At 43.7% G+C, this 57,500-nt stretch overlaps 3 protein-coding genes across 5 annotated transcripts in view; 1 reads left to right on the forward strand and 2 right to left on the reverse strand.

The window, feature by feature from the left end:
* lgals2a (lectin, galactoside-binding, soluble, 2a) overlaps positions 1–7 on the reverse strand; it is a 4,211-nt gene extending 4,204 nt beyond the window's left edge. The window contains exon 1 of the mRNA XM_012818422.2: positions 1–7. This exon is cut by the window's left edge and continues 74 nt beyond it. The gene's annotated coding sequence lies outside the window, so the exon portion shown is untranslated.
* Positions 8–3,987: 3,980 nt separating this feature from the next.
* On the forward strand, positions 3,988–13,706 carry gtpbp1 (GTP binding protein 1). Of its 2 annotated transcripts, XM_031561246.2 has the most exons (14): positions 3,988–4,511; positions 5,753–5,864; positions 6,723–6,903; positions 7,110–7,293; positions 7,551–7,715; positions 7,920–8,043; positions 8,149–8,263; positions 8,403–8,547; positions 8,712–8,894; positions 9,358–9,493; positions 9,680–9,858; positions 10,186–10,350; positions 11,517–11,567; positions 11,930–13,706. In XM_031561246.2, the coding sequence occupies exons 1-14, from the start codon at positions 4,323–4,325 to the stop codon at positions 12,029–12,031; spliced, it is 2,031 nt and encodes a 676-aa protein (XP_031417106.1). In that variant the 5' UTR covers positions 3,988–4,322; the 3' UTR covers positions 12,032–13,706. The 2 variants fall into 2 exon arrangements, with proteins under 2 accessions (XP_031417106.1, XP_031417157.1); XM_031561297.2 differs by lacking the exon at positions 11,517–11,567.
* Positions 13,707–13,806: 100 nt separating this feature from the next.
* Positions 13,807–36,229, reverse strand: sgsm3 (small G protein signaling modulator 3). Of its 2 annotated transcripts, XM_031561167.2 has the most exons (22): positions 35,818–36,229; positions 29,638–29,718; positions 28,270–28,355; positions 27,920–27,983; positions 27,293–27,504; positions 26,053–26,160; positions 25,781–25,924; positions 25,075–25,270; positions 24,471–24,616; positions 23,695–23,937; positions 23,086–23,268; positions 22,364–22,519; positions 22,194–22,248; positions 22,013–22,062; positions 20,991–21,143; positions 19,511–19,581; positions 19,220–19,268; positions 18,763–18,848; positions 18,506–18,628; positions 18,044–18,104; positions 17,750–17,821; positions 15,185–15,254 (listed from the first exon to the last, which is right to left on the reverse strand). In XM_031561167.2, the coding sequence occupies exons 2-21, from the start codon at positions 29,642–29,644 to the stop codon at positions 17,750–17,752; spliced, it is 2,265 nt and encodes a 754-aa protein (XP_031417027.1). In that variant the 5' UTR covers positions 29,645–29,718; positions 35,818–36,229; the 3' UTR covers positions 15,185–15,254. The 2 variants fall into 2 exon arrangements, with proteins under 2 accessions (XP_012673896.2, XP_031417027.1); XM_012818442.3 differs by lacking the exon at positions 17,750–17,821 and having other exon boundaries at positions 13,807–15,254; positions 35,818–36,226.
* Between the last annotated feature and the right edge of the window lie 21,271 nt (positions 36,230–57,500).

Raw genomic sequence — 57,500 nt, forward strand, 5'->3', positions numbered from 1 at the left:
TTCTGAGCTGTGCACGCGCTTATCAACAGACGGCCAATCCGCGCTAAATGACTGATGTTCGGTAGAGCCAATTGGATTTTAGCGCTTCACGTCTCTACTCCAATGACGAAAAGAAACAGTTTCTCACTGGCGTTATAGTTTGATTTCTTCAGTAATGTTGTTAACTGGTGGTAATTTAAGAGATAAACGTCAGTTAAATCCGCTGATAAATTTGGTTGACTTGAAATTGCCTTACGCCAAAATAAGCACGATGAATATTTTTCTTTCTAAAAATAGCCTGTACGCCTGGTATCCAGGGCAATATCAAAATATTTGGTTCATAGCCCTCAGCAAGCAAAACTATAGATTACTCCAGCATATTGCGGATGGAAAAACGTAATGTCTTATTGGCCTAAAATACCATTGGATTTAGGGATACACTACCACGGATGCAACGTCCAAATACAATGTTAAGAATAGCTTTGTTTGTGGGGACAGTGGGGACTGAATTATGAATCCTCATTAACTATCATTAAACCAGATTGTGATATTTATGGGTGAGGTGTCAAAAAGTCATAAAACACATTGTGGCACCATCGCATTGGTGGATGAATAGTTTAGTCTACTTAGCCAACCTCTGCGGATCTAGATCCTCCACATGAACACCAAAATCTCTCCAAACAACAACTTGGTACAGGAATAAATGATGTGCGCAGAGAGGCGGCGTTTTCGTGAAGCATATTTCAGTTGTTTAGTTTGGTTGCTATGATTCCAACAGTTATGTCTGCAGTGACTTTAAAAAAAAAGAAAAGCGAACCACGCTTAGGGCGATGTCAGGAGACTATCATGAGACAGCTGGCATGACCACAACGACAAGAAGTTGCATGGCGCAATTCCAGCTATTAACAGTTTGGAAGGTTCTCACCTTTCTCACCGCTGTAATGATTAGCCTACATGAAATGGGCCTTGTTGAGTAATGGCACTGAATACTGAATAAAAAAACCCAAACCTTGCATATAAAAGTAACTATGAAACAATTTGACACTTTTTGAGGTATGGTTTTATAGGTAACTAGTTTTGGTACCATCCTCAAATTCATTTTGATAGCATATGGTCATGTGAAGGACAGATAAACACCTGTGTCTTTCCCACTAGCCATCCAGGATATGCCCTATGTAGTTCTGTGTTCCCGGCAGGAACACCCTGCAAAAATGGAAGAAACGCTTTCACAGCATGACATTGCCAGCTATAGCCTACTGCCAACAGACACCAGTTAGTGTGTTGGCAAGCTTCTATCAATGTCAACTGAGCTGTTGGTGGTGTTTGCAAGGTTTTAGCATGCCGTTTAGGTAGTTAGCTTGCAAGTTTTGGAACAGAACTCCTTATTGCTGCTTTAAAGACCTGGCCCATATGAATATGCAAGAACAAAATAAAAACAAGGTATATTTCTCCTTCTGTTTTTCATTATGTATAGGCCTATACTGTTCTCTCACATCAGTTTTCCTCTTGCAATGCTCCACATCCAACACTCCACTGCTCAACCCACAAAGTAGTCCTACGTCGTAATGCAGCATACAGTCAGCCTCTGTCCCCCTCCTGTGGTATCACCAGATTCCTGCATGCGCAACCAGCTATCTGAAAGCACTGCTGATGCTGTACAGTTAGTGCAGATAAACCATAGCCTACACTGTACAATGGCAACTTATGACTTGCCAAAGAGGATAAGCGATATACATAATTCATAAAGAAATGATATCTAGACCCAATATATGCCCATTACCTCCGACTTATTGTCACAAGTCACAAGTCACAAGTCTTTTATTGTCAGATGCACAGAATGACACAGGGTCAGAAACTATGCTAACCTATTAAACCTATACTACCCTACAGACAAATCCAGTGTGGGAGTAGCAGGTAGTGCAATAATTCTGATAAATATTACTGCTAGTGCAAACAGTAAGTGGAAGTGACAGTATGTAAGTGTAGTACAAACAGTAATTTGAAAGTGACAGTGTATGTAAAGTGACGAGTGCAAAAGTGTTGATAGTGTGCCAATGTCCATTTAGCAGCCTGATGGCCCTCGGGAAGAAACTGTTCTCCAGTCTGCATGTACGAGACCGGATGCTACGGTACCGCCTTCCAGAAGGCAGCGGGGTGAAAAGTCTGAAGGCTGGATGGTAGCAGTCTTTTAGGATCCTGCCAGCTTTCCTGAGGCATCATGTGTGGTAGGTGTCCTGCAGGGCTGGGAGCTCCCTGCCGATGATGAACTCCGCAGACCTGACCACACTACAGGGCCTTGCGGTCCTTGGCTGTGCAGCTCCCATACCACACTGTGATGCACCCAGTCAGGATGCTTTCTATTGTACATCTGTAGAAGTTGGTGAGGATGACTGAATCCATGCCAAACTTCTTCAGTCTCGACAGGAAGAAGAGGCGCTTCCGGGCCGCTTTGACTACCTTGTCTGTGTGAGCAGACCAGGTGAGGAAACCTATTCAGTTGCAGCAGTCTATAACTTGATTGGTGTCAGCCAAACAGCATTTTACAGTTACTCAGTTACATCTGATATAAGCGACTCACAAACCAAACCAAAGCAACAAGGCAACAGTATCTTAAATATAGGCCTATGCAACAAATAGCATCCACAACACAACAGCATTATCTAAGTGCAAATTTGATACTAAAAATGTTTTAAAGCCCTATACGTTCAGTTAGTAGCCTAGTTAGACACAGTAATCCCTAATTGTCCAAATTTTGGATTTTTGGAATAAACCTCTGAAGATGTCACCCCTGATATGGCATGCATGTTCTGAAAGAGGATACACCAGACCGGCACAACTGACTGACAATTTATACACCACATCTGCAAAAATGATCTCCCTCTATCTCAATCAGATGATCAACAGTGATGACACAAGGGGTGCAATTGGATCCGATTTGTTGTTGACTTTGCTATGTTTTAACAATCACTTTTTGTGTGTGTCAAAAACCCCTACCATTCATTACCGTGCACAACTGTTTTCGAAAAAGCTGTGAAGCCATTTGTGAAGCATTGAAGTAATGCACTTGCCTGAACAGATGAAAACGCAGACGAAAAGTGTTGCTTTGCCTTAGCTTAGCCTATTTACATGACTATTGGGGCACATGTAGGCTATATACACAAGACATTTTGACAGTTTAAACACATAAAATGCACAAACGTGATGTGCTTTCTGTTTTGCAAATGGCTGTTGATATTTGCACTCAACAGCCAATGGGCTGGGATAGTTTATGGTTCGGTCCGAGCCACTATGTTTGTTTCCCATTTACGAAGCCAGGACTGTGTACGAACCCCTGAGTTTATGTTTATTTGGTTGCAAACACTGAGCGGACAGGACCGCGGGGAGAATAGTGTATGGGATTAGAATCGGGGAAAAAGCCTTTAAGAAAAAAAAAAACACAAAAAAGTCGGTGATCATGTGCGCGGGACTCGGCGTTTACAACTGCTTGCATCAGCTGGTTCACTAGCGTAGATTGTCATTTCACAACGCAAATATAAAGTTTTAGAATAGGCCTAATGTAAGCTAGGCTATATTCATTTAAACTGTAGGTGAACTAATAACTAAAACAACGAATATTCTTCATTTTTCTTCAGGTAGCCAATTCGCATTATAAATACAGTCTAAAGGCTGTCTGGCTATAACCTACTTTGAGGTTATAAGACTAGGCCATGTTTGCCTTATTTTGCATCTACTGTTGCCCAAGTAACTCAGTTAACGTGATCCTGTATCACCTGAAGTATATTGTAAGTCAATAGATAAATAACTCTCGTTTTACTTGAACAAGATACATGGTGTAATAACCCCATAGACCAGTGCAACTTCACAGGGCAGAATTGAAATTGCTGAGATCATTGGTTTCATTGATCTAATGAGATGAACAGCCCTCTTGAAATGATTGGATGTTTAGAGGCATGCTTTCCATTCTCTTTTTCCTATTGGTCAGAAAGCTGTTGAATAATTAATTAACAGGTGTGTCTTCCTGAATGTGTACACATTTCTATGCCCTACAAAACATACTGACAGCGCTGACGCTTCGACAGTTGATTTCTAAGACCTGGTGTTATTTCTTGTTTGTTGGATCACAGTGGACTTTTTATTCAGCAATATGTAGGTTTCGCACCAGATAGCGAGTAGCTAGCCACGAAACCGGTCTAGGCCTACAATAGCTAGTTGTCACTAGTCAGGATAGCTAGCTTAGCGGTCAGCGGGCATCACAACAAACCAAGCAGCCTCCTTACTGACGAAACTGTCCGGCTCTATTGCGTGTAACTTCAATAACCTTCAGTTACTGCGAAGTTTGAAGAATGGCATCGATGGCTGCGGCAACCGAGCCGAGCTTAAGTCCTGTCCCTATGCTTACTGACACTCTTGTGCCTGCTAGCATGTTTGCCCCAGAACGGGGATGCGGGGACGACGCAGGGGTTGACAGCTTCGAGGACGGCGAGATTTTTAACGGCGAGGGCGGGGATCTCGGAATAGATTTCTCCAGTAAGGTAGGCCTACGGACCGTAGATAGCTATGCCACTTGCCAATAAACTCCTGTGCAACCTTTAATGTGTACATCACTTGAATATTAGATGTTGCAAGACGATTTTTATGCAGCCCTGTACGCAATTACGTAAGCAACCAATGTAGCGTACTCTGATGAAGACAGACTTAGCTATGTAGCTAAAGTTAGCTAGCTGATTGAAACGAATATGTTGTGGTAACGTTGTGTCAGCGGAGGCAATCCTGTCAGTTAGCAAACTCAACGTAACGTTAGCTAGTTATGATGCTGACCAATGTTAGATGTTATCTTTATACCAGTGTCCTGTTATCTGCAGGAATTGTTTTTCTGGATTGGTCATGTGTTGACAATTACAGGGTATCTCATTCCTATCCTGCAGACATGCAAGTTAACATATGATGCAGGGTGACCAAATTGAATGGAACTTGGACTGAAACTGTAAGACTGCGACATTTTTTTAAGACATGAAAGCGAGTCAATATAGGTTCTACCGATGGCATGCATGAAGTAAAGGAATGCCTTTGGCTACCAATCAAAACATCAGTACTACATATCGCCTTGGTGTTGAGGGAACTTGATCTTCCGAGGGTTGGTTCCTCAACTTGTGACAGGTGTATCCCTTCAGCTATCACAATCCAAAATAGGACCCCCAGAAATCCACCACCATTGCTACACTTAAAACGAACTTATCATTGCTATTTTATTGAACACTTACTATTAGCTCATACAACTTGATTGTCGTTGAAATTGTGTGTGTGTGTGTGTGTGTGTGTGTGTGTGTGTGTGTGTGTGTGTTTGTGTTTGTGTGTGTGTTTGTTTGTCACTGTCTGAGGGTTGAATCTGAGAGGCCATTCAGTCAGAGCTCAGATCATTTTGTCCAAGCTTGCTTTGAATATTCAAATCCTCATATTTCCCTTGCCACGCTTGTCTGGACATGTTTGTGGTCCAAGGTCCACCCCCATCATATTGGCTGTTGCTGTGTCATATGTGTGTCGGGAACATCTGATGCAACCTGCAGCAATAGCACACTCCCCAACTCCCTATTCTTTGACAACAATCAAGGTTTATCTCTGCTGTCCTAGGTGCTAAACCCAATGTGTGAGACTGGGTATGTCCATCAAAACCTGATGGATTCACTAAACAGTCGGTTGATATGCTGAATTTTTTTGTGCACTGCTTTGAGTGCTGTGACGTTTTCATCTCACAGTTAGTGTTTCCTCCTGACAGCTGGCGCTGGTCAGTCCAAATGGTGAGCAGTATGACGCGCTACTGAGACAGCTGAGAGAGCGGATGGACGAGGGCTGTGGAGAGACCATCTATGTGGTGGGAGTGGGCTCAGGTAAGGAGAGGGTGAGAAAGATGGATGGATGGATGGATGAAGAAGTTGGAAGGAGGCAAAAACAACCAAACAGATTAGAAATACTTTCACCACTTGGGGGGCTTGCACTGTTTGAAAGGTACATTGAGGGCTGGCTGCTTAAGCGAATTAAATGTGAAACTGTCATTTTTACCTCAGAACACGTGTGTCATTACAAACTCCCTTTATTGACAGTCAAAGTTGTAGTCAAGGCCAGACCCCCCCAAGGGCATTCATACATTAGTGGCCAAAAATGTGAGTTTGGTAAACTACCCACATTGTCTTTGTGTACACCACAAACCACAGAAACATTAGGCTGTTGCCAGCAGTCGCATCCATAGCGTTTGGAACTTTGTTAAGCAAAGTAACTCTCTCAAACAGGTTTTGCCAGTGTAGTGTGATGCCAAGGAAGCATGTAGACTATATATACAGTATATTTTGTGTTGTTAGCATGGCAACAACAAGTAAACAGTTTCCCCACAGGGTTTAACATTACACAGCACTGATCTTTGAGTTATCATTACACTCACTTCCGTAAACCTCACTCTTCCAATCTGGAACTAAAGAAACCTTACCCCCCAGCCTGGGTCACAGGACCACAATTACCAGTCAGTCTTCAGGGATTGATCTTGATATCAGGGACCTGTGCTTTCTGGGTGACGCAAGACTTGGAGACTTGCGTCAGCCACAAACGATCATCATGGAACTAAAGAAACTGGGCTGTAATGGAGCTTGCATAAAAGATAAACGCTAGTTAAACCAGTGGATCAACTAAAAGTTAGATGTCCCTCTCAGGCCTCCTTGTCTTTTTTTTTGTCTCCTCTTGTCTTACCTGTGCAGATGGCGGAGAGTACGGTCTGAACGAGAGTGACATGGAGGCGTCGGTTGCCACGGTGCAGTCCATGTGTGAGCAGATCGAGGCCGACCTCATTCTGCTGAGGGAGAGGGCCGAGACGGGAGGACAGGTGCACGACTACCTCATCCGCCGCCGCGTCGGGGAGGCCGATTTCCTGGAAGTCAGGTGGGTCGAGCGGTGATCACAGGGGTTGGGTGAAATCTTTTGTTCCATTTTTGGCAAATCATTTATTTCTGAACACATCTCTCTGGGTGTCCAAACATGTTGGAAACACAGTGATGGTAACATCTCTCTCTCTCTCTTTCTCTCTTTCTCTCTCTCTCTCTCTCCCTGCCTCTCATTCTGTCTCTCTCTCTTTCTCTCTGTCTCAGAGTGGCAGTAGTGGGGAATGTAGATGCAGGGAAGAGCACCCTCCTGGGTGTCCTCACCCATGGCGAGCTGGATAACGGCCGAGGCTTTGCTCGGCAGAAGCTCTTCCGCCACAAGCACGAGATGGAGAGCGGCCGCACCAGCAGCGTGGGCAACGACATCCTGGGCTTCGACCAGGAGGGCCAAGTGGGTCTCTTGACAAAATGAGCTTTACAAAATGTTTCACATCCTGTCCAGTTCCTGAGTAGTTCATGTAGTTTCTCAGGGCTGTATTATGGGTGCTGTTATGTTACACACAACTGCAGGTTGCCATTTCAAGACTCTCTCAATTACCATCAGTACCTCTAGTCAGAGTTTGTGTTAGTCAGTGACTGATCTTTCTGAATGAGGGTTCATTCATTCATTCATTCATTCATTCATTCATTTATTCATTCATTTCTTAGGTGGTCAACAAGCCAGACAGCCACGGAGGCAGCCTTGATTGGACCAAGATCTGCGAGAAGTCCTCCAAGGTCATCACTTTCATTGACCTGGCTGGCCATGAGAAGTACCTTAAGACCACTGTGTTTGGCATGACCGGACACCTACCAGACTTCTGCATGCTAATGGTAAAAGTTTGACGCATTTATGTTCATATCAAAATTATTATTACATATTATTGTTAATATTTAAATATACATCTCAGTGTAGACTAGCCTGTATTGAGCTTTGACATCAATGTAGGGCATGAATCAGTATCGAAAGTGTGTATGTGTCTTGAGCTTTGGGCCATCAGTCAGTCATCTGCTCTGTCACCCTCTGCAACCCTCTAGGTGGGCAGCAATGCAGGCATAGTAGGCATGACCAAGGAGCACCTGGGCTTGGCACTGGCTCTGAATGTACCTGTGTTTGTGGTGGTCACTAAAATTGACATGTGCCCGGCCAACATCCTGCAAGGTGAGCATTGCTACTAGAAATGACTCACATAAGTCATTTTGGTTTTATGTGTTTAGTTAGCCTGGTGCAGAGCTCAAGCCTTGGCTTTTGTTGTTTTTAATCAAGAGACCCTGAAGCTTCTGCAGAGACTCCTGAAGTCCCCAGGGTGCAGGAAGATCCCTGTACTGGTCCAAAATAAAGACGACGTCATCGTCACGGCATCAAACTTCAGTTCTGAGAGGTGCCGCTCTCCATTGCAATGTGGACAAACACACATTCACTTAGCTTTTGCAATCAATTTCCTAAAGGCTGAAACTTCGAGCAGAGTTCGAGCAGAGGTTTGCATTTTATATGCGTCTGTTTTGCTCTGTGTCTTGCAGAATGTGTCCAATTTTCCAGATCTCCAACGTGAGCGGAGAGAATATGGACCTGCTGAAGATGTTTCTCAACCTGCTGTCCTCCAGAACGTCTTTCAAGGACGACGAGCCTGCAGAGTTTCAGATTGATGACACCTACTCAGTACCAGTCAGTATGCCGAAAAAAAATAAAACACACACACACACACACACACACACACACACACACACACACACTCACACTCACACTCACACACACACTCACACTCTCACACACACATTTGAAGCTTGCTAGCTCACACATGCTTTCTTTTCTGCTGCTGCTGGTGCCAGGGTGTGGGAACAGTAGTGTCGGGGACTACATTACGTGGATTGATACGGTTGAACGACACCATGCTCCTCGGTCCTGATCCTCTGGGAAGTTTCTTGCCCATCGCGGTCAAGTCCATCCACCGCAAACGGATGCCCGTGAAAGAAGTGCGGGGCGGGCAGACGGCATCTTTTGCACTCAAAAAGGTCGAAGCTCTACCCACACTTGTTTTTTACCTAGTCTGGAGGAGTCAGCAAAAAAAAAAAAAACAATTTCCCTTTGCATCAGAATTGTTGAAAATATGTAGTATGTAGTATGAGTATATAGCAGATTTAAGGTTACCTTCTAAAAATGATGTAGCTGTATGTACCAATACATAAACCCTGTCTGACTCTTTTGATGTTGTTGGTGGTGGTGGTGGTTTGTTTTACAAAATGAGACAAGGTCGACACCTGAGAGTGGGTTGCAGAAGTTAAGAAGAAGTGCCAACATTATTTACAACAGTGTTAAAGAGCCATAGTGGGCACTAGTGCCGTATTTTGAAAAATACTTCTACATGGACTGCATTTAGAAACGGCAACACTGTTTTGACTGCAGTAGCCTCTCACAGGAAATACAAACCCACACTGCCACGGCTGAAAAAGGCTTGTCGTCTTACTTGACTCACAGATTAAGCGCTCCTCCATAAGAAAGGGGATGGTGATGGTGTCGCCCAAGCTAAGCCCGCAGGCCTCCTGGGAGTTTGAAGCCGAGATTCTGGTGTTGCACCACCCGACCACCATCTCCCCCCGCTACCAGGCAATGGGTATATGTCTTTCATCATTCTCTCTCTATCTCTCTCTCTTTTTCACTCACTCACTCATACATGCTGCACACAGGCAGAAACACATTACGCTGAGACTTGTTGGTGTGTACCCTATATAGCACCCTACAGGTGTTTTTTTTTTTTGCGAATGCACCGTGACCGTTCCGTGTCACACGTATGTTGCAGTGCACTGCGGAAGCATCCGGCAAACTGCCACGATCCTGACCATGAACAAGGACTGCTTACGAACAGGGGACAAGGCCTCCGTTCACTTTCGCTTCATCAAGACCCCCGAGTACCTGCACACAGACCAGAGGCTGGTGTTCAGAGAGGGAAGAACCAAAGCTGTGGGCACCATCACCAAGGTGACGCAGACAGACCAGCCAGTGCACGCTAGCTCATAAGGGCATATGTGGAAAGGAATTGAGTTTTTGGGGAGCGATGGGACCCTTTTCTTATGGGGGCAGTAAGGAGGGTGTTTTGTCTAAAATGAGCGAGCTAGCTAGTTAACAGCCAACAGACTTGGCTAACAAACAGCGACATATCTAAAAATGTATTCATTTTCTGGTTGTTTCGCACAGCTTTAGTTGATCTCCTCTGCATGGTATAGTCATGGCATAGCATAGATGGCATGCTCAGTGCTAGGAGTGCTAAATGCTAAACGTAATGGGCATTATTATGAATGGTTTCAGCTACTACAGTCGACCAATAACCAGCCCTCCAACTCCAAACCTCCACAAATCAAGATGCTATCGACAAAGAAAGTTCCACCTCGTCGAGAGGACGGGTCCGTGCCGGCCAGTGAGGACTCCATGAACACAGGACTTCCTTCCACAACACATACAACACAGCAACAGGTAAGAAAAGCCTCCACACAAGATCCTTAGACCTATGAAACTGTAGAAGTAATACTTCTTACCCTTCTTTCTTTCTAAAGACAGTAAATGAAATGTGATCAAAGGTGGTGAGTACCGGCTGCATAGACAGCAGTTCATGAGTCCATAGGGAATATAAGGACTGATCGGTCTGGTCATGAGTCCATAGGGAATATAAGGACTGATTGGTCTGGTCATGAGTCCATAGGGAATATAAGGACTGATCGGTCTGGTCATGAGTCCATAGGGAATATAAGGACTGAACGGTCTGGTCATGAGTCCATAGGGAATATAAGGACTGATTGGTCTGGTCATGAGTCCATAGGGAATATAAGGACTGATTGGTCTGGTCATGAGTCCATAGGGAATATAAGGACTGATTGGTCTGGTCATGAGTCCATAGGGAATATAAGGACTGATTGGTCTGGTCATGAGTCCATAGGGAATATAAGGACTGATCGGTCTGGTCATGAGTCCATAGGGAATATAAGGACTGATTGGTCTGGTCATGAGTCCATAGGGAATATAAGGACTGAACGGTCTGGTCATGAGTCCATAGGGAATATAAGGACTGATTGGTCTGGTCATGAGTCCATAGGGAATATAAGGACTGATCGGTCTGGTCATGAGTCCATAGGGAATATAAGGACTGATCGGTCTGGTCATGAGTCCATAGGGAATATAAGGACTGATCGGTCTGGTCATGAGTCCATAGGGAATATAAGGACTGAACGGTCTGCTTGTAGGACTCGTGCTAGCTCTGTAGGACTGTAGGACTAGCTCTGCCTCTCCTGCTGAAAATCCTCACCTCTTCCACAGCTCCTCTAATCCTTCTTTTTCTGCTTTTTCTCTTAAACTCTCCCCTCCCATCCACACTTTATTCATGCCATCGGGCTCCCTCTTTTATATTTTCTCCTCCTCCTCCTCCTCCTCCTCCTCATCATCATTCATATTGCCAACGGTCAAACCATTTCTTCCTCCTCGTTTCATTTGGTTCTTCCTTCTCATCTCATTTAATTACGGTCATCTGGCGTTCATTCCTTATTACTCCCCCCCCCCTCCCTCACCTCCTCCTCCATGGGTTTTGACCTTTAACCCCGCTCCCCTAACACCTCCCTTGTCTCTCTGGTGATGCTTGGCTGCTTCAGACAGAGGGGGAGGAGGATCCCCAGAATAAAGAAGGCAACAAAGAGAACAAGGTAAAGAGAGAGGGCTGCATGATCGGCAGCTTCCTCAGGTGGTCACTCTTCCCTCATGCCCTGAAGGGTGTTTCAGGAGGGGAATAGTGGACTGTTTGGTTCCACAGGTTCCATGATCCTGGACCCAACCAGCGTTCTGTTCGGTGTTACTGTGTGTTATGTGTGTGGGTGTGTTTTGCTTGCAATCATATCGCATACTATAATAATGATGAATTATGAATTAATCATAAGTATTTTGATGAAGCATGTGGCATCTGTTACTTTTTTGTAGTGCTTGAAAAAAAAAATTACTTGCGCTTTATTTGCAACATACAAGCACAATACTTTAAATATCATTTAAAACAAGTTTTTTTTTCTTTCAGCCAAAGTCCGGAGGTGGCAGACGACGAGGCGGACAGCGGCATAAAGGAAAATCCCAAAATAGCGCCACAGCGCCCCCAACAGGTGCCACAGGGCCTATATAAACTCTCCTCCCTCCTTCAAACATCATTCCCATCATTCCATGAAGTGTCTTCATCGCTCAACGCTCGCAGTGCTGGGAGCAGAAAGCTCATTGACTCTCTGAATCCCCTTCCCAATTTAAAACTTTTGGACCCCCCCCCCCCCCCCACCCCCAAATGTCCTGCTCAACTGTGCCACCGCACTGCTAATGATGATGGGGGGAAGGGTGTCATTGAGCCAAGACAACTGAGCTGCGACAACGTCTTGTGAAATTAACTTATTATCAGAGGTGTTTGTTGTTCTTTGATGTGTTTTGGAATTATATCGTCTAAATTGAGCGCATATAATCTCTAGATAAACTGCACAAGCGTTCTGTATTGTTAAATGTGACGAGTCGAGGAGCCTTTTTAAGTGCATACAGATTATCTATATAGTATACATATGAACACATGGGTCTTTGGCAATGGTGACGAGCACACCACATGCATGCATGCATTCAGCTGAATATTCAACAGTCAGATCTGTGTGTTAGCAGACTTCCTCCCTACATCTTCACAGTTACGGTGCTGTATCCACCTCACTCTATCATCAGGAAAACCTTGCAGTGTACGTATGGCAGTACAGACTATATCTACAGCAGCAGCAGCTACAGCAGTACTACTGCAGTGGGGCAGGTGGGATGATGCCCCATCGGTATCCATTGACAGCCAAGCTGTGACATGTGGACACAAGACTGCACTGAGTTATCAGTGCCAGAAATTGCACTCGCCTATTTGATGGTTCAAAGACCACTACTGTCATTGCAAAATCAGAAGGAAAACAAACCTGAATAGTTTCTATCTGACGTACCATTAGGCTTGACCAGTTCGATGAGTGAGGGTATCTGTAACCATTCTAAGGCAGACTGGTGTAAATTTGATTACCTTTCACAAGCATGCACACACAGCACAGCTCAGCTTTGGAATCTTTAAAAGCATTTGAAGAACTTAAATAGGACTGGTAGGGTTAGATTGTTTTGCAATTCACATGTCATCAGCAGTCAAGAGGAATTTCACTTAGTTTTATTTATAACTAACACCTGTGGACAAACTGATGGTATATAAAAATACATTTAGTCTTAGTGTCATTTTTTTTCTACTCGTTTTTTTTTTTTTTTTAAGAAAGGGAATGCGTTATAGTCAGTATATTTTATTCTGGGTCATTAAAAAAAGGAATTGTATTCCAGTTCAGAAATACTATCCATAATAATTTCCCATGGTGATCATCGATCATGCCTTGACCTTTGAGGACTCCCCTGGAACATAAAACGGCGTTCACCGAGAAGACTGCCCCTCTCGGAACACTGCATTAGACGGGCTGCTATCTAACGCTCCTTCAAGGTTGGATAGAAAGTTGTGACTCATTGCCATCTGTTCAGCTCTGCTCCCCTGCTGAAAACATGAATCAGTTAGGTCGCTGAGCCTCAGGGGCTGAGATGAACAAGCTTTTCTGTCAATTTATTTGCAACGCTGTTTTGGAAACAATAAACATGTCTTCCCCGTAATGCCACACTTTCACCAAGCACCTTACATCAGATAGAACCATCATTTATCGCAGTGGTCCTCTGTAGAGACTTGCTGCAGACAGTCACACAATTACATGTGAAATAACAGACCAGGTTTTTCTCTTAGAGATTTAAAGAAATAAATTATTGGAAATTAAATGATTATCTCCATTATTGTCTCTCAGTGACTAATAATACAATTATTGGGTCTCAATACTGTTTTTCGAAGGTCAATGAGCATTCATACAGATTTCCTTTTTTTTACCCAGTCAGCTTTATTTACTCATACATATAGATTTGAATTATTGTACATCTAAATGGGATACAATCAAGAGCCCTGTGGGTTATTCTGGTCCTGATCAACCATTACAGTAGGAGTCCAAAGTCCATTACATTAACAACTGTAGCAAAAGTCATTTCCTGACCCATTTTGGAATGCCATGGGCTGTTCTTGTTCTGGTTGGTCATAAATCCCTGGCTCAGGTGATTTAGTATTTAAGCGTGGAGTGACTAACCACCTGGAGATACTGGTGACTGTGGGGGGCCCCCCCATTGAAGGCATATAATGCAAAACAACCAATCACAATAGCTGACCTGTGGTCCACAGAGCAGCAAAAATGACCTTTTTTTTTTTTTTTTTTACCTGAAGGGTAGCCTGCAAGCAAAATGGCCCGTATAAACCACATGTGTAACTTGCATCATGAATCCACATTCACTACATTTGCAAAAAAAATGTATACATATTTTACACAATTCAGAGGAAAGACAGTGGTAAAGCTGTTTGGAACAGATATGGACGGAGACTCAGTGATATTTCCTCAGTCATACCAGGATGTACATGTGAACACCACTGCTTAAGCATCTTCAGCAAGTTCTCCTTACTCAGAAGGCCTTTGACACTGATCTACTTAGGAATCCTTCACTGTGTTCAAAGTCAACGCAGTGCAACTGGACCGATAGGCTGAAAACTCATACAGAGATAAGCAGTCTTCCTTCCTTCCTTCCTTCCTTCCTTCATCTTCCCATCCACTTGAGCGACAGCCAGCCAGGGATAAACAGAAGTGCCTTGATTCAGCCTTGAGATGCAATCCCCCCTAGCTGTATAGTGAGTGATGTACCACCAGTGTTCTGTCCTGTGGGAACGGAGGTTGTCTGCTGTGTAGCATTAGCTAGAACAAAACCCCGCAGACGGGCCATACAGAAAAGGGGGGGATGTGTGAGAGTGTGATTTGATAATGTATGGTTTCCTACCCGGAAAAAGGTGCCATGAAAGACATTGCCAAATTCAACAACAGTGGTCCCTGTTTTTTTTTTTTTTTTTTTTTTTCCTTTTAAAAGACTAGGGTCTACACAAGAGTAAGGCGCAAGGCAACGGTAACATTTTCAAGGCGTGTTTTGAAGAAGTTGCAGATCACCACGACCTACGTGTCTGTAAATACTCGTGACATGGTTCACACCAGCTATGTAGGTGTGCTATGTGCCAAGAGGGGCTGTTACCTACAGGTGCCTATCCTGATGACGAACAAGACGGCTGAATGACGCTGTTCTTGAGTGTGGGTGGGGGAGCGAAAGAGTGTGTGTGTGTGTGGATGGACGGGCCAGTGTGTGTCTGGGGTGTGTTAGCCATCGATGTCCCAGCTGAAGAGATGGTGCTTCACCAACATGTCCTGCACGCCTTCCTTCAGAGGTTTCTGCTCGTTCTCCTAACACACACACACACACACACACACACACACACACAGAGAGAGAGACACACACACACACACACACACACACACACAGAGAGAGAGAGAGACACACACACACACACACACACACACACACACACACACACACACACACACACACAGAGAGAGAGACACACACACACAGAGACACACACACAGAGAGAGACACACACACAGACAGAGAGGGAAAGAGAGGAAAAGTGTAAGCTCTCGCAGTAATGCAGTAATCATGCTTTAACAGTATTCATAATTGAGCATTTCCAACAGACGTGGCCACCATGCATGTGATGATCAGCACTGAGGGATTCCAGTGGCCGGTGATGGGAAGTCTTGAGTGACTAGTGAACATATCTGGGGAGATCAAGCTCTACACGCAGTGAATGCTGCCACTCAACACAGGCCAAGTGTCAGGTTGGGCACACTTGGCATTTGACATTGCCACGCCTAGACAATTTGCATTTCCATTACGATTTGAACAGTGCCATCATGCCACACTCTCTCTTTGGACCCTCTACTGAGCAGGACCAAACCACACTGGGTCTGAATCCAATCTCTTTTGGATCCGGTTTGAAAAGTTTAAATCTGGAAATCTGCAAATCCAGGCTGTGCTTGGTCGCAGGGCTAAGCTGAGCAAAGCCATTCGTGGAGAAAAACGGTAACTGGCGCCCCAGGAAGATTACGGTGCCAAAAGCCTTAGCTGTTCTCCAGTCAACAGCGAGTCAAACTAATTCCACACTCTTTCTCAGTACAATCTCCAGGACCCAATCTGGCTTGTGTGATGACCAGGAGAAGAAGAAGTTCACACATCAAGGAAAAGAAATAGGTGAAGGTCTCAAATGTCTGTGCCGTCAACAAACTAAAGGATTGCTAGGTATGCTGATCAATGCTTAGTCTCTGCATGTCTTCTGTTATGGTTAAGGACTTGTCTCTTTCTGATCATTTCTACATCCGGTTGTTCAAATAAGCACGGTTTTCTGTTCAGAAAAGGTACATGAACGAGTACTAGTGCTCAGTTTATAGAGGTCACCCACCATGAGTGCAAAGACAGCTGATGTATTCCTGGATAACTTTAACATTAACATTTTGAAGTGTGACGCGTGATGTTGTACCGGTAAAGTGAAGAACACTTTGAGCAAACAGAAAAGCACCGAAAAGAGAATACAGCAAAGCTGAACGCAAAATGGAGAAAAACTAAAAAACTTCAAAATCCACTCTATAAAATGACCTCTATAAACAAATCCTTTGTAGTTTTAACTAAGGAGTTATGCAGGGCTAGACAGCTACATTTCTCTAAGATGAATACCCGCACTCTTTTTGTTATGGTTGACAAGCTCATAAAATCCCCCAAAAACAGATACCCCCAAAACTCCTTTCCACAGAGAAATGTTCTGAAAATGGACCAAAACACCACACAGTCAAACAATGGAACTATGCCATCTCTGCGACCACCTAGAAATAAGTTGACCACTATGTCACAATTTAATACAATTGACCAAAAAACTCTAAAAGGAAACAGTTTGACATATTAAAATCATCAACACACAGGCGTCTGATGTTTTAAAAAACGATTTTTAAACTCTGTAAAAACTGATTTGCAGCAAATAGGTAATGGCTCACTGCTGTGAAGCACTTCCCTCAAGCCACTCTTGGGGGAAAGTTCAATCAGAAAATACCTGATTAGTGTGTTTGTTAATGTTAATTATCTTCTCTTTGTTTTGCATATTAAATAAATTATAAAATGTGCTATGTAAATAAACTTGCCTTGACCTTTTCGAAAAACCTGCCGTTGGAAAACAGCATTATAGAACCTAGGAGCAGGCTGGCTGCTATAGTGTTTGCAGGGCCTCACCCCTTTCTCCACCATTTGGACAGGACACTTATTGAGCATAAAGACAAACAGCAGCTAAGGCTTTGGGTGTGGACTGGAGCACTGTTGACCTAGAGATTCCAGAGCAGCCTTACACAGCCGGAAGTGGGGTGGGTGCTCAGAGTCATGGGTGTAGGACGGGGGCTGGGGCTGGGTTTGGATGTGGGTTAGGTCACGGGACAACCTGGAGAGAACATTCTAGGCTAAAGCTCCAAATGCCACAAAGATAGGCCAGGGTCAGCTAGGTGCAGTCATGCACTGTGAGTGTAATTTCTCTTAGAATACATTTTGTTTCTAAACACATGCATGTTATGTTAGAGTGGTGTTTCCTCATCCGCTTACTTGCTTGCTATCTAACCCAGGGGCATGCTGCTGCTACAACTACTACTACTACTACTACTACTACTACTACTACAGTGCCTACTTTAAGGGGTAGTATTGCTACTACAGTGCCTACTTTAAGGGGTAGTATTGCTACTACAGTGCCTACTTTAAGGGGTAGTATTGCTACTACAGTGCCTACTTTAAGGGGTAGTATTGCTACTACAGTGCCTACTTTAAGGGGTAGTATCGCTACTCAGCAGGCGTCTCATGCAACGGTTACCTAAGGATCCCAACTAAAGAGGTGATGCTGAATCAACACATCCACCACTTCAGATTTCAGAATGGGTGACTTCTGGAACAGTAGACACACACACACACACACACACACACACACACACACACACACGTACACATAAATCCATTATGTGGATGGAGTTTCTTGTGTTTAATGTCTGTGTGTGTAAAAAAAAAAAAAAAAAAAAAACGGACGAACAAACAAGAAGAAAACTAGAGAGAGAGAGAACAAAAAATAAAAAAGAGATTCAAATCAAACATGGCGTATGGTGTAACTCACCTCTTTCTTGGCAGGCAGCTCACAGTCCTGAGAGAGACTGAAAGCAAACTTGGAGAGAACCCTGAGAAACATCCACAGTGAAACCAAAGTGTCAAACACTGAGTACCATCAATATGTTTTGCAACCAAACATCTTTTATTTAGTGGCATCAATCTTTCTTACAATCTCTTATTTAGTTACCAGCATTTGCCATCGACCCCCTACTGCTTCTCTCTTCTTTCATCTACTACAGTGGTCATCCCTCCATCTCTCCCACTCTCTTAACCCTTCTGCTTATCTTCTCCTTCATCTACTACAGCGGTCATCCCTCCATCTCTCCCACTCTTAACCCTTCTCTTTCTCTTCTCCTTCAGTGGTCATCCCTCCATCTCTCCCACTCTCTTAACCCTTCTCTTTCTCTTCTCCTTCAGCGGTCATCCCTCCATCTCTCCCACTCTCTTAACCCTTTCTGCTTTTTCGTACCTGAGTTCACACTTGATCTGCACCCAGCCGGGGCTACGCAGGAATGACCAGGGCTGGTACCACTTCTCCACCGCCCCTACGCTGGAGCACAGCACCTCCAGCCACAGGTGCAGCACCTGCTCACTGACACACACACACACAAACACAACAACATGACACAACGCTCAGTATCGGTGGCTCATTTTTGTGTCTGCGTCAGAATGGTGGATCGTCTGTATCTATGCACACGCGGGCCAAAAGTGCAGACAAACACGTACTTCAGGCCCACGCAGAGCAGCGAGCGGAACTTGACGTCCATCTGCGCGTGTGCCGAGTCGTGACTCATGTTCACAGACTGCACTGCCTGAGGAAAGAGACAGGAGGAACATCAGGTAAACCCATCACATCACATCACATCACATTTACCCTTAGGTCAGCTTATCATCACTTATCTAGAGACACCACTCAATACTTATACATCTCAGTGAAACCTCTAATCTAGCTGCCATAGCTATTCAGAATCAGTAAAAGGAAGTTGAAGATTATATGGACACGGTGATATGGCGATGGTAATATACGGTATACATTTCAGAGACCAAACTGAGCCGTTCCATAGCAAGGTGGATGTAAATTGAATGAAGATGTTTGCAGAGTCAAAGTGCCTGAGCTCTGAAATGTATATAGTGTGAGTGAAAAAAAGGAAGCCTTCAGCAGGAGCATCCCACCCAGACTTACTCTGTAGAGCAGCTCCTCTGGAGTCAGCACCTTACCGTCCTCATCTAGTCTGAGGGGAAGACCAGACACACCACAGGATCACATCACACTCATTACATCAATTACATGAGAAACATCAATGTCATGGGATTCACACTGATGGGGGAAGTCAGGACCTCATTTTCTCATCTGCTGTGAGACAGTACACCTGCAGCCTGCCCTGAACTGAACTGAACTGAACTCAATTGAACAGCACTGCGAGTAACTGATTGTGTGAGGTTGCTACAGTAGGTCTTTTGATTAAACGCTCACCTGTATGTCTTACAAAGCACCAGTCTGGAGTAGACAGAGTTGAAATCTCTCTCCACTTCTCTGCTAGCCGCCTGAGGAGACAGATCATAATGAAGTTATTATAAATCACCATCATAATCATCATCATCAGCCATAATTAGGGATGCACGATACCACTTTTTTACAAACCGATACGAGTACGAGTATTTTTATTTGTGTACTTGCCGATACCGAGTACCGATACAGATACTTCTTAGATTTGGTCTCCATGAAAGTGCAATTAATTTGGAGGCAGATTTTATTTTATCCTCTGCAGATTATGTCAAGCCTATAGTACAAAATTAACAGAAGGCTATCCCAAGCCAAAAATAAACAGAGCTTTCTGGTTTTAACACACAAAAAAAGCCTTCAAACAGACAATATCATCACATTAGACAAAATGCAAATATAACCAGATAAAGGCAATTCAATTTGCTGCATAGTTAACAACACAGTCTGCTTAACAAAAAGTGAACAGAACTATTACTGGATTAGCACAAGAGCACATTTCAGTTACAAAAGGATCCGAAGAATCTCCTGCTCAAGTACACAAACAATCACTTAACCTATGTGGCACAGACAGTCTTTCTCTCTACCTCTCTCTCTCTCTGTGTGTGCGTGCGCGTTTTTTTCTTTTGCAAGACGTCAGTTAAGATTGGTTGCTTCGGTCTTGCGCCACTACCATCAGTGAACTCTGTGTACTTAGCACTATGGTGCGTCTTCAGATGTTTAATCAAATTGCTTGTGTTAAACAGAGTACTTTCCTTTCCGCCCCTCAACACCGTAGCAGTGCAGATCTTACACTGTGCCTTACTCCTGTCGTCGTCATTTATCTTAAAATGAGCCCAAATCGCCGTTAAGGCAGCACAACGGAATTGCTAATCGCTAACGAGATGCTAGCAGCTAAATTTAGCGAAACCTGTATACTGAAATACTTTGACACTATGACAAACGTTCCTAACACAGTCAAACATCAAGCAAATGCAACACAATACGGCAAATAAGCTACTTACTAGTCTGGCAGAGAATGGTAGGACAGGTAGGACAATAAATCACATTTTGTTTCAGCATAGCCCGGCCAGTTTGATGCAGTGAAATACTGATGAGTGGTATCGGTGCTTGGTATCGGCAATTCAACTACGAGTACGAGTACGAGTATTTTAACGAAGTATCGGCACCGATACCGATACTGGTATCGGTGCATCCCTAGCCATAATCATGGTCATCGGCATTGTCATCATGTAAGTGCAGCGGAAGCAGCATCATCAGCATCATCATCATCATCATCACCACTTTAACCACCAGCTATGCCACTTCATCCTTTCAAAAGAACTGCATTCTGTCCACATGCCCTAAATACACTTTACACCATCAGGTATACAACAAAAAATTAATTTGTGTGAACATTCGAGTGTGTGCAAATGAGTTCATTTAGATTTTTAATGATCTCAGAATGCCCTACCTCCTCTATGTAAAGCCAGGGGTGGCAGGGTCCTCCCAGTATGGAGGTTTTCTTCAGGCCGTGCTGGAAGATATCCTTCAGAGCCGGGCACAGCGTACCCCTCACCAGGTCAGTTATGGCCTCCGTCACAGAGTCGTCCCCAGCCATGGAGTACTGGAAAGACAGAACCTCCATCAGCCCCATCCATCAGCAACTCAAACCTCTGTCACCTTTGACTTACAACTGCACAGCCCAGAATTAATACTGTAAATACTGTCGCTAAAGTCCTCTGCCTTAGAAGACCAGTCGGCACAGGACACTGAGCTCGGGGGTGACTAGCAGAGGGTGACCCAAACAATACTTTTACTGTCATTTCAATGAAGTTTGGGCACAGCGGAGGCTTTAGGGGAATACCCCTCAGATTAAAAGTAATCTGATAGGCCCAATTTGTCCCATGTCTTAAACTGTTTCAGACAGTATGGTGCAAAGATGGTAGGGCTGAACAATTTGGGGAAATAATCTAATTGCGATTTTCCCCCCCAATATTGCGATTGCGATTTAATATGCGATTTTTTTTATTTTATCCTAATTTTTTTCCCAACAAATAGTAATGAATGATTTCAATATGACCAACACAATATTAGATACATTTAGTGTAAAATATTATTTCCCACAATTACATTTTTTATTTAACTGCTCATTACAGAATCAAGAACAACAAATCGGTGGTTTTGCCATTGTGCATTTAAGTAATTTAAACAAAGTCATTGTAAGAATAAACACAAGGCATGCACTTTTTAAACACTGTGTGCAAAATTTACCATCTTAAGAAAAAAAAAAAAAATTATATATATTTTTTTTAGATCACGTTTTTAAATCGCGGACGTTGCGGTTAGAAAATCGCGTTCCATCATATCGCGATTAAATCGCAAATGCAATTAATCGTTCAGCCCTAAAAGATGGTATTAGCATCAAGGCTAAAATTCTGCCAGAGGCAGCATCATTACTGTTGTTATTGCAGACGTGAGAGAGCGTACACCAACCTCTTTACTCCGCTCATCAAGGATCTCCACAAACTTGGCAGGGAACCACCCTACAATAGCACACCAAATGGAAAATGGTGAGTTTAATTGAAAACACGCTGCCATGTAATTGTTAGCAAACCTTTCATTTCAGAGCATGTGTAAACCCAGGGGCATAGGGGGCGAGGGTTCAAATCCTCACCTCTCAGTCCGTTTAGGTCCCCCACCCAACAGTGCTCGTCTTTCTGCGACACGATCTGAGGAAGAGAAAGAGAAAGAGACAGGATCGTGTTGAATGGATGCGACTGGATGGATCTGCCACTGTGAACTGGGATCGATTGCTCTGCCTGGGGCTCAGTTGGGTTTACTCACTGTGATGATGTCGTTCTTGCGGAAGCCTAACTCGTCGTCGTCATGGCGCTCGAAGTCCAGCAGGGCCTTGGCCCGCCGGCGGCGATTTCGTGAAACCACCAGGAAGTTCTCGTGGTCCCTCTGATGACTCTCCATGGAGTAGTCTGGAGTGAGATCCTAGAAAGAGAGGAGAGGAATGGAATGAGTGACCAAGCTTGACTAAAGCTTGCATATGTGTGGGGAAAAAGAGAGATACAGAAATTGATAGACAGAAAAAGGTACAGAAAAGAGAAAGCTTTATAAATTTAAATTGATTAGACAGACAAAAAAAAAAAAAAAGACAGAAGGAGAAAGTTGGTTTAAAAATCTAATAATCACTTAAAGGTGCGTTCCGCGATTCTAATTCAGCAAATTCTTCCTCATGGTCATCTAGTTGGCCATTTAGTGTGTGTGCAAGGACATCCCTGCAGTGTTCATATACAGTCCTGTAAATGCTCTACCAGTTGCACACCCACCGACAGTGAATGGATTTCCTGTCTTACCCCAAAGCCTCTCTTCTGTACTGCCTGTCTTACCCCAAAGCCTCTCTTCTGTACTGCCTGCTGTCGGGCCTAATTGTGCTTCAGTTCTGCAATGCTAAGACTCTCGTCGACCCAAAAAGTGTGAATTATAGTGATGAACTGATCTGGTGTATGTGGTAACCTAGTGACGCTCCTCTGCTCCGCTGCTGTGGAGGGCCTCACCGTGCCGCCATTGCGGGGATCCAGGCAGTGGAAGTGCTCAGCGGTGCGGCTGATAGCCTCCCGGAGCACGGCCACCAGCTCCGTCTGCTTGATGTTTTTGGCCTTGAGTGTCTCTGCGTCCTCCTCCCCCCACAGGAGCGTGCTCAGTGTGGACTTCCTGCGCAGGCTCTGTCTGCGCACCGCCTGCAATGTGTGTGTGTGTGTGTGTGTGTGTGTGTGTGTGTGTGTGTGTGTGTCAGGGAGGAACACAAGAGATCTATTTATATTCTATTTATATTCTCATGAATCAACTGGTTTCCTTGACGAAAGCACATCAGGTAGTGAACTATCATATGTATATTGTGAGCATCGAGTAAAACAGTGGAAGCATTGATCATGCACACAATGTAGACAATTAAATCAAGTAGTGGTAACTGGATGTGTGGAATAAGTGTCTTTGTGGTATTGATTAAGTGAAACAAATGACATAATGAGGTTTCTAATGAGCCACCTGAACTTGTCATGTCTGGGGAACACTACTGATACGGTGATGGTTTGTGTTGTGGTGTGGTGTGACGGTGCATTGATTAGTTAGCATAGATTTGTTGTGGTTGTGTGTGGTAAGCTTACCTTGTTGAGGTGTGCGTTGAGGTTGGTGTGCGGGTGGTGGTTGTTGGAGTTGAGCTGCGCCTGCTCGGCCAGGATGTAGGCCAGGTGCTTGTGCCGCTGGGCCTCCAGGTTGTCCTGCGAGAGCGAGCCGGCCAGCCGCACGGCCTCGCCCAGCACGGTCGCGCAGTCGTTCAGCTGACTCGGCAGGTCCGACAGCGTGTTGAAGATGGACGCCGAGTTCTCGGACACCACAAGTTCTTCCTCCTGCGCGAGAAAAAGACAGGCAGACAGGCAGAGGAGGGGATTAAAGAGAGAGAACTAATTTCATTTACTACACTTTGCTTCAGGATATGGACATAAATCAATAATAACTGAATAATATTCAGGCTGTATAATGAATACACTCCGGTTGGCTTTGAGCCAGGCACTTTTTCTTCTTTAATCTAAAGAAATAGACAGCGAGCGAGTAGAAGGGATGACGCCAAAAAGAGAGAGGGAGGGAGACACTAGGAGAGAAGAGGACAGGGTGGAGAACACTCTGATAGGGTCTTTCTTGACCCTCTGGGGTTAGGATTTAAATATCTGTTCTTGTCTTTATGCCTTTAAAGCTCTATGAGTTTTTGTCGTAGAGTCATTAAACGAACACCCCCAGAAACCTTTAATCTTCTACATATATGCCACTTGTGCAGCAATGTTTTTATGTTTTTAGTTAGAGGAAATACCTGTATACAAAAACATCAACGCATGTCAGACTACCTATAAAAAAGTCTAACAGGCCTCAGTCCCAATGAAATCACCTTGATCTTGAGCATGCCCAGCGTGACCTGGAAGAGCACCACCGAGCCTTCGTAGAAGAGCAGGTCCCAGACGCGCAGCAGGATGCGGATGTCCACCACACTGGCGAAGGAGGTCAGGAACCAGTGTAAGGTGATCAGGGACAACTCTGAGGCCAGGGCACAATAAACAGTGGCTCAGTCAAAGAATATTTGGGAAATAGTCACACACACACACACACACACACACACACACACACACACACACACACACACACACACACACACACACACACACACACACACACACACACACACACACACACACTAATAGTGCTGAAACGCAACTCACATTTTGCAGATGCTATTGTCCAGGACAATAACACACTACAGTGGGGACTTTGGAAGTGTGGGAACTGAACCCAAAGCTTAAATTGTTGCGATCAGGTTCAATTTGGGAAAAAGGATCTGCAATTTAATTTCATTGGAATTCCATTTTTTCCCCAATGAAGCAGTGTAGCAGCCCCAGTTGCCCTACCACAACAGTGCCAATGGGAAAAACTCCTGCAACAAGGAAGCACCCTCTTTACTGGTAAACTACCCCCTGTCCCTGGGGGTGGGTCCTCACCGATGTCGTGCTCCTGCAGCAGGCGGTCCAGGCGGGGCAGGTACTGCACGATGAGCTGCCGCAGCACGCGCTGGTCTGTCTGCACCCCCAGCAGCGTGGACGAGAAGTAGGAGGGAGGCAGCAGGTCCTCGATCAGGGCGCACATCATCCACAGAGCGTCCTCCTCCTCCATGAAGAGCAGCAGACATGACACGACCTGGCCCAGAGGAGGGGAGAAACAACGCAGAGGGAATGAGAACTCAGCACGGAATGATTCATTATGAGATTCTGGAACACTGGAACCACTCTCTGGAATTGTATTCTTATTATGTCCCATCCTACACTCGGTGCACATTCTATATTAGCGTGATGACAATTACACCACAATGCATTTTTTATTGTCAATTAAACTAGTCATCAACTGCGTGAAGTTGTTTGCCTGGAGAATCTAGATGCAGAGAGTAAGTTAGTTGTTGACTGGAACAACATGAGTTTGCTACGTTGGGGACGGACGGAGATGACTAAGAAGATTCAGAATGTTGACAAAGTGAAATGAGTAATGAGTAAACACTGACAGATTGTCAGATAACAAAAACAGGAGAAAAAAAAAGAGACAGGAAAATACATAAATGAGAATAAAATGAAAGAGCACAAGAGCTGACCAAGAGAATCTAAAGGGGAAGGAATAAATGGAACGACAAAAATCACAGGGGGGGTTCATTCTCACCATGCCTGTGCCCTGGCAGTAGCCAATGTCGGGGTAGAGCCACGCCAGCCCCCGCAGTACCCGCTTCAGCCTGGGCACCCCCACGCTCGCCAGGCTGCTGAAACAGGCGTTGGTGGGCATAGTCCGCAGCAAGTCCTTCTCGATCTGCCAAGGGTGGAACACACGAGACAGATGGAACACAATTACCACACAATTCATGGGTTTCTTGCTCACGCTTTCCTATGAAGTGGTCATGAAAAAGGTCATGAAAATGGAGTGGTGAAGTCTAGTACCTGTTTAGCTGCTGTGGTGTCATCGTTGGAGCTGTTCTTGACAATCTCTTTGTAGGACATCTCAGATGTTCGCTTCTTCTGCAGGGCTCCAGACAACCGCATCCACACCTGGGGAGAGAGTGAAGGATCTGTGTGTGCACTCATGATAAAACAAAAAGCGATATCCACCGTCTAGTTACAGTCTACTATTCTGCCGATTGAGTCCGTGCTCCTGAACGTGTTGATTGGCTGGAATTTGTTATGGCTCTGTACAAGCCATGCGTTTCCTGTTTACAGAGTCTGGACTGTGTACGAATACAACATACAGCTAGAGGACCATGCGGAGCAATTAGTGGAATTTGACAAAAAGTATATTGTATTAGAATCACAGAGTGCACCTTAGAAGCTTTTTTATTTCACCTTGACAATAGCTTCTTTAACCAGTAGAGCATCACAGTACCACATTCATTTAATTGCGAAAATATAGAGGGAGGGAAAAAAAAAAAAAAGAAATGTGGTTTCCAGTTCCTGTATTCAGGAATACATTTGTTTCCTTCACTGTCTTTTTTCTTATTGAAATATGCTACGAACTCCAAGACAAATCAAGCAAGTTGTTGCTGGACTAAGGACCCTATGATGAGCATAACTGTTACAGATATGCTCCCCATTACTAGACATCAACAGACTACAGGGGCGACAGTGGTACAGTGGTAGAGAAGTCGTTTAGTAATCAGAAGGTTGCTAGTTCGATTCCCTGTCGAAGCGTCCTTGAGCAAGACACTGAACCCCTAATTGCTCCTGATGTGCAGTGTGCCATCAGTGTAAATGTAAAATGTAAAATGTGTATACATTGTAAGTCGCACATATGTAAGTCGATTTGGATAAAAGCGTCTGCTAAATGACTAAATGTACTGTTTCACAGCAGATTCAATACCAAGAACCTGTTTTGAAAACCATTTCTAGAGGGGGAACACAACAGAGGTACAATGCTACACGCTGTTTCGAAGCGAGAGCACAAGCAACATATTTGTATCCCTGCATCTAAAAACAGCACTTCTGGTCATGATTTAAAAAAAAAACAAAAAAAAACCTTAAGGCCACCATTAATCCAATAATCATAAACATCCTTCCCCATTTAACACACAAAGACCTTCTTTGAGATCAATTATGTTTTTAAACAGTTGCTATGAGACTCAACAATAAAACAACTTAAAGTCTTCTTCCTCTTACCCTCCCCCTAGGGCTCCCCGTTGGTACCCACCTGTGGCCTCATGGTGTGGGGGATGCCGGCGAGGACGAGCGAACGCAGGCGGTCGGTGCGCGGCAGTGAGGGCGAGATGAGCTCCCAAGTCAGGTCGCCCACCGTGTGGTTGTGGGAGAACTCCAGGTAGGCCTGCCAGCGCAGCCTCTGCTGGGGGTCTTCGCGCTGGGGGGCTCCGTCCCGCCCCAGCCACTCATGGGACTCCAGGCCGTCTGAGGAAAAGAGAGAGGGAGAGGGGAAAGAGAGAGGGAGAGGGGAAGAGAAAGAGAGAGAGGGGAAGAGAAAGAGAGGCAGAAAAAATGACAAGGGAGGTAAATAAGCATTGCCACAAATATCGATTTGGTTGAGTGAACATATGACATATGATGTGGCTAACAACCAGGAACATCACTCCAAAGTAAAGTGAGTTCCACTGACTTCATACCAGGTTTTTTTTTTTTTTTTGGAATTCTGTGAATTGTGCGCTCAACACAAAGTAACTACGTTAAAGACATGACGGTTACAGGGAGACACACAATAACCAACAATGCAGTTTGGCAAGTGATGAAAACGATACCACTTTAGGAGCTAATGTGTAATGCTGTTTTGTATCCCTACAACACACACCCGTGTCCAGTCACTACCCACCTTCACTGTCGATCTTGAACCCAAACTCATCATACTGAACCACTGACTCCACTACAGGGTCCTTCTGTAGAAACATAATAGTACAATATAGTAATAGTAATTATTACACCACCAATGGTGAGGTCTGCCATTAACAACAATTAGTCATATAGGACACATTTTTGGCAAATAAAACACAAATAAAATAGTGGCAACAAAACAAATACAAGAAATTCAAGATATATAGTAGACACGAGTAGTGCCCACTAAAGAATAACTGAAGCAACACACACACACACACACACACACACACACACACACACACACTTCTCTGGTGATCTCTGTGTGCGCAGCATCTTCTCTGTCTTTACCTGATGGTACTTGGCCAGAATGTCTTGAGGCCACATGCTGGGGGTGAGTGCCGAGAAGGGCCCTCCTGGGGCGGGGGTGTACCTCCCTGAAACACATCATCCCACACTTGACAGAGCCCAGAGGCAAGAGCAGGACAGCAGGACACACAGGCATAGAGACATAGACATGGAGGCACACCGAAATGCAGAAAGAAATTTTCCCACACATAACAGAGGATAAAAGCAAAAGTATATCAGGCAAACAAAACAAGTACACTCAAATGCAGAAAGAATGCACGACAAAGGAGGAAATGCTACGTATAGGGATGCACGATAATATCGGCACGACATAGGTATCTGCAGATAAAAGCTTCAAAACTTAATTATCGGCATCTGCAGATATGAACATTTCTGCCGATGTACCTGGCCGATAAGGTGACGTTCAAATTATGCGCACGCGAAGCAAATGTTTTGGTTACTATGAGCGGCGGCAACAACGTAATTCAACACGTCGGCTGTGTGGCAGTACTTCACAGTATCAGAGGATGTTGACATGCTATTTGTCAGGAAACTTTTCAGGAGATGGAAGAGGAGACGACAGCTTGGCCGTACCGTAGGTTACATGCATAGATGCAGACCACCCGCGTGCAACGCTTTGCAACATTACCTGTCGCGCGCTAATAGAAGTTAATAAGTTGCTAGTTAGCTAGACAACACTAGCTAGTTAGCTTGCATGCTACGTGACACCAGCAAAGTTGATTTTCTCATTTGAAGGGATGTGAAACGTTATGTCACGAGCCCACGCTATCTGTACATGGCTCACTTTTGCATACGGAATTTATATAGCTAACTTGGCAATAACCTTACATAGATTAGTCTAGAAATCCTAGAAGGGATGTTATTAAACTGTAAGTCAGTTAACCAACGTTAGCTTGCCAAGTTAGCCAAGTTGCATTTCCACAGTGTAGTTGTTCAAGTTCAAGGAGGTACTGTTCAAGTATGAACATTGTGACGTGAAAATATAAATAAATCTGCCATATTTGAAATCGTTTCAATAGTTTTCATGAGTGAATGTCTATTTCTAAAATGATACAAATCAAGTTTGTAATGTCCCGTATCTACAGCAATACCCTATCATAATAACAGAATAATTCTAGTACAGGAGAGACTTTTCAAATATTAAAAAGCAGAGGTGTATATATCGGTATCGGCATCCGGCCAAAATGAGCTTGTAAATATCGGCATATCGGATATCGGCTAAAATTCAATATCGTGCATCCCTAGCTACGTATAAGGAAATGGGAAGCTAAAAAGCCATGAAGAGGCAAAAACCGAGTGCTGAAGGCAAAGATAACAAGGAAAGAATGCAACAAGGCAAGGAACGCTTACCTGACATGCTGGCTGTGTGCACAGAGGCTATCTTCTGGGGTTAAAGGGTGGCCAAAAGCAAGTCAACAGATATCACCAGCACTGGAGGGGGAAAAAAAAATAAATCACTAATCAATCAAAGAGTTCATAGGCCACACAAGTGATCAGCTTTCCAACACCATGGCTTAGCCTACTGTACTTAGACCCATTTCAAAACCTGAATATCCATGGTTTAAAATAACCATAATAAAAGAAAACACCCAAAAAACTCAAACTGTACAGACCCCACAAACTCTGGTGGCTGATGTTAAGCCAGAGACAGAGGCAGCCAACAAGTCAAAACCAGGCATGGATTAGTAAACAGACACCAGCTGAACAACAGCAACAGCATCCTCTGTGTGCAGAGATGACGTCTGACGACCGATAACTGCTGTGCCAGCACATCACGTGGGAGTGTTTTACATCTCACTCATGTCCACAGACACGTCCCTAAACCACACTAATGCAACCGCTCCTGGGTCGGATCAGCCTGCAGCTCACCAAACACTACAGAAAATCTCAATCTCTCTCTCTCTCTCTCTCTCTCTCTACAGCACTGGGAGAACTTAGAAGATAGAAGTGTACCCTTTTGGAAAACAACAAAAGGGCTGGGGAAGAAACCCAAACACTCTCAGTGCCGTAGACTAAACAACACACCGCAGTCGAATGAAGAGAGTCAGATTCAAGCGGGAGGAAAAGGCTGGCCTGGTTTGGACAACGCCTCCTGGCATGAGCACAAGCGAAGACCCAGGACATTAGAAGCTCTGCTGAAGAGCACGGCCATGGAATCACCTCCTGCCTCTCAGAGAGAGCATGCTGCCGCTGAAAAACACCACGGGACTTCTGCTGCTACCAGCTGTTCTCATACAATAATAATACAGACACAAGAACCATGGCTTCAAAACAATTTGCCCCTGGCCAATCTCATTACAGTGGCCTCTGTTCAAGCCACTTCTCCAGGAGCTTCATTAACAAGGCTTTTTACTACATGGCATAAAGACCAGCATAGTTCTCTTAGCTAAACCCATGACAGATCCATTGGAGGTGGGGGCAAGAAGGAAGGCTGTTAAAACTAAAGAAGACTTGAAGAGGACCAATACACACTTCTGTCCACTGGTACCGTTGCCTTCATTCATAGTGACTGCGATTGTGAACTGTGATTCTTTTCGGTTCGGAACTTATTGCCTAATAACAAAAAAAAAAGTGGTTCTACTGAACCAAACATCCTAACTCCTGTAACTTAAGGTTGATGTTTGATTGTTGAGTCACTTCTCCAAACTCTTTAACTTTTGCGTGTCAGATTAGAGGAAAAAAGGCCTTGGGGATTTCCTGATAGATATATCCTGCACAGCTCAACTGTTCTCATAGATTTCTCATGAAATGGCATTCTCGGAACGTCCTCCAGTGTACTTGCTTTTCTCTTAGTCCTTGGACCGTTACAGCATGTTATTACAGGAGACGTAGGAAGGAGGAGGACATGCATCCAACTGTGAGATGTGCTCCTGATAGGAGGCCCGACGCCTGCCGTGTGTGTGACTGTGGTTATAGCTATAATGGGGATTGCTGTTTGCCTGTGAGCACACTAAGGGGGCGAGACTGGCTTTAAAACCTCCACCTAGTGTCCCCCTCATATCTTCGAGCTGGGCTATACAGGAGGGACTGAACTGTGATATATTTTTACTCCTAATCGGGTTATTTTGGAACTGTGGCCATTAGGGCTTTTGACTCTTAGAAACAGCACTATACACCGTTTAATGTTGACTAGTGTGCAGTGGCAAATAAGATTTGCATTACATAGACACTCACATTAAATTTACTGTGCGCTTGTCACAGGCTTTGCAAATAGAATTTTTCTTTGGAATTTATTCCTTAATTTCAATTTCACAAAGCTACTGCATTATAGCCTATCAGATGGAAAAATACAACACTTTTGTCTTGTGTTGTGTGTAAGGCAAAGAGTCAGCTCAGGACAGGTCAATTCAAGAAGCTGATAAGAGGTCAGTTATGACCACTGATCCAAAGATAAAGAGGTGATGACGCGTTTAGGTTAGAAGACCTAACTAACTAAGACAAGATCAGCACTGCCATGGGCTTAAAGAACTTTCCAGAACAGAACACATGTCAGCAGCCACACTGAGGTTGTCCAGAGCATTTTCATTCAGCACTTAAATTAATTGTAAAAATGCACTGAGAACTGTTCTGACAGAGAGCATCCCCGGGAAATGAAAATGCGAAGAACCAAACATCAGCCATGCTAAATTACCGCTAAATATTTCTGTAGTTAACAGTACATCATGGCTAGATCTGCATCTCAATGTAAATCATTCACCAAGCAACTATGTTATGGCGACAGACCCAGTATCTGTTCCATTCCTTCAATCAGTAAAGCACTTGAGTAAATGAATGGATGCTGGCAAAAAGATCAATTTCACAATATCAACAAGCACGGTCCATCCAATTTTCTTTTAACTAGAACCTACAAGTTAATGTGTCTTACACACACACACACACACACACACACACACACACACACACACACACACACACACACACACACACACACACACACCATTCACTACGCTGACATCAGAGGATGCCACTGCCCCACTGATGTCCCATTCATTCCTCTCAGGATTGTTAAACATCTATGTGGAGCCATTTTAAATCATCCACAAGTGGTTGTGGTGCATTTTTTGGTTGCGTTTTTCTTGCTTGGTAGCAAAATAGATGGCTGGCAAAGGAAACTTTCAAAAAACCTGAGCAGTGTGCCATTTGCATGAAACGATAGCTAGTTATTTTGTAATCACACGTTTGTACAAAATCCTTGAAAACTAACCAGCCACGTAACTCCCCACTGTTGGCTCATCTCCATTTCTCATTTGAAAGAAAAAAGAAGAGAGTTGTTTCCACTTAGCATAGGGCTACTGACAACAGTCGCTTTCGTAACACCCACAATGTAATGCCATATTTTTGCCAAAACCTACTCTGATTAGTCAAGATGCAGGAGGAGATGTCTACGTGACAACTGCTAAGTAACAACACCATTTAGGCAGGCTGGAACGATCGTGTCAGTTATGTTTACCCACCACCATGGCTCATTTGGCTGGTGGCAGGTGCTCATTTCTTTGTAGAAACACTAAGGGTGCCTGTGCAACTTCTCCGCTTGGTCCCCAAATACAACATAAGTTCAACTTAGCTACTTAGTACAGGTAAAAGGTAAAAGGACTGGTATTTAGCAGCAACATAAAGACAACCTGCAGCGATCAGGAATCAAACCCGATCCCAATAGCGGTAACGCTAACCACTGCACCACCACGCCCATGTGATCATTTTAAATGAGTTCATATTATTAACACAACCCTAGCAACTGCCAACTGTGAAGATAGCTTCCTAAACTAGAATATATCTATAAAGATAGCTAAGATAGCTAGGTATAACACCTTAACAATGGCTGTGCCATGAATTTATGCTCTATTTTAGTCTCTATACTGGGGCTTTAGTCTGTTCCCGAACACCTGGTCCTTTTAACAAGTAGGCCTCAGTTAGCAGTGAGGAGGACTGCTGGCTGGCTGGCAATGAATGGCTCACATAAAGCCATGACTAAACAAACTCTACCTTTCAGGAAGTGCTTCGGTAAATGAAGGTGATCACTCACTCTGATAACACCACTAAATGTCAGTAGGCAGCACAGAGTTGCTTCATCCATCTACCCATCCAATGCATAGAACAGCTTAAAGGTTAGAGTACAACTGGGGAATCAGCTGTCTACACAATAATGATGAGACAAAAACTGCAGCAACAAAGACAATATCAATACAACACAACACACACACACACACACACACAAAGGGAAAAACATTACTACTTCTGTTTCTGTTTCGGTCAGGCCTCATTAGAGCACAGATACAAACGAGGCTCACTGATGGTCCATCATTACTGGCCTCCACCAATGATTCAATACACGACACATGACAAAGGCCAGGGACACTAACCAGCTGTGTCATTCCTATGGCAACCTGCACTATGACAACAGACCCCTCAGTATGGTAAACAGGAGAATGTCACGGCAGGTGGGTGTGTGTGTGTGTGTGTACAGGATAATGAGACAGGAAAAGACTGTGTATATTCATGCCCAACACTTAGTATATCAGAGTGCCAAAAAACACACGCACAATCACACACCAAACATAACTCTCGCACATAAACTACACATAAGCACTGAGGCCGGAGTAGGTACACGTAGAGCCAAGGGCTCGGCTGCAAGTGTGTTTGCCTACTGTTAGCCCACACCCTTCCTCAGGAAACTACACACAAAAGATCCTGTATGGAGTGCCAGTCAGAGAACAGCACGGAGTGGCACAGAGAGCTCTAAACACACACACGCACACACACACACACACACACACACACACACAGTCAATTAATTAAGCTGGCACTGCTTCAGAGATCCCAGTTAAAATTATCTGATTAAGCTGAATTCGGTGAAATGTGGTGCTTTTGCACAGAGGGAGAGAGGGAGAGGGAGGGAGAGAGAGAGAGAGAGGGAGGGAGAGAGAGAGAGGGAGAGGGAGGGAGAGGGGGAGACTCTTACCCCTTCCACATCTGTCTTTGTGCTCCTCCTACTGATGCCCACCGCAGCACATCATGACTCATAGCATGCGTGCTTCTCTCGTTCTCTCTCGCTCTGCCTCATGCCAGCCCCCACCCCACAGACTGACGTCAAACAGCCGCCACGCGCCAATCGTGTTAACTGCCCAGCTGAGCATCAGTCTTCAAGCCCCTGTGTTATTCACACACCCACCCACGTACACACACAGATACTGGGACACTGATTGAATTTCAATGCAAAATCTCCACAGCATTTTGAACACAAGCTGTTGGCTATTAAATAATATGCCGTCTAAGGCTTGAAAATCTACATAAGCCTAATCCACCTCTTTCAACAGTCCAAACACATTTGCAAAGAAGCCAACAGGTACTAGTTAAATGCAATTGCATTATATTATATATGAAAAAAACTTGAACCTTTTAATTTTCAGGTGGGGGACTGAAGATTTTCAATTTTCTGTCTGTGGACACAAACATTATAATAACAACTAACGCACATTGGGTGGGGGACTGACTGACTCACCATATGAGATGACACGTTGCCGTTAGGGGTAAAGTGGTGTATTGAAAACATTTGTGTTTTGCTAGCAGTTTATTCCTGACACCTGTTCAACGCCTTCTCTTGGTTGGCGTGTGTATATATCTAAGCATAATGCTCCAAATATGAACAATTCATGTCCAAAAATACGACGTCAGTCCATGAACCTTTTAAATTTCCACAACTGATTTTTTTATTCCACTGTACTTGTCGGCATAAACTATTGATATGGATTTACTACTAATAACGTCTGACTTTAAATGTCGGACGAAATAATAATGAAACCGTCATAAGCAGAAGTGCAACGTGGGGAAAAAAAACTTAAAGCACTCATTTTCTGACAAACTGCTTATAATAATGTTGAAAGATAATGTACCAAAACGTTGTTCAATGAAGTGAGGCTTTATGGAATTGGTTATAAAGAAGTCTTAACTTTGCAACTGTTAGCTTCCATATGTTAGTAATTGCATTGATGCCAAGATGGAGTTGGCCATAACGCTAGCGACCCAATCCAGCTAGAAAAGGACTGACTTGTTGACTGACAAGACAAGTGATCATGAATTTGAAAGGATGTGCAATAAACTCAGACACACAACGGGTTTGTTAACTTTTCTACCATAGCTGGCTACGTTACTTGGTCAGCTTACCCTTCCTCAAACATTTTAGAAGCTGCAGCCAGGTAAACATACGTAAACATGCTAGTCAGCAAGCTAGTTTCAACACTAGGTAACGTTAGCTAGGCTAAACCAGGGCACTGTAGCGACACTTAAAAATTAGACCACTGGAGGTAAACACTGACAACTAAAATATAGTAACGTTAAACGGTTAAATCTCGACAATACTCTGCAACGTGAGAGTGTGTTGGGACGGTCGGTTGCATCTTACTGACAGCTAGATACCGACCTTTTCCAGCTTACTTACTATAAAACATCAGTTAAGGTAGCGTCACGTTAGCTTGGTAAGAAAATAGACTTCAACGCTTACATTAACGTTAACTGCTTTAATGTTTGACTTACCTTTACCGTCATGTTGTAAATACGTTCCTTAAACACTCTTCTGAGCCCTTAAAATATTGACTGATGCTTTTTCTTCAAAGCGGTAAACGAATACAATTATTTGATCAAATACATAGTCGTAAGTTGTGCAAAATTCCAAGATAGGCTTGGATTTCACCTCGCTGAATGTAACGTTTTGCGTCATACACCTGCTCGCTCTGCGTGCAAGTACGTACATACAACAAGGTATTACTCCGCAAAGATAGAAGTAGTCCCAGTTAGGACAATTCGGACTGTTCTATGACCCGTCGTCAGCATGTAACGAAGTAGCCTATCTGCCAGATGTCGAGCTGATATATTGAATGGCTGGTTATCTACATATTACTCTCCATTCGAGGCCAAATATCCATTCTGCGTCAACTGACGCTAACAGGAAGTAGTCACTGTTAATCAGCTGTGTTATGGTATTCACTGAGCACGTTGTGTCATGTACCCTTCCGCGAAGGATGACGTAGGAAAGCGCTTCATCGTCCATCAAAATATTTTGAAGAAATAGAGTAATGTCTGTCGGCCATCCAGAATATCCTCTCTCTAATCAGTGTTATGCTTATTATCATTAAGAAAAGGTGTCATCTTAAACTTGACTGATTGATTGATGAATTGATTGGTTTATTGATTGATTGATTACTAATGAATGTAACACATTTGTGTGTGTGTGTTTACATGTTCCTCTTCAGTAGTAAGTTGTAAAGTAAATGATATGACTGAATTTTGATGAAAACATCAGTACTGGTGTCAATATTGACAATATTAATATATATTTTTTTTTAATCAGCATTTTATGGGTTGAAAATGGCTCAACACGCAAACTGCTGTTTAAAATCATCCTATAGCTTGCAAGGCTGATGCTGACGTAGAGTCAACCGTTAGGTACACCTCTACATCATGATATTCATACTCTCAGTCCCCTGTCTGGTTCTTAGCATTTTTCAAAATGATGCAGTTGGTGGAGTTAAGCTCAGAGCTGGGGTTAAACTTATACTGTATAGCAACATTATGTAACAATTTTACCTTATAATAACAGCTTTTAAATAATTTTGGTGGTACACTTACTTGTAATACAGATAATGTCATCTGTGCCACTGCCACACTGCCACTGCCCTGGTATTAAGCTATGTAACTTTGGTGGATAGGGTGCGACACCTCTCACAAAAAAACTACATAATGCTTTATGGAACCACCTCACATAACAACAATAAGACCCTTCTGCTAACTATAAGAAGAAGCTAGCTAGCACAGCATACTTTGTATAGACATGGTGGCAGAGGTGACAAAGAAACGGAGGAGGACATTGTCGGAGGAAGCGAGGGAGAGAAAAAGAGCGACTAACCAAGCAAGAGACCGAACAAGAGTTAGTCTCGGACTGGCTTTTAGTTGGCAAGAGCTAAAAGAGGTAAAAGGATGCAAGTCAGATGCTGAGCTGGCCTTCTTTCTGTTGGACTAGTCAGTAATAACTGTCTTGCAATGTCTTGTGTTGCGCTTGCTTGATGTTTGGCTGTGTTAGGAAGGGTGTCGACTCACCAGTTTTTCATGAACATCCCTGCTAATGTTATTTCTGAAAGAATGCAACATAGGCTGTAACCTTATCGGTGTCATCCCTGTCTCACGGAGATTTGTAATTTTTCCAAATGCCCAAAGTCATCAACCTCAGTCCCGTCTCAGGTTAGCATCCAAATAAATTAATCTCACATCAAAAAGTTTGATCAGTCATCGTCAAGTTTGCAACCTAACTGAGCTAGCTTGTAATGAATTACACTGACCAATGTTTATTATGCACAATATGTGCCTTTATCATGTCGCCAACAACATTTTATTAGATTACACATACTCCACCTTCAAACACTTAGAAAATAATGTATATAGGCTGAAAACATGAGCAGTATTTCAGCAAAACTAAAGTTTGTCATTCTTTTTTATATATTCTTTTGGTTATGTTGGTGCTCATCTCTGATTTCACAATAAATAAAGCTAGCCAGATTAATATTTGTGTAAAATTTTGTAATATTACGCTACCTTTTCAGTCTATAAGCTTGTTTGGCTTCTGGTGTTGTCTTTGCCGGTTCCATATCCTTCATCTTGTCAACAAATACCTGTGTCCCACTGTCCATTAGGGGGTTTCAATGCGCTATTTGTATTAACAACAGTGGTGTAAAAGTGAGCTACCTTCCCCAACTTTAGGGGGAGCTTGGTAGCAAAAACTACTAAATCTCTCATAATGGGGCTTTAATATGAATCATGAAATATCTCATCCCACCCACTAGATGGCAGTCTGAAGACAAAGAGACAGAGTGCTTGATTGATTTATGCATTGATTCATTCATTTATTCTTTGACTCACTTATGCATGTATTGTTTGTACTTTTACTGTGGTTGTTTAAGCATATATAGGTTCTAAATCTAGCTTAACATTATCAACCACCTGCTTTGTGAATGTGACAGGTTAGGTGATTTGTCATGTCATGTATTTCATGTGGATAGTCCATTGTGTCTAGTGTGGGTTACCTTTGGGAAAAAAAAAAAAAAGTAAAATTAATCTCATGGAAGCTTAACATGACACTAGTCTAACTGCTAGCAAGCTTGGTTATGTCCAGGGTGTGAAATACGAGGGGTCTAAGACCCCTTGATTGACACTTGAGACCCCCTGAATGCCTCAATAACAAAATTCAGAGGGGTGTCGGGAAAAATCTGCTTGCTTCCACTTTAATTTTTTTTGTAGCTCCATTGTATAAACCATGAACTTGTTTTAAATAAAAGTTATAACAAAAATAATTTTCCTTATAATCAGATGAGCTTGATGGATCCCAATACCAAGGTCAAAATATGCAAAAACCTTTTGTGACACAGAGTCGACGGTGAAGGCCAGAAACACTGTCAGTAATAGCCTCATGCTGGGTCCCTGCCTTCAACTCCACCTCCTCCGCCTCCTCCTCCACTCTGGTGCTGCTGTCCGTCAGAGTGATGTCTGTGAACGAAAACAGAGGGCCATCATCCTCCCCTGTCAATGTGGCAGCTTCTGTCTCTTACTGACACATCAGTGACTGGTGTGTGAACTTAAGCCTTAAGACAGAGGATGTGAAAATGTCTTTGAGTGGACATTAAGTAGGTGCACTGTCTGCATGCCAAGTTAAAGGACGTCAGAAATATTCTGTCACGCTCAGTGTGGGAGGTGGTGCAGAATTCAGACAGTTCCTGATCATGACGAGAAGATCCAAATGAGAAGAGATCTGCTGAGTCATGCTTCGTGGACAATGCCAGTAAGGCCGTGCTGCACGATGCAGTGGGTGTTAGGCCAGTAGCTATGCGTCCATTTGTGTTCTGAACTATACCATGAGCACATACATTTGCTTTTATGTTTTTCCACTATTCAGAGGATTACATTAATCAATTATTAGGGTTTAAAGGGAGTTCCTCAAACAGTCCAATCAACATTTTCCACCATTTTCTCATGGTAATAGTTTTACTCATGGTCCTGCTGGCGTCAGTTGACATTTCACAAATATCAAAACACATTGACAATACACTCATATCAAGAGGGAGATCTCGTAAAGGATTGAACGCTGTATTTTAGAACTTAAAGGCCATAAATTCTAAGGCCATTTCAGTAGTTGCAGCCAAGAGTGTTTGATATTGTACTGTATTGTCGTGGTGTTGGTGATGGGTTTATTACTCTTGAACATTTGAAAACCCAAGAAGATACAACATCTTAAATACTCATCCTCTTGTCATTGATGACTAGTGTCTGTGTGCATCATCTGCTTGGACTAGAGTTGCCTGAGAGGACTATAACCACAGATGGCATGTATGTTTTATATTTTGAAAAATGATTTGACACCACTGCTGGTTAGAGTTGTCTGAATGCATCTGAGGAAGAACCAGTATTAACAAACTGTAGATTTACTGAAGTACACACAATCAACACTTGGTGTCACTCAAGAGTGCTATGTAGAGTTTTGTAGCCCTACAGGGAGTCATCGTAGTAGATCTAGTGCACTGCAAATGGGGTGACTTCTTCAATCTGAGAGACCTCATTACAGAACTGAGCCTGCAGGCTTTTCTTGTCTTATTTTAGCCAGGACATAATTTAGTCAGTATTGAAAGACAAGGCAGCTGAAATAGAGAGTTGAGCAAGGGAATACCTCAGGCCCGTAAGAAGGTGTCTTTTTTGATACGATCATGCAGGGCTGTATTCTGAAAGTATTATTTGACACATTTCGTTAGCGTTCATTGTGTGGTCCGACATTATTCAGGAACTGTGACTTTGATGTACACTGTCAAGAGTTTGTTTCGGTGTGATTTTCTAGCAGATGTGTGTGTGTGTGTAGAAAGTGGGGATTCAACAAGCTGAAAATATCTCATAAATATGGGTCGAAGCACATCTAAAGGAAGGGGCAGGTTAAGGAAAAGGAGAAAACAGCAAAGCAAAGAAAAGAAAACACTGAAATGACTTCCAGTGGCGATTAATGTTTCGTGGACATGGCCGGTGCTATAATGATGCAGAGAGAGAGTGCAGGCAGTGATGTCTGCGGGGCTGGAGGGAGGGAGAGAGAGACAGACTCCTCCGTGTGATCCTCTAGAACAAACAACTCTGAATGAGAATGAAAGGCTGCCTTGTCATTGAGGGGCAATCAGTGGCGGGGGCTCTGCGGTTACGCTCAATGACTGGACTATAATTAGGAGCCTCGTCTGAAAAGACAGTCCTCTGAGTCGGGCCGCATGTATTCATAAATGTTCTTCTCCCTTTAAAAAATGGCTGTGTACCGTTTTTGTCATTTGGTCTTTCCGTCTTCCTTTGTTGCACTAGCTGAAAACATCGGTGTTCATTGTGCCTCGTTTGATCATTTGGTCCCTCGGCCTTCCTGTGTTGGGCTAGCTCAAAACGACTGTGCCTGCTGTATCCTCCAAATTCATTCAATGGTTTCATCTTCTGAAAGTTTTTCAGGTTAGTACTGTGTGACTCCTCCTCTGTCTTACTCTTCTTTCAGTCACCCTACTTTGGGGTTATATAGAGAGAAAAAGACAGAGAGAGAGAGTTAGAGAGAGAGAGAGAGAGAGAGAGCGAGAGAGAGAGAGAGAGAGAGAGAGAGAGGGAGAGAGAGAGAGAGAGAGAGAGAGTAGGTTGAGGTGGGGGGGGGTCCAGGGATAGAAAGTTTCTGAAAGTAATCTGTCTCTAGTTCACTTATTCAGTCATCTGAATTTGCTAATTAGGACAGCCCAGTCCCAGAGTTATATCTAACAGGTGAAATAGGTTGTTTCAGTGCGTGAGCGAGAGGGAAAAATGAGAGGATCCATTCTTTGTGAAATTGGAATTACCCTCCTTCAGAGACCTTGTTTGCCACGCTGTCTGGATAGCACACACAAGTCTGTATCGGCCTTGAGTGCAGAGTGAAGTTGTGTGGTCCTTCATTCTAGAATGTGTCAGATAGGATTTGGCTGTGTGAATCTGTGCTGTTTGAAGCAGCAGGTCTCTCAGGGAGGGTGCCTGTTCATGGCTACATGTAGTTAAAACTCCATACCACAGGATGACGCTGTTGCTTGAATTATGTGTGTTCCACGACTGAGTATATCCATGTGCAAGGCAGAGTGACAGAGTGACAGACAGAGAGATAGAAAGAGAGAGAGAGAGACAGAGAGAGAGAGAGAGCGAGAGAGAGAGAATTCCATCATGTGCATTCAGTAGCATAGCTACCTGTCCCTTCACCACCCTTTTCGTATGATGCTGAACGTGGAACTGGAGCGAGAAGCTGCAGCAAAAGGAAGACATGATTGCAGAACACACTGTAGCCAGTGCTGTGCTTCTATTGGTATGCCACATGTCTGATATGCATGCAGACATGCATACACAAACACATACATCCATACACGTGCTTGCCCACACACGCACACATGCATGCTCACGGCCACACACACATATTCCCACGCACACACATGGGTCTTGGGCTGGACTGGGGGCCTTTATGCCAATCTGTGGCCCTGGTCACTGGGGGATGTCTGTCTCAGTAATGGGCTGCAGCACTGCCAGCCTCCAATTATGTCAGGTCAGGTCACTGGGGTACAGGAGCACTGATACTCTGATCTGCTTGCTCGCGGAAAAAGCGTGTGTATGTGTGTCTGTGTGTGGTGTGTGTGTGTGTGTGTGTGTTTATGTGTGCGTGTGTGACAAAGAAGCTGAGAGAGCCAGTGCCTGAGAACGAGTGAATGTGACAGTGAGTCACACTGGAATAATTTAATTAGTATTAACTGTGGGAGCACATAATGGAGCTATCCCCCAGTGTAAACGTTAAGGCATGAAGTCCATGTGTGGTCAGTTGTCGCTGTGAGCTCTCTCAAAAGGCACTGAATTCACATACTGCCATGGCATTTTCAGAGAGGGCAGTTGTTAAACATCACCGTCTCCATGGCCATGCATTCATATTGGACACTATATATATATATATATATATATATATATATAGTGTATTTATATATATATTATATAACACTAAAGATGCATGCACTTAGGAATTGTAATGCAAATATGTGTATCTGTCTGAATGTGTGTGTGTGTGTGTGTGTCTGTGTGTGTGTATGGCATGGCAATAAGGCCATATATCAATAAAGCCTGCACATACGCCACTTTTACTTGCACATAGACTACCTTTTCTTCCATATGCACATAAAAAGTTCACACACATATCCCTTTAATCTTGTGTGTATATCCATGTCTGTGTGTGTGTGTGTGTGTGTTAGAGAGAGGCGGGTATTTGGAGGATTTAAATACTCGTTTTGCTGTGTGGTGCGAGGCTTTACAGGCAGGCCATTCTGTCAGAGTGATTTCATCAGAAATATATAGATTCTCAAAAGCCGCCTCAAGTCATTTGACGAACGCCAAAATATGACAGCCCCCACCCCCCTCCAATCCGTCACCCTTCAGCCGATTACAATGCTCCCTCTCCCAATCTGTTTACGTATGACACAAGATGAATTTGCCACAAATTACTTTTCTTCCCCTTTCAGCGTCTGAGAGCTCTCGACATTTTGCGTCGCCGGCGCAAAGCCGAGGCTTTTCACCCGGAACCCCGCTGAGTCGGGTCAACAGTTCAGTGCCCTTATCTTGGTGCCACACAAATGCCATGCCAAGGCTGGTCAGCCCCCCAGATGAAGTCATGAATAAGGCATGATGGTTGCTCTCTGGTGCTGCTGCTGAGGGTCGCTCAGGCATTCCAGCCGGTCGAAGTGGACAGCTGAGAGCGGGCGCTCTGCATGCAGCATACACTGGTCTCCTGACGCTGCTGCATAATGTGTGTGTGTGTGTGGGCATGTGTGTGTGTGTGTGTGTGTGTGTGTGTGTGTGTGTGTGTGTGTGTGTGCGCGCGCGTGTGTGCGGTGGTGCAGGGTGGGATGTTGAGTGTATTTGTTTGTGTTTCGGAGTGTTTCTCTTCTGTACGTGTTTATGTATGTGCGTGTGTGTAACAGATGCCATGCTTCAGACTGCGGCTGGGTCTGAGGAGGGGAGGGGAGGGGAGGGGAGGGGAGGCAGGGCTCCAGTGAAGCGTGCCTCCTGCTGCCGCGCTGGAGACTGACGTGGCAGCGGAGGAGACGGAGGGCTGGAGAAAAGGGCTGGGTGCTGGACGGGAGCCAGCTCAGGGCTGATTACCAGCCAAACACTGCAGTCTAGTGTTTACTCCGTCTTACAGTTGCTGATGGCTGCTATTAACATGAGCAAATGTGTCAGAGAGCGGGAGAGAGAGATGGAGAAAAAAAAGAGAGGGAGAGAGAATGAGAGAGACAGACAGGGAATGAGAGAACGATAAAAGGGAGAGTGAGACGGAAACTGAGAGACTGTGTATTTTGGGTAAAGGTTCATATACAGTGCATTCACAAAGTATTCAGACTCCTACACTTTTTTTTTCACATTTTGATATGTTGCAGCCTTATGCTAAAATCGTTTTAAATTCATCCTTTCCCTCATCCATCTACACTCAGTTGAACTTAAATCATTTGTATTCTGAGGCTGCAGCACGACAAAGTGAAGGGGTCTAAATACTCTCCGAATGCACTGTATGTATTTGTGTTTTGATGCATGTCCACATGTTTATGTCCATAATTGCACCCTTGGGCGTGGTTAAGTGCTTAAGGCTCATCATGTGGTCTCAGTGATGCCAATTTACCGGTGGGAGCCATTATAGGGGTTAAGAGTTACTTGCCAATTATGGACCAGAGGGTGTTTTTACGCTACTCTTGATGCATCATCCACAGTCCTCATACTATGGAGAGAGATATGTCTCAAAAGTATTCAAATTAAGCAAATCAGAAAGGGGTTGAAGGACACTGGAATTTGGCCACTACTTGCCTGTCGACCAGATGTTGCTCCCCTGTTGTTCCCCAGAGAGTCTGTTGTGAGACTCACCTCCCAAGTAAGTTGACAAGTAACTACACTGCTCCAAAAAATTAAGGGAACACGTAATCATCACAGTACAACACCAAGTCAATTAAACTTCAGAGACATCAATCTGTCCAGTTAGGAAGCATAAGCGATTGAATCAACGAAGCCAGACGTTCTCTAGTGGGACCTGTGCTCACAGCCCAGCATCGTGCAGCTTGATTGGCATTCGCCGGGCAACACCAGGATTGGCAGGTCCGCCATTGGCACCCTTTCTCTTCTATTTAGTCCATCGAGACCCGATGTGTGACTTCCGTGTTCCCTTAATTGTTATGAGCAGTGTATATGATTACTTCTTTATAAATGTTACATGGAATAATGTTTTTCCCCACTTGTCAGATGGTCCTAGAGTCCATCACATGGCCCCCATCAAAACAAACAGACATTGACGACAGTGATGATGAAATCTCAGATGGCAAAGTCAGCCTCATCCCTGGATTTCTTCGAAGTTCTAAAACATATGAATCTAAATATACAAATATGTAGCAGACAATCATCAAATCATGTTCATAAATATACATAAATACCATATGTAATAATCCTTGTTGTATTGCTTAAGCATCCCCAGACATTTTGCGGCAGCTTTTGAAGTTCTGGGTTGGGAGGTGCCATCCAATACCCTCAAGCTAGAAGTTGTCAACTCACGTGGTCGTAACCACCTACCAACTTCAAGCACCTGCTATGAGCGTTCAGCTCCACAATTGTGTTGTTGCAGACGGATCTTACAACAAAGGGACATAACACAAAACATTATGGCACATGTCAATACCACAGTAATTGTGTAGAATAGCTTGGATTCTCTTTCGTTACCATACATTGCTAACCATACTCTTACAATCCTTTTACAACCTTAAAAACACATTTTATTCACCAAGCACAATTGTTTTCTGTGCCATTTCTGTTTGTACACTTCCTATGCAGTGGTTCTCAAAGTGGGGGGCGCGCCCCCCTGGGGGGGCGCGAACACTCTCCAGGGGGGGCGCGATGTCACAGACGGAGAAAAAAAAAACGACCGCCGACCTGTCACTGGTTAGTGAAAGCTCCCTCAGTGGCGAAATGCAAGGGGCTGGACTGACCCAAACAAATCAAATACTGTTTTGCTCCTGATCCACCAATCAAAACGGAGTTTTATCATTTGAACGCGAGTTGCGCCTAAGCTTCCCAGTATAAAAAAAACCGCAGGCATTGGTAAGCGCTCACCCTGAGACGACACTCTGCAGAGTTTGTCCAATTTCTCTTGTTTCCTGTATCATTCAGATATTCATTGCTTTATAAACAGTCTTTTTAAAGACTCACTCCTTCCTTAGTAATACCTTACTGCACTTGCAGTAGGTCTATTCGTAGCCTATTCTAAGGAGTAATTTGCTCCAGTCTTTTGAAAAAGCTCGTAGCCCCGAGAGCTAGCCTAGCTAGCTACCTTCTTCCAACTGCAGCTAGCCCTTTTCTCCTTAACACCGACCTTTACATTTTTTTTATCATCCACCGTGTTGCAACAAATAAAACACCAGCACTTGAATACTATTTTGTGCTGTCCCTGTCTACATTGTGTACAGTTCGTTTTGTTAGGAATCATTGCCTAGCACAGCCTTATCCTTATCCATTATTCGTGTCGTTCACAACCACACATACAAGAGCACGACGTTGAAATTAGAACTTTATTAACTTCACACACATTGTATCAGCAAACAAACACAACTATGGACACGTTTCTGATTCGTAAAAGTCAGAAAGAGAAGCCTGTGGACTTCTTTAAACATGAACGTGATGGCCTCCAGCAACAACGAACCACCATCTCCAAGCAGTGTCTGGAAGCATCTTATGTCGTTGCTCATATAATTGCTAAGCTTGGCAAACCCCATACAATTGCCGAAACACTGATTTTGCCGGCCGCGCAAGACGTGTAGAATAGGAGCTAAACTCAGCGCAATACCTATGTCAAATGACACTATCACGCCGAATATCAGAAATCAGTTTGGGTCCTATTTCAAAGACGACTACCGTTCATTCGCCCGAGTTCGGGATCCATTTCTCTGCTCAGCAGACGAGCTGTCAATCGACATGAAAGAGCAGCTGAAGAGTGACAGTAGACTTAGGCATCTCCCCTCTTTCGTCATTCTGGATAGCAATGATCAGCTTTGAGACATAGCCTTAAAAATGCTCTTCCTTTTCGCGTCGACATATTTGTGCGAGGCAGGCTTTCAAGACTCACTGCGCTCAAAACTAAATACCGCAACCGCGCACAGATCGAGGATGACCTGAGGATATGTTTGTCAAACATAGCCCCAAGATTTGAGGACCTTTGCAGTGCAAAGCAGGCTCATGTCTCACATTGACAGACCTGTAGGATTTTTTTTGTAATGATCACAAGAGGCCCATAATAATAACAGTATCCAAATGATAGCAATAATAACACTAATTATTATTATGATAATAATAATAATACAATAATAATAATTGGTCGATAATCATTCATTATAATAATAACATAATGATGGTGATAATAAGGAATAGCCTACTAATAGGCCTACTATTACTGATAATAATAATAACAATAATAATAATAATAATAATAATAAATAGTTATAATAATTGTCTGTATGGGCCTAACAATAACAATAGCCTAACCTTGACATGTCAGGCCTATCGATAACAATACGCTATCTATCTATCTATCTATATATGGTGGTGTAGTTGAGGGCGGTGGCGGCGGGCCGCGGGCGGCATGCTGGGGTGGGGGGGGCCCCAACTACCCCTAACCAGCTTTGGGGGGGCCCAGCTTGCAAAAGTTTGAGAACCCCTGTCCTATGCTATAGCTGGAAAATAAATGGGGCGCGCATTTGTGAATCAGAAAGCCATTTGTGTGTGGATCGCAAAAGACCGAAAAGAATGTCTCAAAATTACGTCATAGGAAGAAGGATTGCAGGCGTGTATTGGGCGATCCACAAATGCAGATTCAACACTTCACACACGCGAATTGTAGATTTACAAATGACAGACCATGAGAAATGCACACACGAAATGTTAAGTATTTTTAAAAATTACAAACGATATATTTACGAATGGACATCTATGTGTACAAATCATAGCACATTTATGTAAATGCCAACTTACAAATCACGAGTAAGAATTTTGTTTTTGTGGATCGCAAAACACATTTGTAAATCGTGAAACATTTGTGGATCATGGTACTTGCATTTGCGAATACTTTTGAGACATATCTCTCTCCATATCATCCTGCCCTTAGCCTCTGTATTGCGTGCACACCTACAAACTCTCACATGCTCACACTCACATTCGTGTACTCACACACACACACTCCTTATCAAATGTGTCATCACACCACAGGAGGAGCACATCATTATTGATCCCATATTTGAAAGGTTAAACAGCAGTGGAAAATAACAGTGTTCCAGCAATCAAGTAAGGTAAACACTCAAAAAGCAATTAGGAGAGCACTCTGAAAATGGAAAAAAATATCTGACTCCAGAGAGAAATAATACAGGGGGAAATATGAAGACGTGTCTATGAAAAGTTTTACATAAACATTTTACAATTTGGTGCATATGTTTCATTCTTCTCATCATCACTCCTTTGAAAGGGCAGACCAGTTACCTTGAGCCTGCCTACAAACCCCTTCAGAGATAAAATAGAAATAGAAAATTTGGCAGCCGTGAAGCTCCAGATAATCAACACGCCTGACCAGTCTAATGTTTTTCCAAAAGCCTTGAAAACAGCAGTCATTAAACTCTATTAAAGAAGCACACCCTTGATGCCTCTTTCATTAACAACTAGAGACTTAAATTACCTTTAATGAGCAACAAACAAAAATAATGCTTGTCAGAAATCTTAGATTTCTCCTCCTACAGTAGAAGTGGTTCTGGTTCCTATTCCAACCAAAGCATACAGACGATTCTTATTATTTATTTAAACCACATATACCATACCATATAACCATACATGCAGATTCTGGCAGAAGCACTATCTTTATGTCACTTTTGATTCTTGGATCATGACATGTTACAGGACTGGGACGGGACATCTGGGTTAGACTTTCAGACACAGTCAACGTCAAACCTCATTTACAGCACAGGGTTGTTTTGTTTCCATTTAAAATATTTAAGCTGACTTCCATCAGATTCTCCCAAGGATCTCCCATCATCAAACTTTAATGCACTTCCACTCAGCCATAATGGAGGCAACAAATTGCACTAGTATAAAATTACCGACCAAATCTCTGCAGATGAAAACATATTGCTCCGAGTATTCAAATATGATCCTATTGGGATATAGTCTCAGTTCCTTGTGATGACTGGATGACTGAATATTTAAGAAGGCAAACTCAAGGTATTGCTCATCTTCACTCTTTTAGTTTTCTTTTTTACATCCAGTCTTGTCTCAGCTTCACCTTCCTTTTAATCAATATGTTTTGGTCTGATTGTTCAATTCAATTAACAATTCTTTTTTTCACAATACATTTATATTTCAGGTAATGGTAAGACCATCACTTAAACATTTACAGGAGCAAAGCATATAGTCAGATGCATGTTCTTTCCAATTTATTTCCAGCTGTGGGGGACATAATGACTGATAGTTTCCTTGCCATGTTTGGTGGTAATGCAAGGCACTATTAGCTAACTAGTCCCTCATGATGAAAGAGACTGAAAGGACCATTTTTGCACATTCTGCTTCTGTGTGATTTCATTTATTCTATTTTTTTGTTTTTTTTTGGTTTTCTTTCATCAGTTTAATGTCCTCCTTGCCAAGAGTTCTAAAGAGCACCCCTAGATATTCCTGCAGGTCATGCCACATGAGAGATCACAGAGGAAAATATAAAGAAAAAGTATTATTTACGCCAACAGACAATGATTGACACAGCGGTTAAGCAGTAGCTCTTGTACACGTCCAGTCTAAATTAACAGGTTAGTATGACAAACCTCTCCTCTACACAGGATGAAGGAAAAGGCTGCATTATCATAATGTGTGAAGGACTGACAAGGACAAAAGCAAAACATTTTCCTTCATATCCATGTTCATAATGAGAGAGAGAGAGAGAGAGAGAGAGCGAGATAGAGCGCAAGAGAGAGAGAGAGAGGGAGAGAGAGAGAGAGAGAGAGAGAGAGAGAGAGAGCGAGAGAGAGACTCAATTTGGTCTCAAAGACAATTCTCCTTTCAGTTCTGCTGTGCATGTGACACACTAATTAAAAGCCATCATAATTTAATTCCTTGTGTAAAAGAGCAGAGTGTGCAGAATATAGGATAATACGGGACAACGTAATTGTCTTTTATTTGTCAGCACACAACACACACACACACCACACACACACACACACACACACACACAACACACACACACACACACACACACACACACACACACACATACGTGGAGGCATAACCCATGCAAGAGCAAAGGAGAGGAGAGGAGAGGATCTCAATTGTGAATACATAACATATTTCAGGGCATTTTTAAAGGCTTGGCTAAATTCAAGGTAAAAACTAATGGATCATGTTTGCCAATTTAAAAGCTTTCGAATAGTTTCAGGGGGGGAAAAGAAGGCCTGTAAGTGTATTTGAAAGGTTGTATGTGTTGTACTGTTAGGTCCAATGTGCAGTGGGCCACAGACATCTCCAACAAGGGATTAATTTGGGCTGCTGTGTAAAATGTTTTGAGTCTGCTGCAGACAGTGTAATGGAGTGAGAGGAAAGAGAGAAAGGAAGAGAGAGAGAGAGAGAGAGAGAGAGAGACAGAGAGATAGACAGAGAATATAAGAAGGTGGGAAGGGGATGGCTTAGGGAGGTTCTGTTATGTATGAATGAGAGCGATGCTCTATCTTGTATGGAAATGACTGACAGAAGCAAGGAAAGTGAGAGAGGTAGAAAGATAATCAAATAATGAATGAAGCAAGAAATGAAACAGGAGGAATTTAGAGAGAGCATCAGGGATGGAGAGGCAGAGCGCGAGGAAGTTAAGATGCGTCAGGAAAAGGTAGAGTGATAAGACCCAGAGGTAATTTCTGTCCATCATTTAGACAGTAGTCCATGAAAGTGAAGGTAATACTAATGTGTCTGCCACATGGCCATATCCTGGCATAGTTAGCCTCCACTGGGAAAAGCAATCATCTTATATCTTTTTTAATCACACAGTAAATGGAAACGCAAGTGAGTGTCAAAATGGTGTTAAGAAAAGGGACCTCAGACTACTTGAGTGGGGGAAGAGATTGGAGTCAGAAGTGTTCCTGTCAATCTGTGGATAGCGGGTGGGCTTGACAAGTGCAACGGATTGCTTTATTGATTTGATGTATTGACTAATTCATTCTAGTCAATATCAAATTCAGGTTAGGCACAGGCTCATGTTCGATTTTGATCTCCAAAATGGGAAAAAAAAAATGGAGCTCTGTTGATTACTGTGTTTCGCTTCACTACCCTCCCTACTTTGATTGTGTGCTTTTCTTTGTCTTTAGTTGGTGTCTTTGTTCTGTCAATCTTTCTTTCTTTTATTCTTCGGCCTTTTTGCCATACCCTTATTTCCTCATTCCAAAGCCAAAATAAGATCCTTAGGCTGGCAGTGGCACTGCACAGTACCACTGATGGTAATTAGTTTTATACCATATATTGAAGATTCAGTCTTAGGTTTGATCAGTCAGGATTCAGGTTTATTCTTGAAGAATGGCGGCCGACCATTTGTGAGACAGAGACTTTCAGATCCATCCTCCCTCACAGAACTTCACCTCAGCATATCTGATTTGTTCCTTGGGGAACAGTCTGTTAAATACACTGACATTAAGGGGTGTTACCGTCTATTGAAATGGGCCATGCATGCAGGGTTCTTTGTCTCGACCTGGGGGGGGGAGGTGAGACCAATGTCGCACCTCACTCCCCTGGTCAAAATCAAGTATATTCACCCTGGAACTGTTTACATGCTAGTTAAGTCCAAATAAAAGTAACAATTAGAACTAGGTATAATATCATTGACTTATTGACTATGGCATATTCTTATGACCTATGCTGGTCCCTTCACCACTGTGCATGAGTGCAATTCAGTAAGACACTACTCTGGTGGCATCATGTGTCTAAAATCCCCATGTTTTTTTTTTCTAAATCTGTCATTTGGCACCATTTCACTGCCCTTCTTCAGCTTGTTATAAGAATACAAAAGCAACACATCAAATAATCTGGATCAATGTTCATACTTTATTGGTGTAAATGTATGGATTATTCTAGCAGTTAAAACTGCCCTGAGGGGGCATGTGTTTGTTTTTGTTTAGCTTAGCTTTATGTGTGTGTGTGAGTGTGTGTGTGTGTGTGTGTGTGCATGCACCCAAAGGTCCAGACGTGAACTTGTGTGAACCCTTGTGACCTTAGCCATCGGGAGAAATCTAGTAAAGTCTTCGGACGCCTAGCTGGCAGGCTGTGAATCAAGTGTGAAGCGCCTCTCTCGCCACCTGCACAACAGACAGGGAGACGCCGTACGTGAGCTGCCTGCGGCTGATACAAACACACCCATTCCCCCGCTGTGAATGAAAGTAATTCTGTTAGTAAATTCAATTATTATCAAAGAGAGATTATCATGGTTTGGGTTAATGAATAGTGCCAGTGGTCTGATGGTAATCTGGGAGGGAAGGCTGATATTGCTACTATAATCAGTGGGAAAATAGCACTTGACTGCACTCCTAGAGTGCTAATGCCAGTGGGCCAATGTGTGTCAGCTAATGAGTGGTACAGAACTGCTAATCAGCAATCTTACCAAACCGAGTTATGTAGATGACACTCAGATCTGTAAGGTCTCTTTGTATGGTTCCACACAGATTCTATTCATTTTCTTGTGTACTTTAACAGGTGGTTGTTCAGAGATGTCTTGCAGCTAGTTAGGGGTGTGCACCGAGCAGAATATTGTATTCAGGAGCACCGCAAAACGGAGTAAAGCAAATACCGGTAGTGAACAGTGCCGCATAGTACAGCTAATATTTACCAGACTAATGAGCTCATAAAATCAAATAAGGTCTGTGATATTTGTTCAACTTCCACCCAAAATAACATGCTGAATGCTAGCTTGCTCTCTGAAATTTGATTATTCTGTCAAATTAGCTTGCTTGATATTTACTGCCAGTCTGCCAACCAAGGTTTTAGCATGCATCATCATCACTGATTGATTACCTGGCTGATCTCCTGACCCCATACTAAAGAGGGTTTCCTTTCAAATTGATCACTCTTTCACATAGAAGAGATGGATTCAAGTGTGGTGGGATGAAAGTGGCTTTGTTGAACAGCCAAAACAGAATGAAAAGCATGTTTGTACATTTCAGCTGCTGTTGTCACTGAAATGCCTCACTGCTGAACTTTTGACCCAGCGCTGAGTAACATTTTCTTTCATCCACGCACACAGGTTATGCTCATGGTTTACCCACAGAGTCTGAGCCTACTGTTAAGTGAAATGCTTGACAGGTGGGGAGAAAATGGTTCAATTTAGAAAAGAAAATGGTCCAGTATGCAGTTGGTTGATCATTTTCAGTCAGATAACATTGACAAGGCAAGCTTGTGAGTGTGTGGATATCTAGATACGAGGGTATAGGGTCTATTGGATAATGCAGTGGTTACCCAACCTTTCATGACATCATAACAAAACTGCAACACCATGATGCCATATAGGCTAAACAGTAGCGCTTGGCAATATTATATTGGTACAAAGTTGGCCATAAACTCATCACCAAATAAGTCAGTTGCAGGCTAGTATGCTGTAAGAGCATTGCCATACTTAATTTCACCACTAGTTGGTTGTTTAGGGTTCCTAATCTTCCTCAATCGGCCCCACACTTTGGGAACCACTGGGCTAATGGAAGGCATTAGTTAGAAGTGTTTTGGTTTTATAAATGGATTTACAAAATACATGGGTGGCATGGTTCAACCTATCTCCATATTTCCATTGACTGATAAACCGTATTCAATCTACTGAGGTGTCACTCAATTTCAAGCTTGCTCTGCTTGATTGTCAGTGTTTTGGATAGCCAGGCATTTTCAATTAAGGGTTGCATGTGCTCGCCACTCTCAGTAACCAAGACTGGCATCAGGCACCATTACACAGGGACAGGACCATGTCCAATTTCCCTGTGAGGCCATCTGTCAGAGATGTCTCTCTCTCTAGCCCTCCCTCTATCTCTCTCTCACTCTCTCTCTCTCTCTGATGGATCCACACACAAACAAACACACACACACACACAGTGAAATAAATACCTACATGCAGAAATATAAAAAAAACCTTAACATGCACAGCCCAGATTTACAACCTTTTTATGAAAGTAGAAGGTGGAATAAACAACCTGAGGCCATCAGAACGAATGTACAGAATAGAAATCAGTGTCATGGCTGATCCTTGGAAATCCTTTTAGGCAGATTTGTCCTAGAAGGAATACCCGGGGAGCATTTAAAAGGGTTCCTCACTGTCTGTCGGACGCAGTTAAAAAATAATCTGGCAATTATAAATTATTCACAGCTCCAAATTATGCAATATCCCATTGTAAGAAGTCCGAGATCTCGTGGAGTTGTCCCCATCACACTATGGGATGGGATGAAGAGTATTCCAGTAGAAATCACCTGTAAGCTTCTGTGTGCGGTGACTGGATTATCTTTAGGACAAGAGCCAAAAGAAACTTAAAAGCCATGTGTTAACCTATCGTCTGTTGAGACTAATGTTTTTACAGCGAGACAGTGGTTGTGTTTGTATGTTTAGTCTAAGTCTGAGAGTGTTTGTTGTTATTTCTGTTTTGCGTCCAGACCATTCAAAGTTTTTAATGGCAAGCACAAGACCATTTTTCAAAAAAAGGGAACACAATAATGCAAGGAGCCCATTGTGATAGGCCATGTGCTTAGGGCTGATGTCAGTAAAAAATAAAATAGGCGAGAGACACACTATCATCTCAGAACCATTACTCAAGCCATCCCATTCCCATCCTATTCCCCCATCCATCGACAGACACATTTTCCATTCTCTCTCTCTCTCTCTATCTGTCTCTCTCTCTCTCTGTTTGCCTGTCTTTGTCTTTTTCTCTCAGTCTCCCCCACCCTCCCTGACATGCACACTCACATACACTGTGGTTACCGTTATGTGTATGCATGTATTGAGGTTGATGTAATTTGGTTTTATATCACCAGGTTACACTTGCAGAACACCCTGCTTCTTTATGGCATGTGAATATGTAAGTTGCTTAAAGCCACCGGCAGCAATGGAATTCAAATTTTCAAGTTTCCCTGCAGAGCAAGAAGCAGATCACTCCTCTCATTTATCACACGTTTACATTAAACACACAAGCCCACCCACAACACAACCCCCCCCTCCCACACACACATGCACACACACATACACACATACACCTGCATGCCCACGCACACACAAATGTGCACACGCACACGCACACACTCACACACACACACACACACAGAGAACATGGACATGCACCCTCAGACTCCCACACACATAGATTTGCACACACACACACACACACACACACGCACACACACACGCACACGCACACGCACACTCACACACACACACACACACACAGACTCACATTCAAATCTATCAATAAACAAGCCAGAGCAGTGAGGAAGCATAGCAGGCGGTGTGAATAATTCAGCGCTGTCATCCATATTGATGTGTGCGCTCGCTCACTCCCTCCTGACATGCGTTCCGTCCTCCTCAGCAGAGGTTTTGCTATGGGGGGGCTCATCAGAGCAGAGGCTGCCTGCCGTAGCCCCCGCCGCCACGCCCGACCTAGTTAAGCACATGCACCGTCAGCACCCAGTGCACACTACGCAGCCCCTGTGGGCCACGGGCGCCCAGCGCGAGGCAGGAATGCTCACATCCTCAAAGGAGATGTCTCGATGGGGGAGAGAGGAAGTGTGAATGTGTGTAAGTGTGTGTGTGTGTGTGTGTGTGTGAGTGTGTGTGTGTGTGTGTGTGTGTGTGTGTGTGTGTGTGTGTGTGTGAGTGTGTGAGTGTGTGTGCGCGTGTGCGTGTGTGTGAGTGTGTGTGTGTGTGTGAGTGTGTGTGTGTGTGTGTGTGTGTGTGTGTGTGTGTGTGCGTGTGTGTGTGTGTGTGTGTGTGTGCGTGTGTGTGTGTGTGATTACTTACAACAGTGTGTTTCTTGATGCATGCCATTTTGGAAAATGTGAGAATTAGATAACTGGTGAGGATGTCTTTAAGTGAATGTGAGAAGATTTGGATTTTTTTATGCTAATGTAATTTAGCTGCCTTGTCTGGTTTTGTGTAGGGAGCTGTGCTTATGATGGAGTGTTTATTTGATGCATGTTTTTGACACCCGTGCGCAAGTGCTTTGTATGTGTGTGTGTGTGCGCGTGTGGGGGTGGGGGTGGGAGTGGGGGTGGGGGGGCATGTCTGTTGAAGTGGAGGTATTTCACAATCCCAACGGGATGATGGAATCTCACCTCCCTTAGTTCACCCTACCCCTTAAGACATCTCAGTCTCCCTCTATTTCACACTTACTCTACTCTACGCTCCCTATCTTGTCCTCCTTGCCCCCTTTCGTACCTCAGTGGATCTCCTCCTCGTTCCACTCCTTCCCCATCTCTCCTCCTTTTTTTACCACGCTTCTCTCCCTCTCAATCCCTCTCTCTCTCTCTCCCTCTCTCCCTCTCAATCCCTCTCTCTCTCTCTCTCTCTCTCTCTCCCTCTATCCCTCTCAATCCCTCTCTGCCTCTCATTGCTGAAGGAGGCGCTGGAGGCCCTGTGACTCCCTCCATCCCTCCCTTCATTCCTCCCTCCCTCCTCCCTCTATCCCCCTCTTTTCTCTGCAGCAGCCAGGCACGGCATTGCTCGGCGCAACTCTGATGCTCTCTCCCACGGCTCTCCTCAAGCTGTCTGACAACAGGAGCGAAAAAGAGAAATAGAGATAGAGAGAGAGAGAGAGAGAGAGAGAGAGAGGGAGAGAGATAGAGAGATGAGAGAGAGAGAGAGATGAGAGGGAGAGAGAGATGAGAGAGAGAGAGAGAGGGAGAGAGAGAGAGAGATAGAGAGAGAGAGACGAAAGAGAGAGAGAGAGAGGGAGAGAGAGAGAGAGAGAGAGAGAGGGAGAGAGAGAGGGAGAGAGAGGGAGAGAGAGAGAGAGAGAGAGACGAAAGAACAGGACTCACACTCAAGCAGCCTCTCTTTTCAGCTCCATTATCTCCACAGCTCCCCTCCTAACGACTTGAGTCTTACTGCAGTGATTGGTTGGCTGATGCCCACGCGGATATCCACAGACAAAAGCATTGCAGCAGAAGTTAGTATGCGTGAGGTAAAACATAGAGCCATCATGGGACCTAATCATGATAGCAGGCTGAGAGACAGCCTTGTGATTGCTATTGTGAGGAACAGCTGTTAGTGTTTTCCATGTCACGTCAGGTACAATTTTGGTCCTCGTCCTCTGAAACAACAATTAAAAAAGTAGGCTTCGTGATAAGGCTTTGTGATTTTGCCAGCTAGAGACAGAGACTCTGAGATCTTTGTTTTTGTCCTTTTCCAGGTTTTGGTGAGACCTATTTATTGGATTTGATAGAGGAGAACGAAGAAGGAAAAGGAATATGTCTGTCTCAAAGACCAGGAGAGAAAAGGGGCCTTAAAAAGGTGCCTGGAATTTACATCTAAAAAAAAAGTAATAATCATTGCTGACCAATTACAGAGGAGCTTCTGACTTCTGCACTCGGTCAGATAAAAGTGCAAGACACCAATTATAACCCCGGTGGCCTGTGAGGGTAATGTGGTGGTTAAATAAGAAGACTTTCTCAGTAGGCTCTCAGAGAGCATCATCAGTGATTCACCCAGAATGATGACCTCCAGAAAAGAGGAAAAAAGTTTCGCCACTAATTAGAGTCTGGGCACTGAGCTTGTGTGAAGTCAGCAGGTCAGTGGGTCCAGTGCAGCCTTTGTCAAGTACGTGCTAGAGGCAGCTTGTGGTCACCAGACAGTGGTCGTGCTGGAACACGCAACCGAGGTTTCCTACAGATGACCCACAGATTATGAAAACCTGTGTCACGTCATCCAGATCACTGTCTGCGTGCTGGCCCAGACCAGCCTCCCCAATATAATGGGCAGTTGATTGGAGAATAATGTAATTACATTATGTAATCTTTTTCTTTTCATTTATTGTTATTCATTCATTATTGTTGTTGTTCCTTGTCTCATATTTTACCTCTCATTCTTTTGACGTTCATCCTTTCATGTGATGCTCCTTGTG

The sequence above is a fragment of the Clupea harengus genome, chromosome 1 (genome assembly GCF_900700415.2).
Source record: "Clupea harengus chromosome 1, Ch_v2.0.2, whole genome shotgun sequence".
NCBI lineage: Eukaryota > Metazoa > Chordata > Actinopteri > Clupeiformes > Clupeidae > Clupea > Clupea harengus.

Coding starts and splice junctions, on each gene's coding strand:
- gtpbp1 (XM_031561246.2), top strand. CDS start 4,323: ATGGCATCGATGGCTGCGGCAACCGAGCCGAGCTTAAGTCCTGTCCCT. Junction 4,512..5,752: donor GAATAGATTTCTCCAGTAAG/GTAGGCCTACGG, acceptor TCCTCCTGACAG/CTGGCGCTGGTCAGTCCAAA. Junction 7,294..7,550: donor GCTTCGACCAGGAGGGCCAA/GTGGGTCTCTTG, acceptor TTCATTTCTTAG/GTGGTCAACAAGCCAGACAG.
- sgsm3 (XM_012818442.3), bottom strand. Junction 26,161..27,292: donor CCCACACCATGAGGCCACAG/GTGGGTACCAAC, acceptor CTCTCTCCCCAG/GTGTGGATGCGGTTGTCTGG. Junction 18,105..18,505: donor CAGATCAAGTGTGAACTCAG/GTACGAAAAAGC, acceptor GATGTTTCTCAG/GGTTCTCTCCAAGTTTGCTT.